The sequence below is a fragment of the Copadichromis virginalis genome, linkage group LG3, assembly GCF_057382275.1.
Source record: "Copadichromis virginalis isolate Kocher_CV1m ecotype Utaka linkage group LG3, C_Virginalis_male_GT1.1, whole genome shotgun sequence".
In the NCBI taxonomy this organism is placed as follows: domain Eukaryota; kingdom Metazoa; phylum Chordata; class Actinopteri; order Cichliformes; family Cichlidae; genus Copadichromis; species Copadichromis virginalis.
In genome coordinates, this window is record NC_140620.1 from 10,144,920 (window position 1) to 10,201,786 (window position 56,867).

Consider the following 56,867-nt stretch of genomic DNA (forward strand, 5'->3'; position numbering starts at 1 on the left):
TTAGCCTTGATCTTCCTTCATCAAACGTGAAATTTCTTTCACCTTTGAACTTAAAGCTTAAATCAAACCTTTGTTAAAAAGCTTCTTACCAACTTGTAATTCCAACTTTCTGCATTAAACACGTATCTTATCATATAAACACTGGATCACTGAGAGAACTTTAGGCAGAACCAAATGAAGCAGCTGACCTCGTCAAACTCACAGCGACAGTAACTGACAGTGAATTATTTTAATCTTCTTCATTGTATTTGTTAGAAACGTTTATTTCCCTTTAATTGGACTTTGGTTAAGTTCAATCCGATGTATTAACCGACCTTTGAGGTGAAGTGCAGCTGCGAAGAACGCTACGGCAGGCAATGAGGTGCGTTTAATGTCGCTCTGTTAATTTGAGCGTCCATAAATTGAATGTCTTATTTTTTCTTACTTTATTATTGCTCATTTATTGGAGAATTTGGCCATTTAATTAAGATAGATTTTATGTTGTTGGTGTTAAAGATCTGGATGGATGTTTTATTTTATTCTGTGTTTCTATTTTTCAGTTTTACTTTTCAAGACTTGGTGAATTGCCTTTTTCTACTTTTTGTTTAGTTTTGTTAAAATTAGCAGCAGTGAGAAGTGTTGTTGTCGGTCTTGAATATATTTGATGTAGCCCATACTGTTAAGGTAAGTGTCATGTTTTTAGTTGTTAGTCTGATGAAGAATCTTTTATTTTTCTCCAAAAGTTGATTGTGTTTATCTGGACATAGTGTTTTTCAGGTCCAGCTGAATGCAGGTTTCCCCAGTCTTATACGTGTCAGGAGCATCAGCACAGCTGAAATGCATTTTTCCTAAGCACCGCGTCTCTGTGGCTTTTAAACCCCAAAACACGCTAAAACAAAAATGGGTCCACCCCAAGGATGGGGTCCCCCGGTGTAGTTTCCACTGTGACAGACTGTGGGCTTCCTCAGAGTGAGGCTGAGAGCGGCAGGCCCAGCTGGAGTCTGACCCGTGTCACACAGTGGAGGTCAAACCTTCTGTGCCACAAACACCAGATTAACCAGTTTCACTCATCATCCTTCTACTGTCAGATTTTACTGGTGCAGGTTTGATGAATCACCATCTGAGAACGTCTCTGATGTGGGCGCCACTCACAGGGATCACTTCCTGTAGAAGGGTCACATGACCTGTTATAGGCCCCTTTGTGATGATGACAGCGACGCCCCTTTCGTGTGAGGTTAAACCCAGAGAGCTTCGTGTGACCTCTGACCCTGATCACCAGCGTAAGCGTCAGTGAACGTGAGATACCATGTGACAGGAGGAGGAACAATAAAGTTTTATTTGTACGAACACGTAGAACAGATGAAGTCAGAACGAAGCAGGTGGAGCTCAGTCAGGGTGGAGGTGCAGACAGGTGAGCTGAAGGGGAGGAGCCAGTCTGGTCAGGAACTCTCTGTCTCCTCGAGTGAACCTCCTCACCTCTGAAACACACACACGACTGAAGGTTGCAGTCATGGTGGAGAGGGTGGGGTTACCTTCTGGTCTCTGGTTGGTGCGTTTCCTGCAGGTGAGGCTGAGCGGCCGAATCATGACATCGCTGCTGCACAGACACAACAGGAAGTGGAGGAGGAAGTCGTCAGCGTCCCCGTCACACACCTGAGACAGACACAGAGGTTATGTCTCTGCAGACTCACGGCTCGGACCTGTGGAAACGTCCTGCAGGACGCCTGTTTCTCTCTGTGGTGGCCCCCCCACAGCGTCCCCACCGTGCTTCACTGTGTGGACGCTGTTCTTTGGGTTGTAGCTGCATCTTCTTCTCGTTTCACCTCCTCTGACCACAGGACGTTTCAGTCTGCAGGTCTTTGTCCTCAGCAGTGTGGCTGAAGGTGTCTGCAGACGTGGAGCTCTGTGAGCTCACAGTGCGTCCCTGTGCAGCCTGTAGAGTCTTTGAAGTCTTTGCTCTGACAGGCTTGTTCTGTGCTGGGCGGCTCTTTGACTTTCTTCAGGTTTCCCTTCCTGACACTCTGATAACCTCAGATATCCACAACGTGAATCCTCACAAACATCTTTTTTTCTCTCTTTTCACTCAAACCTTCTGACGTTTTCACACCGACTGTAAATATGAAGAAAACCCTCAGTTTGACGCCACGCCCCCAAACCAGTTCGGCAGTAAAGTGTGAGCAGACGGAGCTGTTACCAGGATGTAAACAGGATGTGCCCTTTCACAGTTAAAGCCTCAGGAATAAAAACATGACCCGATCTTAAATTTTTAAAGATAAAATAAAGTTTAAAGACGACGATGAGCATGTGACTCACCTGTGACTCACCTGTGACAGGTAAATATATACACCTGACAGGTGCTACTGACCTGGCTCTGCCCACGAGGGAAGACTCTGATGTGACCTCTGACCCTGAGTGCTCTCTGAAGCCCCTCCCACTGAGCATCAGCCAATCCCAGCAGAGCAGGAACCAGAGCAGCTGAGAACCAGACGTCAGCCTCACCTGTCCCGTCATCGATCACCAGCCTGATTGAAGAGCAGAGCCACATGGTTTGATCATGTGACTGTCACCTGACCCATCCAGGTGATTAACACGTATCAGCAGGTGAGCTCAACAGGAAGCTGCTCTTACTTTGCTTTGGACTGAAACACTGACGAGGTCGAGTGACACTGAGAGCTGCTGCAGCCCTGAGAGAGAGAGAGCAACAGGTAAACACACACACCTGAAATCGTGAGCAGTTTCCTCCAAAACGACACTTTACTTACTGCACCAACACTAACACGCCACCAACACGCTAACAACACATGAAGCACTCTGAGTACTTTCACTGCACCCGAGAGACTGCAACTAAACACATCCTGTACACACTGTGTGTATTTTATGCAGTACCTGTGTGTACACGCTGCCACACAGCGAGCAGCTCCACTGCAGTTGCAGGAACAGGAAACACACCACGTGACCTTTGACCTGTCCCACAGTGCACCTCTGCTTGCTGCTCAGAGCCCACTCACCCAGGTGCATGATGGGAGCAGGAGGAGGAGGCTGGGCCGAGCTGATAGAAATCAAACAAACAAATAAACAACAGCACGACAAACACGTGAACCAGACTTTACCTGTAAACTTACCTGGTGTCTCCCAGGGAGACCACAGTTATGGAGCTGACAGGTAAGTACGTGCAGTACACACTTCCTGTCCTGAAACACACACACAGGTAAACCGCACAGGTACGTAACCATGGGCGTGACTTTGTATTGAACATTGGGGGGTCAAGATCTCTGTCTAAATAAATAAATCTGGCTACATCCCAGATGATTAAACATTATACATGCTTGCTTTTGGCAGTATCATCAAAAGTCATACCTGAAACGAGTAAAGAAAACCAGCAGCCTATTGATGCAAGATGATCCATAACTTTATTGGGGGTGACATTGTTGGAAATGAGTCCAAATAAAGAGTCCAAACATTTATAAGCCTGTCTATGTGTGTCTCACCTGGACAGCCTCCTCTGGAAACCAGACAACAGCAGAGTGTTACCCGGCAACAGGCCAGGTGGGTAGGGGGTGTGGCTTAAGTCCAGGTACACCTGCAGACTCCTCCCAGCTTGGTCACAAAGAGTGAGACACACACCTGCACACACACATTCAGCTAACAGTCAGACCTGAGACTCATACCTGAAGCACTGATGCCTGCAGTTCCTCTAGTGTCCAGCAGAGGCAGCAGTGAGTCGCCCCCATAGACCCCCATGTTAAAACTTCACAGCAGAAAAAGCCTGATACACAAACCACCTGTATGTTTGTACCTGAGTGTGTGTGTCCAGAGTGGGCAGTCCTGTTGTTCACACTGATCCTTTCAGACACCACACCCTGAAAACACACCAGCTCTGAACTGACACACACACACACACACACACACAGCAGTAAGAGTTTAAAGCAGGCTGCAGCTGCAGTTCCTCAGATGGCCAAAGGGGGCGACTCAGTGAGGGACGAGCAGTTTACCTGCAGTCTAAGACACCTGAAACGGACAAGACTGTGGGTGGGATGGCCTGAAAACACACAGAATAGAGATGGGAAATGTGACGTCATTCAGGGGTAAAACCGCAAAGGATTGTAGGTATCAGTGGCAAGCGGTACTAGCGCACGCAGGCTTTCACACGAAAACAGTCACACAGTAATAAAAAGAAACACAAAAATGGCAAGAAGCTGCTGTATTATTAACTGGAACAGCCGGTCACATGACAGCCACGGGAAGCCGACGGGTAAAGAGATCGGTTGTTATCGGATTACGTCGTGGAAGAGAAATTGTTCGAGCCATGTTTCCAAAGTAACAAAGAGCCGACGGATGGCCTGGATTGCAGCCATTCAAAGACCAAATATAACGTCCCAGAACACTCCAGCTCACATGTTAGTCTGCTCCAAGCATTTACACAAAGGTCAGTCTTCTGTTGTAGTTATTACGTAATTTATCATAATTGTTGATGTAGGTTACAAATAAGTCTTATATTGATTTGAATTGAATTCATTGCTATGCTGCTTTGTTCACTGTGGCTTTGCGGGCTAATGTTTGTTGTGTTTTGTAGGAAAACCAGCCAACAAAATGCTGGAATGTGATCCAGACTGATATACGTATATGTATACATATATATATATAAAAAAAACACCCAGCACGCCCCTGCGGGCGGTTTATCCTTCAAGCTCGGGTCCTCTACCAGAGGCCTGGGAGCTTGAGGGTCCTGCGCAGTATCTTAGCTGTTCCCAGGACTGCGCTCTTCTGGACAGAGATCTCCGATGTTATTCCCGGGATCTGCTGGAGCCACTCGCCTAGCTTGGGAGTCACCGCACCTAGTGCTCCGATTACCACGGGGACCACCGTTACCTTCACCCTCCACATCCTCTCGAGCTCTTCTCTGAGCCCTTGGTATTTCTCCAGCTTCTCGTGTTCCTTCTTCCTGATATTGCTGTCATTCGGAACCGCTACATCGATCACTACGGCCGTCTTCTTCTGTTTGTCTACCACCACTATGTCCGGTTGGTTAGCCACCACCATTTTGTCCGTCTGTATCTGGAAGTCCCACAGGATCTTAGCTCGGTCATTCTCCACCACCCTTGGGGGCATCTCCCATTTTGACCTCGGGACTTCTAGGTTATACTCGGCACAGATGTTCCTGTACACTATGCCGGCCACTTGGTTATGGCGTTCCATGTATGCCTTGCCTGCTAGCATCTTGCACCCTGCTGTTATGTGCTGGATTGTCTCTGGGGCATCTTTACACAGCCTGCACCTGGGGTCTTGCCTGGTGTGATAGACCCCAGCCTCTATGGATCTTGTGCTCAGAGCTTGTTCTTGTGCTGCCATGATTAGTGCTTCTGTGCTGTCTTTCAGTCCAGCTTTGTCCAGCCACTGGTAGGATTTCTGGATATCAGCCACCTCCTCTATCTGCCGGTGGTACATACCGTGCAGGGGCCTGTCCTTCCATGATGGTTCCTCGTCTCCCTCCTCTTTCTTGGGTTTCTGCTGCCTGAGGTATTCACTGAGCACTCGGTCAGTTGGGGCCATCTTCCCAATGTATTCTTGGATGTTCGTTGTCTCATCCTGGACTGTGGTGCTGACACTCACCAGTCCCCGGCCCCCTTCCTTCCGCTTAGCGTACAGCCTCAGGGTGCTGGATTTGGGGTGAAACCCTCCATGCATGGTAAGGAGCTTTCTTGTCTTTATGTCAGTGGCTTCTATCTCCTCCTTTGGCCAGCCTATTACCCCAGCAGGGTACCTGATCACGGGCAGGGCGTACGTGTTGATGGCCCGGATCTTGTTCTTACCATTCAGCTGACTCCTCAGGACTTGCCTGACCCTCTGCAGGTACTTGGTGGTTGCAGCTTTTCTAGCGGCCTCTTCATGGTTCCCATTCGCCTGTGGGATCCCCAAGTACTTGTAACTGTCCTCTATGTCTGCAATGTTGCCTTCTGGTAGTTCAATCCCCTCAGTTCTGACTACCTTCCCTCTCTTTGTTACCATCCGACTACACTTCTCCAGTCCGAACGACATTCCAATGTCATTGCTGTATAGCCTGGTAGTGTGGATCAGTGAATCGATGTCTCGTTCACTCTTGGCATACAGCTTGATGTCATCCATGTACAGGATATATATATATATATATATATATATATATATATATATATATATATATATATATATATAGAATAGAATAGAATAGAATACTTTTATTTGTCAATTTCTTCAAATGTACTTGCCATACAAAGGAATTGAAATTACGTTTCACACTGTCCCATGCGTAGACATTGACAACAATAAGGTGCAGATGCACAACAAAAACAGCCCTAACAATAAAGTAATAAATAGTAATATAATAATATAAATAGTGCTAAAAGAAATACTAAAAATATATATATAGTTGCAGGTGTGTGCAATTGCAATGCAAGTCAGGAATGTTTTCAGTTCTTGGTTCAGAGAGTGTTTCTTTGTTGGAGAGTGTGCGTGGGTGAGGGGGAGTAGAGTCCAATCTGTCTTCCTATACTTCTGCCAATCTGGTGATTCTGCTGGCTGGGAGTCGGGAGGGAAGAGAGTTCAGCAGTCTCACAGCCTGGTGGATGAAGCTGTTGGTGAGCCTGGTAGTGCGGGAGTGGAGACTTCTGTATCTCCTTCCAGAGGGCAGGAGGCTGAACAGACAGTGCGCGGGGTGGGTTGCATCGTTGACAATTGTGATGGCTTTGCGGGTGAGGCGAGTGGTGTAAATGTCTTGCAGGGAGGGGAGTGGTACACCAACTATCCTCTCAGCTGTTCTCACAATGCGTTGTAGAGCTTTTCTGTTATAGTCAGTGCAGCTACCGCCCCACACAGTGATGCAGCTGGAGAGGATACTTTCAATAGTGCCTCTGTAGAATGTAGTCAGGATGGGTGGTGGAGCACTTGCCCGCTTGAGTTTGCGCAGGAAGTAGAGGCGCTGTTGTGCTTTCTTGGCCAGTGATGCTGTGCTGGTATATATATATATATATATATATATATATATATATATATATCTTTCACTGAGAAGCACAGTCTCAGCCCTGCCTCCTGATCCTCTTCCTCCACCCCTGTATTCCTCCAGGACACACCCTCCTTCTGCTCCACCCTGATCACCATGTAGACACAGGGCCAGGGGTTGCCGGAGTCTGCAGCTGTGTCCCAATTCAGGGTCTGCATGCTTGAAGTACGCGCACTACGCGTACTACGTACGGTCCGTACTATAAGTACGAGAAGTGCGGAAGTGAGAGGCTTGTGAAATGGGACGGTATACGCTTCGTCGCGCTGTTCAGGTTGCCTAGCAACCATGATACTAACCGCGAGACACGTTACATATAGCTTTGTTTGACAGAAATGAAGGAGAAAAATGTTTTGTTGGTCATTCATTTTTGTCATGACATCACTTTGATTAGTTGAGTATCTGAGGCTGAGACCACAGGACTGTAAAACATGATTGTTGGGCTTCATGTCTCTGCTGAACAGTCATTTAAGATTAGTTAGTAAATAACAATCAGTTAATGTTGTTCATGAGACTAAAGTCATCTCACTGTGGTAATGTAAATATAATATGGCCAATATTATAGTATTGTCAGATTATTATGATATATATATACAAACACCCAGCATGGGCAGTTTATCCTTCAAGCTCGGGTCGTCTACCAGAGGCCTGGGAGCTTGAGGGTCCTGCGCAGTATCTTAGCTGTTCCCAGGACTGCGCTCTTCTGGACAGAGATCTCCGATGTTATTCCCGGGATCTGCTGGAGCCACTCGCCTAGCTTGGGAGTCACCGCACCTACTGCTCCGATTACCACGGGTTCTGTGGAGAACAGCTGGTTTATTCTCCTGCCTTCTATCTCTCTGGTGTACCTCCTCAAGTGGCTGGCCAAGGCTGTGAGTCTTTGTTTGGCAGTTTCCAAGGCCTCAGGTATGGACAGCTTGCTGTATTTCTTATGCACCTTCTTTGTCGCACCTTTCTGCAACCGTTAGTTGGCTAACCTCCCTCCGTGCTACTTTGATCTTGCCCTCTAGCCTCCTTCTCCATGGAGGGTACTGCCCCTTGTGGCTGTTCAACTTGTAGCCAAGCATCTCACTGATCACTGCTGCTGTATTGTAGATGAGCTTGTTAGTATCTGTAATCGTGGTTGTAGATATTGTCCGTAGTGCTGCATTAACATCATCTAGCAGACCTTCTGAGGGTACTTCACGTAATCTTGGTAACCGGCTATGGGGGATCCAGGTTTCACACTTGGGGCTATGTACCCAATCTCGGGTGGGGGTGATGATATCTCCCCCCTGACCTGGCGTCCTGACTCCTCCTTGCCGTAGCATTTGTGTTGTACCTCGTCAATCTCTAGCTGTGAGAGCAGTCCCCTCTTTCGAATGTTGGAACACTGAGCTACTAGTTGTTTCGCCGTCATTGTGGATGTTGGGTATCGAAGAATCCATAGGTCCGTCATCCTATTCATGTAGCCCCTTCCGCCGGGATTACTTGCGTAGTAGCATTCCAACAACGCCCTGTTTTCGTCTCTTGCCCACCGATGCCTTCTTGTTCCAGTAGCCCACTTTTCGTCAGGGTGCCCTGGTTCCTCAACACCTGACGCGGACCTTGTTGATCCGGGCGACGTCCGAGCCGGCATGCCTTCATATTTATCTGTCTTGCTCATGTCTGCGGTAGGCTCGCTTAGCATAGGGGGTCTAGCCTTAGGCCTTAGGACCCTTACTGGATACAGACGCCCCAGGCAGGAATCGAACTTGCGATCCTGGGTTCTACCACTATGCTATCAAGCTGCTCTAATATATATATATATATATATATATATATATATATATATACACTCAACAAAAATATAAACGCAACACCTTTGTTACTGCTCCCATTCCCCATGGGATGGACGTAGAGACCTAAAATTCATTCCAGATACACAATATAACCATCCCTCCCAAACAGTGGTCACAAATCAGTCCAAATGTGTGGTAGTGGGCACATCTGCTATATTGAGATAATCCATCCCACCTCACAGGTGTGCCACATCAGGATGCTGATCTGACGTCATGAGTAGTGCACAGGTGTACCTCAGACTGCCCACAACAAAAGGCCACCCTGGAATGTGCAGTTTTTTGCGCTATTGCGGGTCTGGGGACCCAGAACCGGTCAGTATCTGGTGTGACCACCATTTGCCTCATGCAGTGCAACACATCGTCGCATGGAGTCTATCAGATTGTCAATTGTGGCCTGTGGAATGTTGGTCCACTCCACTTCAATGGCTGTGCGAGGTTGTTGGATATTCGTGGGAACTGGTACACGCTGTCGTATACGCCGGTCAAGCACATCCCGAACATGCTCAATGGGTGACATGTCCGGTGAGTATGCTGGCCATGCAAGAACTGGGACATTCTCAGCTGCCATCTGCCCTGAACAATGTGAACCATGATTCATCCGTGAAGCGCACACCTCTCCAACGTGCCAGACGCCATCGAATGTGAGCATTTGCCCACACAAGTCTGTTACGGCGACGAGCTGGAGTCAGGTCAAGACCCCGATGAGGACGACGGGCATGCAGTTGAGCGTCCCTGAGACGGTTTCTGACAGTTTGTGCAGAAATTGTTTGGTTGTGCAAACCAATTGTTCCAGCAGCTGTCTGGGTGGCTGGTCTCAGACGATCTTGGAGGTGAACCTGCTGGATGTGGAGGTCCTGGGCTGGTGTGGTTACATGAGGTCTGCGGTTGTGAGGCCGGTTGGATGTGCTGCCATATTCTCTGAAACGCCTGTGGAGACGGCTTATGGTTGAGAAATGAACATTCAATGCACGGGCGACAGATCTGGTTGACATTCCTGCTGTCAGCATGCCAATTGCACGCTCCCTCATTGCTTGTGGCATCTGTGGCATTTTGCTGTGAGACAAAACTGCACATTCCAGGGTGGCCTTTTGTTGTGGGCAGTCTGAGGTACACCTGTGCACTACTCATGATGTCAGATCAGCATCCTGATGTGGCACACCTGTGAGGTGGGATGGATTATCTCAATATAGCAGATGTGCCCACTACCACACATTTGGACTGATTTGTGACCACTGTTTGGGAGGGATGGTTATATTGTGTATCCGGAATGAATTTTAGGTCTCTACGTCCATCCCATGGGTAATGGGAGCAGTAACAAAGGTGTTGCGTTTATATTTTTGTTGAGTGTATATATATATATATATATATATATATATATATATATATATATATATATATATATATATATATATATATGACACACACATACATATATCACTGACTTTCAGCTTGTTGTGTTTGTGGATATATGACTGACTTTAATTATTAAACATTCGCACATAAATAAGTGACGTCATATTCAGTACTTTTGACAGTTCACTCTTCGGCCGCTCCATCTTATTAGGGAAATTCTACATACATAAATGTAAATTCCAAAACTCAACCCCATCATTTAATTTGTTTTTGATTGAAATTGAATATTACTTAAACTCTCTTAAATTAACTTCCAATAAAAAAGGTTTATCATTGATTGAAATTCATTCAGAAATGTTTAACGAATGAGCTGTCACAACTTTCAAGTACAAAGTTGTTATGAAGTCTATCACATTCCCCCCTTTTTTTCCTTTTTTCTTTTTTTCTCCTTTATTTATTTATCCTTCTTATTTCATTGTACTGTATATTGTTACTCTTATTTGCCTTGTATGTCTACTGTACAAACTGAACTGGAATGACTGACTGTTCGCTTTATAAGTTCAATAAAGTTTGGAAAAAAAAAACCCTCTTCGGCCGCTCCCTTCTGCCGTATTTTGCGGCAAAATTATCCCCACCCACTGCCGCGCTATGAATTGTGGGATATATGGGACCACGAAGCGTGCACCGGACCACGCTTGATATTTGGGGAAATCGACGGCGCATTTGGAGTATGCATTTGAAATACACTTTGAATTGGGACAGCTGTCGTCGCGTGGCGGTGACGTAACCGCACTTAAAATGCGTACTTCAAGCGTCCAGACCCTGAATTGGGACACAGCCTGCTTCTTCTTCTTCTCTTCTCCTCCTCTTACTCCCAGCAGTCGCTTCTTCTTCCACTGTCTGCTTCCTGGCAGTGACATCCCCTCCTGGCTCCTCCCCCTTGTGTCTCAGGTGTGTCTCCATGGCAACAGATGGACTCAGGATGTGCAGGTGGTCCAGAGAGAACTGCAGGTAAACCCTGTGAATTGAACCCAGCTTTATTTAACTCATAATGTTTACAACCAGGAAGGAAGCTCACATCCTGAACCAATCAGACGCCCTCCTACATCACAGAGAATGGAACAATGAGCAGTCAGCATGCTGCAGGTTGTGTGTGTGTGTACCTGCAGTGTTTGTGTGTGATGAACCTGTCCTGGTCCAGGTGTTGGTAGGAGGGGAAATCTGATTGGAGGAATCTCTCTGTCACCATGGTGAACGGCACCACACCCACCAGACAACCTGCAGCACACACACACACATTAAAGAATAAAGTATGTATATGTATATGTATAAACAATGTATGTGCAGCCTGCTCCTATCAGACTTTATCAGACGATGATGGTAATGATGATGATAAAATGTTAATTTAAAATGTTTAAATAACATAACAAATATAACAAAATGTTTATTTCCAAGGTGATGGCTGTACAATTAAACTGGTTCCATTTAAACATCAAGGTTTGGTTTTGTGTTATTATTAATCATTAATTCCATCATGGTTTATCATTTTAATTCATGATTCTGTGTTTCTAGCTCTCTAGTTCTTATTTGTTTTGTGATTTCTAGTACTTTGGTTTTCTTCCTGCAGCCCTCATGTTTACTCAAGGTTTAGTTCTGTCTTCATGCTGATTTTCTTGTTCAGTCGTGTCTCATGTTGCAGTTTGTCAATCCTGTCCCTGTGCTCTGTTTTCCCTCTCTTCAGTATCAAGTATGTGCCTCATGTGTTTCCTGTTTTATTTTGATAGTCCCTGTCCTGTGTGCAGTGTGCTTGGTTTTGCTTCCCTTCTGTCATTAGGCCTGATTTGTCCCAGATGTGTTACCACCTATTCCCCATCTTCTCGTAGTCCTGCTTGTGTATTTAAGCCCTGTGTTTCTCTGTTAGTTGTTGTGTTGTACCCTCACTGTACTGTGTTTTGTTTTCTATGTGCTTCTGGTTCACTCTTTCCTGGTTTGATTTTCTAGTTTCCCGGGTTTCTAGTTTGGGCTTAAGTTTTGAGTTTCTAGTTTTGTTTTCTTCTATTTCTATTTGAATGTTCTCCAGCAATAAAGCTGCCACTTTAGTTAATCATTCTGTCTTTGGGTCCTGCGTTTGGGTCCTACATCCTGCCTGCCACCTCAACACCTTTAATTTTACAGCTTCTTAGTTATTATAAAGTGCTGCAACTCATAATGTTTTCTAAGATAGTAAAACCAGATTTAAACCGACTACTTCTACAAAGATGGAGCTAAAGTGATGATATACATTTATAGTTTGGACTTGGACACATACAGTCTGTTTTTCCTTATAACTACATGTGAGTTCAATTAACATTTTGTAGGAAAAGGGAATTTGTTTTTTAAAAGGATTATAGATTCGGACCTGAATTACCCAACGGAACATCTCATTCACTGATGTTTGCTGGAGAAGCTGCTCTGCCTCTTTGTGATGGAGCAGCAGCGTGACGTACTGAAGACTGTTAACGGGGAAGTGCTGAAGCTGAAGGCGTCTCTCTGCTGCTCAGACTGACGTTCAGTCGTCATCCAGACAACATGAAGACTGCACCGGTCTCTCTGCTCCTCGGTGAGTCAAACACTAAAATCATCGATTTATTTATCACAGCTCCAACAAACAATATGGCAGGAAAACAACCTTTCAGCAGTTACAAGCTTGCAGCTACTGACTTTAAAGTTCATGTAAAAATTCTGAAAAGTTTCGTCAAGGCAGGAGGAACAGTTCATTCTCCTTCTTATGTCTTTCTGGTTTCATTTGATTGGTGGCTGTGAAGTTGGGCAGGAACCAAGAAGTGATGTTAATGTTGAATAATGGAGCTCACAGTTTTAACTGAAATGTATGAAGAGTGATAGAAAATGGTTTCAAACATGCATGATGAAAGTTTTTCGGTTTAAATCGATCTCATCATCACTGCAAACCTCTCAGAGGTTCAGACTCTCAGCAGTTTAACCTGGAATCCTGCAGGAAAGTCACCATATAGTCTGGACTAAGTCAGCGATTAAACTTTCTGCCCAGCTAAGTGTCAGTAACATGAAGACCAAAAAGAACAAAAGAGACTTGACCTCTTTTCATCAAACATCTCTTCAGTCAGGAAACCACAGCCTCTGACTGCATGAAGCACAGGGTCCTCTGACTGCGTCCTTCTTTTATCTAGTCTTCACTTCCTCTATTCACAGCCAATTTTCCATTAAGAGGACTGAGTGTATTCAAACAACCACAGACGGTTTTGACTGTTAAAGTTCCCATTCCCATTGACATGATGACCTTTAAACAGCAGCAGTGTGGGAGTGAAACAGGCCGCAAATCTGAAAATAAAAACTGTGCTTTTGAAGGGTGGCTTCTTAGTCCCACACTTTCTTCTCTGCACATGAATGAAAGCTCATCCATGCACAGTTCCTTCTCCATTGTTTACAATGCTGTGCACTGTGATGTTTACCGTTGATTGCCATCTGATCAAAAAATGTATAGAAAACAGGAAAAGACAGGCTAACCTGCGTTGCTGTCTCGGTGGTATTTTATAACTTCCTGTTCCTGTTACAGTGCACGGTGGTGTTTGTGAAGTTTAATCTGCGTGGCTCACAGATCTGGCAAAAATACAGACCTTCCATAATTAAGTAGAAGTACAAATACTACTGTTCAAAAATACTCCAGTAAAAGATGAAGTACTGATTCAACTTATTAACTAAAGTAAAAGTAAAAAAAAAAAGTACAGACTAGGAAATGTACTCAAAGTAAGAACGTACAAAGTAGTAGCAGTAAAACCCTGGCTGATTGTGACCCACACCCATTACCACACCTTGGCTCATGTGATTAGGTAGAGGATCATCAGGGGGTCCATTGTCCCTCTCAGTGGGAAACTCCCATCCATCCATCCATTCGCTTCCGCTTATCCTTTTCAGGGTCGCGGGGGGCGCTGGAGCCTATCCCAGCTGTCATAGGGCAAGAGGCAGGGTACACCCTGGACAGTTCGCCAGTCTGTCGCAGGGCTAACACACAAGGACAGACAACCATTCACACTCACATTCACACCTAGTGGCAATTTGGATTTTCCAATTAACCTATCCCCTCAAGCTGCATGTCTTTGGACGGTGGGAGGAAGCCGGAGTACCACGCAAACACGGGGAGAACATGCAAACTCCACACAGAAAGACCCCGGCCTGATGTTGGAATTGAACTCAGGACCTTCTTGCTGTGCGGCAACAGTGCTAACCACTGTGCCACCGTGCTCAGATGAGAGGTGAAACGTCTTGAAGCAACTCAAAGAAGTCCAGACGCTTTTCTTTCCAAGCTCCTTAGGTTGTGGCAGATACTTCAGGAGATTAAAAAGTTTCCTGAGAGAAAAAAAACAACAACAAAAAAAACTGTGCAGCCTCAGTCTTTCTTTAAATGACCTCTGACCTCCTGTTGCAGGTGTGTGTGTGCTGCTGCTGTCTGTACTGACTGTTTGTGCAGGTGAGTAGATGAAGTGCACCATGGTCCAGGACTAGGGATGGGTATCGTTTAGGTTTTATCCGATACCGGTGCTAAATCGGTACTTTTGAAATGGTGCCGGTGCTCAAACCGGTGCTTAAAGAATGGACACAAAATTGGTCCAAAAACCTCTCATATTCAGCTGGTTTTATGTAAAAAGATAACAATGTTAGCCTTTTCTGCAGCTATGGGGCATATATGGTATCACTCTAGGCTGGAAGCAGTGCTTAAACAATGGAAAAAACACAAACTTTGTCCAAAAACCTCTCATGTTTAACTGTTTTCCACTTTTTCTTTGGTCATTTTAGCCTTTTTGGCCAGGGTGAAGGGAGTATCTGCCATCAAACAAGAAGACAGCCGCATGTAGCTATGATGATGCTTGCTGGTTCACCTTACATGCATTAATGTAATAACGTGGTTAGCCTACTCAGCGTAAATTACACGCGAACAACATTAAACTACTCACGCAGAGAAGAACGGCTGCTGCTGCCATCAAATACGGCGCATTTCTCGGCTTTTAAAAAAAAAACGCTATGCGTCGCCAGGTGTTTCATGGGATTTGAGGTGTTACCTCCTTTGCACAGTATCAGCTTAAAGCACTTGTTGCTGCTGAGTTTGCATATTTTGCTGTGAAGTACAGCCAGAGTTTTGACCGCTTCGCCTTGGGCATTTTTAATCTGTAGCTCTGCTCTAACAGAACGTACGTACCTGGCCCCGCCTACTATCCTCGGAAACGTAAAATGATTGGCTAGAAGTGTATCACAGCTCAGGAAAAAAAGAGCACCGAAATAAAGCACCGAAATGTGCGCTGCTTTTCGGTCTGGTTACTACCGTTTATGTCAGAACCGGTGCCATCATGGCACCGGACACCGGTACCCATCCCTATCCAGGACAAACACTGAGTGTAAACACTGATAGAAACTGTCCGTCTGTCCTCCAGTCTCTCTGAGCGTCAGTCCAAACCTTCAGCAGTTCTTCACAGCAGCCTCAGTGTCTCTGACATGTGACGGTCAGCTGGGCTCTGATGGATGGACGGTGAAGAGGGACACAGGAAGTGGGACTGAGTCATGTGGAGCAGGTGGGCGGGGCTTCGGGAGGTTCAATGGTTCATCCTGTTTGCTTGATAAGCAAAGCGAGCCAATCAGTGGAGTTTACTGGTGTGAAGGTGAAGCTGGAGAGAAGAGTGAAGAAGTCAACATCACTGTATCAGGTAATGAAGTCATTCATTTCATCATCAGACTAACAGCACACTGTTATACCACCTCTACATCACTCTGTGGGTCTTTTCTTCAGATAAACATGTGATCCTGGAGATCCCTGCACTTCCTGTGAGGACAGGAAGTGATGTCATGCTACGCTGTAAAAAGAAAATTGGTGGCACAGCTGCAGCTTATTTCTACTTTAATGGACGTCCTGTTGGACCTACATCAGAGAAAAACATCACCATTAACGTGCAGCAGTCTGATGAAGGTCTCTACTGGTGTTCTACTGATGAGTTTGGATCATCTCCTCAGAGCTTTCTGAGGGTCAGAGGTCAGAACACTGACATCACTTCCTGTTTAAAGCAAACCTGCTGAGCTTATAATAAATTCAATGACCCAGTTTTATCATCTCTCCTGCAGATGTCTATGACACCACCACCATTTCACCAAGTGTCACCAAACCACCACCAACAACAACTACCAATCTCAATTCCCCTCCTTCTACATCGTCCTCCTCCATCATCTCACCTGTAGCTGCTCTGGGTTCTCTGGGTCTTCTAGATCTTATTCTGGTTGCAGCTTTGCTGTTTTGGAACAAAAAACAAGGTATAAAGTGTGTCAAACCCCCCAGAGCTCATTAGATTAAACATTTTACATGGAAAAATAAATTTTCCTTAATAATTATGTAATTATATACTATAATTACTCAGGCCACAAACAGCAGAACTCTCTGCCTGGGAGGGATGTGAGATGGGCAAATGAACTGAATCATTTCTTCAACAGATTTGATTCAACCATGAGACAGTCTACAACATCGGCTGCAGACTCACCCACCCCCACTGCTGCTGTTCCACCTCAGACACTTCACACCTCCTCTATTCACCCTGCTCACTCCCCCCACCCCCAACAACAGCATCCAATACACACTCAACACAAGGCTCCAGCCTGTCTCTCTCAACCACCCAGGTTAGGAGGGAACTGAGGAGGATTAATGGCAAGAAGGCAGCGGGCCCAGATGGCATCAGCTCGAGGGTCGTCAGGTCCTGCGCGGACCAACTGTGTGGGGTGATGGAGCACCTCTTCAACCTGAGCCTGAGGTTGGGAAGAGTCCCACAGCTCTGGAAAACCTCCTGTGTTGTACCAGTGCCAAAGACTTCACGCCCCAAGGACCTCAACAGCTACAGGCCGGTGGCTCTGACATCCCACCTGATGAAGACCCTGGAGCGGTTGGTCCTGGCTCAGCTTCGGCGCCTAACAAGCTCATCACTGGACCCACTTCAGTTTGCCTACCAGCCTGGCATTGGAGCGGATGATGCCGTCATTCACCTCCTACATCGTTCCCTCGCTCACCTGGAGACCGCTGGAAGCACTGTGAGAATCATGTTCTTTGATTTCTCCAGTGCCTTCAACACTATTCTTCCCTCGGTTCTGAAGGACAAGCTGGAGAACTCTGGAGTGGACCATCACCTCACTACCTGGATCCTGGACTACCTCACCGACCGACCACAGTATGTGAGAACTCAGGGCTGTGTGTCGGACAGGGTCGTCTGCAGTACGGGGGCCCCACACGGAACGGTTCTGGCTCCGTTCCTCTTCACCATCTACACTGCAGACTTCTCCCACAATTCCACCCAGTGCTTCCTGCAGAAGTTCTCTGATGACTCTGCAATAGTCGGCCTCATCACTGATGGGGACGACAAGGAGTACAGAGGTCTGACCCAAGACTTTGTGGACTGGTGCCAGCTGAACTACCTCCAGATCAACGCCAGTAAAACCAAGGAGCTGGTGGTAGACTTCCGCAGGCACAAGCATTCTCCACTGCAACCACTGAACATCCAAGGTATGGACATTGAGGCTGTGGACAGCTACAGGTACCTTGGTGTTCATCTGAACAATAGACTGGACTGGACTCATAACTCAGACGCCCTCTACAGGAAAGGGCAGAGCAGGCTGTACCTGCTGCGGAGACTCAGGTCGTTTGGAGTGGAGGGCCCACTCCTGAAGACCTTCTATGACTCTGTGGTGGCTTCTGCTATCTTTTATGGTGTGGTCTGCTGGGGCGGCAGCATCTCTGCTGGGGACAGGAAGAGACTGAACAGGGTGATCCGAAGGGCTAGCTCTGTTCTAGGATGCCCTCTGGACCCAGTGGAGGTGGTGAGTGACAGGAGAACGGCGGCTAAGCTGTCATCCCTGTTGGACAACGTCTCCCACCCCATGCAGCAGACTGTGACAGCACTGAGCAGCTCCTTCAGTGGGAGACTGCGGCACCCACGGTGTGGGACGGAGAGATTTCGCAGGTCTTTCCTCCCCACTGCTGTCAGACTCCACAACAAAGACTTTAACTGAACAAACACACACATCCACACATGTGCAATAACACTAAGTGCAATAATCTTTTCTGGCATCGTTGTATTTTTACTCAGTTGTATATAGCATTCGTATTCTATTTTTATCTTATTGTATATTTTTATTCTATTTTATTCTACTGTATATAGTATATTATTTTATTCTATTCTGTACAGCTGTGTACTGTATTTATTCTTATTGTATTCTAATTTTTGCGTCATAACTTTTGCACTGTCCACTTCCTGCTGTGACAAAACAAATTTCCCACGTGTGGGACTAATAAAGGTTATCTTATCTTATCTTATCTTATCATTCAATTATAAACTGTCCCCATTCACATTGTTTAGCAGAGAACTTATCTTACATGAAAAATATAGATATATATTACACACAGAGAAAGACGTCCAGGTTAGGGATAGTCTCAAACTCACAGATACAGGTTCAGGTCCGCCGTCATAAATAGTGCTCCAAATCAGCTGGGATCGGCTGCAGGTGTGACGGTGAGCACAGGTGCGTGGGCCAGAGGCGGGGCCCGTAATGAGCACCGCCCCAGCAGAGGAGAGAGAGCGCAAAGGAAAAAAAACAAACAAAACATGTTGCCAAACACAGAGTGACCCAGCGAGGCACGAGGACCACGACACAAAGCACGTGCAAACTCCAAAACACATTTCTAGCTTTAACTGAACTTCCAAACAGAGCAGGGCCCTGTTTCAGGAAGCCGGTTTAGAAAACTCAGAGTGAAAAACGATACTCAGGGTTGAGTAACCCCGAACTGTCCAACTCGGAATATTCGGTTTCAGAAAGGCTGATAACAATTAGTTCAGTCAACGCGGAGTTGCTTTAACCCCAAGTGAAGCGCGCGGACGAGGATACATAAAGCCCTGATAAGCGGAGCACAGATTAAGCGAGTCACCATGGAGACGGAGGGAAAGAAGGCGCGGTCAATGTATCTTACAGCGCTTGAGGCCGAAATTCTGATGGCAGCATATGCCGATAACATGCAAATTTTGCGGGAAAAAAGTAACACAGCCTCAGCTGCAAAAGAAAGGGAGCATGCATGGCAAAACATAGCCGACAGAGTCAATGCCTGAGTGTTAATTTAAACATTGATCGAGGGATTTCCACCCATTTAACACGTTATTTTATCATATGTTATTTTATTTGTTATTTTATACATTTTATTTCCTGATGTGATGTGAGCGCAGGTGCAACCCAACAGGCCCCAAACGTTCCTGGCAGCAAGTAAAAATGAAATATAAAAATATAGTCCAAACAGGTAAGGTGTAATTGTATTATGAGCCATAGTGCTTGGTCTGTTTGTCCCATGTAAATCAATTGCAGTTAGAGGCTACATTAATTTCCTTCCTGTAAGCACTTATTGAAATTATCTGAGCACATTACAAGTACATATTTGCTTACTCTGTATGCTCAAATGTGACCCGTTATAGCCAACAGAAAAAAAGCGGAGGCCCGAAAAACAGGTGGGGGTCCTCCACCACCACCACTCACAGAGGCTGAGCAGTTGGCCCTCAGCCAAAACAGTGGGCGCCCTGTGGCCGAAGGCATCTCTGCGGGGACATCCTCTGAGTCAATAACCCCGCAAGACACAAGTGCCTACATAGGGGGTAAATTCAAAATAATACATGATGTGCATACATCCTTTCTTCACAGTCACCTTTGCAGTGCTGCTCATTCATTTGATAAACTCTTTACCATAATGGATTATTTTGTAGTGAAGTTATTTTCCTACTGATTTTGCCTTCCCTCAGCCTTGGTTGTCTTTGAGAGCATAATGACAATGAAGTGTAAGGTGATTGGTATGTTTGTTAATTGCCATTTGGTCCCTTGTAAGTTATAAGTGACCTGTATAAACCTCATATTCTATCAGTTGATGGTGGTGGTGTACTGCATCTGGTGCAGCCTCCTGTTGAGCCAGACCAACATGCAATTGTGAGTAATACTCCACAGATTATATGAGTTTACAGTAGAACAGCAATGTTGTCTATTTCTTTACTACAGGAAAATAATGAAGAAACATTGACAGCTGTTACAGAGGAGGAAGCCACAGAGACACTTTATGAGGTTTACATCTTTTAATACTTTGTGTACAGGAAATACAGGCGACCAATAAAGCCAGTTGAACAAAAAATCTGTTTATTCTTCTTTCAACATGTTGAGGTGATGGGTCAAAAGAAATGATTGTGACATATGGTGTCTCTGACTGCTCTTCCATCTTGTATGTCCGTGGGAGGGTCAGGATGTTCATGGTTTGGATCACTGCTGATGTCTGGTTCAGAAGGACAGTGTTCTCCTCTAATTGTGGCAATGTTGTGAAGAATCACACATGCCACAATAATGTCACATGCCCTTTCTGGGGTGACCCTGAGTCTTTGCAGGCACTGGAACCGGGCCTTAAGCATTCCGATAGTCATTTCAATTCTGGCTCTTGTCCTGCAATTAGCCAGATTATATCGCTGCTGTGGGCCCGGTTCAGGGTCAGGGTAAGGGGTAAGCAAATAGGGTAAACATGGATACCCCCTATCACCAAGCAAGTAGCCAGTGAACTCTCCTAAGACAGAAGGGTACACTTCAGTTCAAATGTCCCTGAAGCAATTGGTCTTTATATATTTTAAAGTATTCTCAACTCACCATGTCCAAATTTTGTGCTCAGTGTACATTCACGGAATATTTGTGAGTCATGGACAGAGCCTGGCCACTTGGCTTCCACATTTGTGATAATGTTGGCAGCATCACATATGATCTTCACAGTGCAGAGAACACAAATTAGCATCCATTACTATAATGAAATAATTTGTTAGTTTGACATGCTACAGGGAACTATGTACCTGCACATTAATGCTGTGGAAAGACTTCCTGTTCACATAGTCTCCTTCATTTACTGAAGGAGCAATGATTGGAATGTGAGTGCCATCTGTACAGCCAATCACGCCTGGGAACCCTGAAAATAAATGTAAAATTTAAGTAGTAGTCCAAGTATCACCACATCATAAATTAAGTTTTGTTCATCCTGCTACCTGCAGTTTTGTGGCATCCCTCTTTGATAAATCTTGTGGGTCTGTGACCGGGGAACACCACAAACGAGTACAGGAGACGTTTCAGTGCAACTGTAACATTCCTGACTGCCCGACAGACGGTAGCCTTGGAAACGTGCTCAGCGTCACCAATATTATACAGAAAGCTCCCGTTTGCAAGAAACCGAAGTGCAATACAAATAATATGCAATGAACTGAGAGCATGTCCGCGATGTGTCACATGCGTAATATATGGCCTGAGGATGTTATCCAAATAAATTATAGATTGTGCTGAGAAACGGTAACGTTCACACAGAAAATCATCAGGAAATGATAAAATGTCCAAACGCGCTCTGATCACTCTCTCCCGGCGGAGAGCTCTGCGGAGAATTTGGGCTTCAACATCTACTGGCTCTTCAAGGAAGGGACACGCCATGTCCAACACTTCCTACAGTCAGGTTTCCGACACAGAGGCGGAGACAGTCAGGGTTAGTTGTAGTAAACCTGCTAGGGGGCAGGTTAGCTTCACGGAGTGTGTCGTCATAGTGACTCACTCAGGCTGCAGCTGAACTCGCTTTGTGAAACCGAAAACCCAGAGTTTTCGTTAACTCAGGGTATACTTACTCAGTTTTTCCACTAAACCGGCTTCCTGAAACAGGGCCCTGTTCACTTAAATTACACAATTGAAAGCATGAAAGCATGTGTGTATTGTTTGTGTATTTATACACAAGCACTCTTGTGGGGCGATCGTGGCTCAAGAGTTGGGAGTTCGCCTTGTAATCGGAAGGTTGCTGGTTCGAGCCCCGGCTTGGACAGTCTTGGTCGTTGTGTCCTTGGGCAAGACACTTCACCCGTTGCCTACTGGTGGTGGTCAGAGGGCCCGGTGGCGCCAGTGTCCGGCAGCCTCGCCTCTGTCAGTGCGCCCCAGGGTGGCTGTGGCTACAATGTAGCTTGCCATCACCAGTGTGTGAATGTGTGTGTGAATGGGTGGATGACTGGATATGTAAAGCGCTTTGAGGTCCTTAGGGCCTAGTAAAGCGCTATACAAATACAGACCATTTACCACTCATATATAGTCAAATAATTGAAAAAATATGTTCATTTACCTGTTACTACCACACACCAAAGAGTCAAAGAGTCTGCTCTGAGAGTTTCCTTCGCGACCGACACATCACTAGCTGGGATAACCACATTTACTCAGGGCCTTCTTGATGTGATGTTCCTCCTGGCTGCTGTGTCTGTGGGGATGGTGTTCGCTCTGTGTTGTAGCGTCCTGATGACTCCCAGTTTGTGCTCCATGCTGGCAGACGTCTTCGGTTTAGAATCTTTTATTATTTGTCTCGTGTTTAAATCCTCGTCTTTCTCATTCCTGCAGAAAGGACGCTGTCATCAAGTCTGAGTCAAGTCACCTATCAGGATATGAACGTCAGACAATCAGCCAATAAAATTACAGATACACACTCACGTTGTTTTCTCCAGTCCGAGGACACTGCAGGTACACATTCAGCTGTTATCCAACAAGTTATTGCTTCACAAAATATGATTATGACCCTTTGTCCACTGTGGGTCCTTGTGATAATTTCTTTGCTCCTCTATTCTTCTTGTCTTTCCATCTCCTGGATTCTCTTTTAACCATCTACTCATTCTCGTTCTCTTGTGCATCAGGGCTGAGTTATTGATGGAGTTTCCCAGATCAAATTTAAAGGAGGATGGGAAGAAGAGGATTTTCTCTCTGCCAGTCCCGTCAGCTCCCTGCTAAGATTTAGAGCTTGTCCTGTTTTTCAGTATAAAGGCCCTGGTCATCTGTTTTTCTTGCCATTGCTTAAAAAGTGTACATTCTGCATCCAAATGTCCAGCTGCCTTCAACTTTGATGTTTGTCTTGGCCAAAAATAAGCCTTCAGTTTATTCCTTTGTTTAAATAAAAATCTCTTGCTGATAAACTGAACCCTGGCTGTGGCGTCAGAGTAGCGCTATATAAGTGCTACATAAGAACCAGTCCTTCTACCATTTACTAAAAGCAGGCTTTTGCCAGGGCTGCAAAGGGATTTGTAAAGAATTAATTTTTAGTGTACTATGTTTCTGTCATGCGCCGCGGCGCGCGTGCACAAAAGGATCCAAACGCAGACTCAAGCGCTAACAGAAACTGACACTTTATTATAACAACAAAAGGCGACCCGGGAAAACCAAAGCAGCAAAACAAGGAACTAAAAACCCCGGGGAAACAATGATGCCTTCTACCATTTACTAAAAGCAGGCTTTTGCCAGGGCTGCAAAGGGATTTGTAAAGAATGATTTTTTAGTGTACTATGCTTCAGGCAGTTGTTGCATGGAAGTGGCTGTTACTGAAAGTCCAGCACAGACCTGTAGTGACAGCCAGTGATTGGCATTTTGAAATGATAATAATAGCATAATGATTTAAAATTCCAGGTTCCTAATGAAGGTCTTGCAGATAAACAGTAACACATTCTATAATTTATTATTAATAAATAATAAACAGGTGGAGCCGGTAGCTCAGCATGTTTGATTTGGCAGTTTTGCACTAGATGAGCTTCCTGAGGCAACTCAAACGGGATCTGTGTTTCCAGGTGGAACTGAACAACAACCTCTCCATTGGAGCCAATAATAAAAACATGAATAACAATAAGCTTTATTTGGGGCTCTGATCTGAGGATGTAACATCATTTGTAATGTGGGTCTCAACAAGCTCAAGGAACGCTTTAAAAGTAGCCATTAATATGGTAAAATCACAGGTAGCCAGTGTAGCGTTGTTTTTGAAATATGCTGAAAGTGTGGCAGCAGAGTTTTGAACGAGCTGGACTCTTGACTGAGTAAAGTCTGCACTACGTGAGGAGACTCGAGGAGATGAAAGCATGGAAAACTGTGAGATCAACAGATTCATCTTGTTCTGGTGAAATGTCTGGAAGTTTCTTTGGTTTGTGTACAAGAAAGTGAAACAATTTTCTTGAATTCTTACACATTTTTACAGGATATTAGTAGGCGGCTCCTTTACTAAACAGCTCCAACTGTTTGATTTGTTTGAATTTTACAGGACAGCTTTTTCCTGTGTTACTCATTCATTATGGAGCTACTGTAGTCAACATGTAATGCTTCTCTAAAACCCTGTGACACAATCTTCTTTAACATTAGTGCGCATTAACCCCACATCTTCCCTGTTTTATTGCTGATGTTGGCCTGACAGTATTGGGGTAACAATGTCTCCTCTGTTTAGGAGAGGGCAGCAGGGTCACATCCTCACTGACATCACCTGTATTTGCACTACAGTCATTCCCTTCACTGACCTTTGCTCTCCTTCTCTTTTCCATCAGGTTGTGTAAAACTGAAACAGGCATTAAATGTTTACTACAAATGATGCTTTACACAGAAATGCATTGTTAGCTGTTTTTACACACCAGCCTGTGTGAACCGTACATTTATTAGCTAATATCAGTGGATACAAGAAAATGGTATAAAGACAAACACTAGCAGCCTTAGCGTTTCTGTTCTGAATCTCTAATCTCTCACAGATATTCATCAAACCCTGTCCTCTATCAGCTTTCAACATAAGAAAAGTATTAGGCCTCATTGAAAAACAGTCTGTTTGCAGATGAAGTACTTTAAAAACTATACTTAAAAACATTTCATACACAAATCTGTCATTTATCTAGATTTTCTTGACTGAGTTTACAATTTACTAGAACTGCCAAAAACACATGAATAGAAACAAATGATGAAGGATCCACTTCAAGGAAAGTGGAAAAGCCTCTGTTAGCTGCTGTTTGCAGCTGACACAGTCTAACAGAGGCTAATACCAACGCTAACCAACAGTTTAGCATATCGTCGACAGCTCACCTCAGCATGGCTGTCCTCGGTCAGCAGTGAGCTTTATTAACTTGCACAAAGTTTTACACCCTGTTTGAGAGTAAATAAAAGTGGACATTTCTCAGCTCCAGCATTGACAGCTGAGGTAAACGGTGGACCGACAGCTTATCCACAAAATGGGAAAAACTCCGGTCCAGAATCCGGTCCAGTCCTCGTGGCAGTAAAAACTGTAATCATGCATACATGCTTTTGTCACACCTGACCATTTCGTACAATATAATTGAAGTTTTGGATTTAAAAATATAGCAGACGTGAACGGCAACATTCCTGATGAGGCTGGTCAACGCTGTTCAACTAGAAGCCTACGTGGATGATATCCCAGCCTACACATCCCCCTGAACTGAATTGCCTCAGTGAAATACTTGCTCACTCACACCAAACTTCATTAAATGTGAATGTGTTACTTTGCTGGTTCCCAGTTGCAGCTTAAGTGCATCCAAAATTAGATTTCCCAGCTTTTCAAACACACCATGAGCTGTGCCATTTTCTGGGCACAGCAGGTTAATACCATATAAAGATTTCCTGATGTTGTATCTCCAATAACAGGTCACGGCATTTCGCTCTCGAGGCAGCCAGTGCCCTCCCTGTGTAACGGAGTTAAAAATACATATGAAAAACATGCACTTACCTGTTCTTAATTATCATTTTAAGTGTGAATTTTATCATTTTTTTATTGTATTTTATTTTGAAAACCCAGAAACCGGATCTCACTCTAACGTTTAGAAGCTGCTAAGGCTTCCGCTCCTCACAGCGCGCGTTTGCACTGTGAGGGTAAGTCCTGTAATTAAAGACTCTGGCATTTTTATGGTTTCTGGTGTGAATGTTATGGTAAATGGTAAATGGCCTGTATTTATATAGCGCCTTACTAGTCCCTAAGGACCCCAAAGCGCTTTACATATCCAGTCATCCACCCATTCACACACACATTCACACACTGGTGATGGCAAGCTACATTGTAGCCACAGCCACCCTGGGGTGCACTGACAGAGGCGAGGCTGCCGGACACTGGCGCCACCGGGCCCTCTGACCACCACCAGTAGGCAACGGGTGAAGTGTCTTGCCCAAGGACACAACGACCGAGACTGTCCAAGCCGGGGCTCGAACCGGCAACCTTCCGATTACAAGACGAACTCCCAACTCTTGAATGTTGTTACATAAGTTGTACATGTCGATGTATATAGGTTCATATTGATGTTAGAAAGTTTCTGTGTAACTGAAACAAAGGCTGGTTGCTGTTAAATAGTGTTTCTGCCGTATTTTTGCTCTTTGGCAGTAAGTCTTTGTCAGCCCCCTAGTGGTTGCTGCGCATAGCGGGAAATGTGTTTGGATTTACTGTTTTTCTGTGCTTTTTGTGATGTTGCTTTACATTGTAGGAGCTACAATTGCTGGTACCATCAGAAGACACCTGTTGAGTGTGTTTTATGTCTTCTGCAGGTATGTGAGCTTGTTAACAGCCATTTTGTCTGTAAAGCACAAGCAAGTGAAGATGAATGCGCTATTGTTAATTTGTCCACTAGAGGGAAATGTTTAGTCGGTGGTATTTATGTTTATCCTGTTATTTTGTTTTATACGATTGTGGAATGTATTTTATTAGTCATAAGATTTCTTTTGTATACAAGCTCAGTATGACAGACCTAAAATGGGAGAAATTATTATTTTCCACCTTTTCTTTATTAAAAAGTTAATTGTAAGTCTGTTAAGACAGCACGCGTTTGCACTGTGAGGGAGCTACGATTGCTGGTACCATCAGAAGACACCTGTTGAGTGTGTTTTATGTCTTCTGCAGAAATAAACTGTGAAAAGCCAACCCTTCTGAGCGTCTGTGATTCTTGAAGAGCTGGAAGTGTTACACTGGTGCCGTGACCATTCGGATCTTCAGATCAGCTTGATGCTCATCGCCGTGGCTGCTGTTCTGCTCCCCTGCTGTTCACAAGTTGAATGTGGGTTGTTGTAACCAAGTGAGTTTAGACAAAAGAAAAACCCAAACAAGCGAAAAAAGAAAAAAAAACCCCAAAAACAAACAAAAAGGTGAGGGGTGTGACTGAAATAAGGGTGAAAGTGTCTGTGTTTTGATATACAACGTGTGGTTATACACTTAACTTATTTGGACATTATTATTATTATAAAAAAAAATTTTCTTTCCCTCGTTTTGCTGCTATTATACTGTTATTTTTCTTATTTTTATCTCTGGGTTTATTTTGTTTTTTTTCTCTCCCTAACGGAGTGCACATGCAGTTATTATCTTAAGTGTGTGACTTGACGATGGATAAATTTGTCACTCCAGTACTACCTAAGGGTAGAGGTGCCGGACTAGTTCATGCAGTTGACGCCAGTAATGTCACACAGTTTGGTCCTGTGAGCAGTGACACTGGGCTAGGCCAAAGCCCGAGTTTTATTCCCATCGGTAGGCGTGTGGGTGATATGCCCCAGGTTTCCACTCCAATTAGAGACAGTGATGCTGTACACAGTTTTACTGACATGGTTGAGCAAATAGGAGCCCAGATTGGTGAATCCATTGTTACTAAACTGTTGTCACCTGGCGTTGTGAACCTGATTGGTGACTCTAAGACTCAAACTGAGCAATGTAACAGTACCGCTCGAGATGTACCACATGTAACTGTCCATGTTAAGCCCAATAGGGAGCTTCAAATTTTTAGGGGTGATGGCACAGACAGATGTTCGGTTCAGGACTGGATTGACATGGCAACAACCTACCTGTGGAAGCAAGAGGTCCCCATTCATGGCCAGGCTGACGAAATTATTAGCCACTTAATGGGGAAGGCCAGAGATGTGGTCAGAGTGGCTCTTCGTAGTGACCCAGGTCTTGATGTCAAACAGAAACCTGATCTGGTCTTTGGTGTCCTTCGCCATTATTTCAGTGATTCTTCATCGTGCCTCCCTCTTGCTGACTTTTATGCAACACTCCCTACCAGGGGTGAAAACCCGGTAGATTATTGGATAAGACTGAACAAGGCTGCTGAACTAGCCATAGAGGGGCTACGCAGACAGGGGCAGACAGCGACCCCTTTAACCCATGAAGTAGCATGTATGTTTGTGAAGCATTGTCCTGACCCCGAGTTGTCTTATGTCTTCAAGTGCAAGCCTGTCCATGAGTGGACTGCTCGAGACGTACAACAACGGATTGATGATTATCAAAGGGAGGTGAGTGCTAATGGTAGAGCCAGTGGCGCTGCACAGTTGAAGGGCTGTAATTCTACGATCACCGCCGTGCACCCGAACGCCTCACCTGCAGCTGCTGTACCGGAGGGACGCTCCCGAAGTTTCTCGCCCCCATCCTCAGGTTTTCAGGGGTTAGTGGACTCGTTCCCCTCCACCACTGCAACACGAGATCCCCTCGTCGGAAGTCTGAGTTTCTCCCCTTCGACTGCGGTGAGTCAAAATCTTCAACAGTCAGAGGAAAGGCTCATGGGTCAGATGGTGGATATGTTTCAGGCCATGATGGAGAGAATGCAGTACCACAACACTCAGACACCAAGGAGAGGGGCCTTTAATCAGTTCTCGCGAAATAGACGGAGGAGGGAGGATGCCTGCAAAGTCTGCAGTGATCCAAGACATACCACAGCATCACACTGCCTATCCGACAAACTGTGCTTTTCATACTTTGCTCCTGGCCATGTTCGGTCGTCCTGCCCGGCTAGTACGTCTACCCAGGTCCAGCCGGAGGGAAACTAACTGACCTGTATTCGGTGGGAGGCAGTGCAGGTCTTACAGGAAACTCCCAAACTGCTGATACCTGTGATGCGGAGTCAGTGTATGAAGAGGCAAGACAAAAATGCAAAGATTCTGAAGTTATCTTCCAAAACGTTCACAAAGTCGGCAATAGTGACAGTCTTTTCTACACTCCCGTCACTTTCGGTGGGCTTTTGAAAATGGGTGGTATGCTGGGCAGTGGATCCATGGCCTGCAGCATGAATGAAGCAGCTGAGGTGACTCTGCGTGAGTCTGGACTGATATCTGATCAAGATGTTATCAAAGTGGATGTGACTCTTGTTGGGTGTGGAGGACTACGTGTGAAGCCTAAGTATGCCCTCAATGTGGAGATGGAGGTGTATGGCTGCAGAATGATAGTTCCCATCCTGGTGGTTCAAGGGCAGCTTGATGACCTGATACTGGGGACGAACGTCATTAAGCACATATTACACCAGTCTAAACATTGTGAGTCCTACTGGAACACGGTCTCCAGTAATTGCTCTAAGACCAACCTTGAGACTGAAAACTTTCTGTCTATGCTTTCTGGTTTGACCCCGTGGAAAGATTCGGACGTCCCGGACAAAGTGGGCACGGTTAGGTGTAACTCAGCTGTGTCCCTTGAACCGGGTCGCGAATATCTGGTATGGGGAAAACTACCAAAGAACATCAATGTCTCCCCTGGCAGTACAGTGATGACAGAGCCCTCGTCATCCCGCTCAGCACCCAGAGGGATTTTGGTTGCTAGATTGGTTACTCCCTTGTGGGGTGATAGATGGGTCCCATTGAAACTGATCAATATGTCTGAGCAGCCTGTACATCTGCGACGTAACGCCAAACTAGCAGATGTGTACTCCTGTGTGGCGCTCGAGGACTTTGATGCTTCAGCGCTCCAGGAGACAACTCTGGCTAGCAGCCATCAGTCGGCCATGTCGCCACAAGTCACGCCCACCTCCATGACGGAGAAACTCAAACTTGTTGGGCTTGGTGATGTTGACATAGAGTCCTGTGAGACATCGGGACAGTGTAAAGAGAGGATGGCTGACCTGGTTTTGCAGTACAAGGATGTCTTTTCCCGCCATCATCTCGACTGTGGGGAAGCCAAAAACTTTGTGCATCGCATCCGCCTCTCAGATAACAGACCTTTCAGACTTCCCTACAGGCGTGTGCCCCCAAGCCAGTACCAGAAGCTGAGACAAGTGTTGACTGAGATGGAGGAGAGGGATATCATCAGGAAATCGACCAGTGAGTATGCATTACCATTGGTGCTCGTGTGGAAGAAGAATGGCGATCTACGCATTTGCAACGATTTCCGGTGGCTCAACAAGAGAACGCTGAAGGATGCCCATCCTCTTCCACATCAAGCAGATTGTCTGGCTGCTTTGGGGGGGAACAGCCTGTTCAGTACCATGGACTTGACATCTGGCTTCTACAACATGACGCTGCAGGAAGATGACAGGAAATATTCTGCCTTCACCACGCCCATGGGTCTATATGAGTATAATCGGCTGCCGCAGGGTCTGTGCAACAGCCCTGCGAGCTTCATGCACATGATGACCAGCATCTTTGGTGACCAGAATTATTTGAGCCTGTTGTGTTACCTGGACGATCTCCTGGTGTTTGCTCCAGACGAGGACACTGCCTTGCAGCGCCTGGAAATGGTGTTTGAGAGGCTGCGCGGGCATAACTTGAAGCTGGCCCCCAGAAAGTGCTTCTTCCTGAGGAAATCCGTGAAGTTCCTCGGTCACATCATCGATCAAAATGGGGTATCAACAGACCCATCCAAAGTCGAAGTTATCGCAAACATGAGGAGCGTGGACCTCATGGACACTGATGGAGTGACTCCTTCCCAACGAAAGGTCAGATCATTTTTGGGGATGATTAATTACTACCAACACTTTGTCCCCATGTACTCTGCTGTTGCCAGACCTCTGTTTGAGCTCCTGAGAGGTGCTGTGAAGAAGGGCAAGGGAACAACTAAGGTGAGGCGGCCATGCAGGAAGTTGAGTGCTTCGGATTGGACATCCAGAGAAGAGGAGGCTTTTGAGAAGCTCAAGAGCTTGGTGTTAAATACAGTCGTTTTGGCTCACCCAGACTTCTCTCGCCCCTTCTTGCTTTCGACAGACGCATCACTGGATGGCATCGGAGCAGTGTTGGCTCAAATCCAGGACGGTGGAACTAAGCCCAGACCGATTGCTTTTGCTAGCAAATCCCTGTCTCAGTCTCAAAGAAACTATCCAGCACACAGGTTGGAGTTTCTGGCGTTAAAGTGGTCGGTCTGCGACAAGTTCAGTCATTGGCTCAAAGGTCACAAGTTCACCGTCTGGACTGATAACAACCCCTTGACCCACATTTTAACCAAGCCAAAGCTGGACTGTTGTGAACAACGCTGGGTGGCTAAACTTGCAAGCTATGACTTTGACATTAAATATGTCCCAGGCCGTCAGAACGTTGTGGCAGATGCCCTGAGCCGATTGCCTTTTGTGAAGGATAATGTAAGTGACAGACTGCTGGCTGAGAGATATGCAGACTTCCTTAATGAGGCAAAAGCTGTTTCACATGCATCAATCCAGGGGGCGTTTCGGTGGTCCACCGACTGCAAGGTGAATGGTGGATCCGGTGGTGGAGCTTCCATCATGTCCCAAGGCACGCAGAGTCTGCATCCCTTGGTTCTGGCTGAAGATGCTGTCACAGCTGTTTTGCAGTCACATGTCGAGTGGGATGTCGGCCCAAGAGGGAGAGTAATAGAGGCTTTACATCACCTGCCACAGATGGTGCCCCCCGGTCTGGAGGCCTTACCTGCCCATTCAGAGAGAGAACTTAGGGACGCACAGCTGCAGGATGCAGTGCTTTCCCGCGTCGTCTTCTACGTTGAGAGACACAGGAGACCCTCGAGGAGAGAGCGGGTAGGGGACCCAGTCCTTGTTAAAAGATACCTGAGCCACTGGGAGAAGCTGGTCCTCAACAACGGAGTGTTGTACAGAGTTTCCAGAGACCAGATATCAGGTAACAGACGACTGCAGTTCGTGGTTCCTGACTCGTTGAAGGCTGAGGTCCTCCGAGGGATCCATGATGATGCCGGTCACCAGGGCCAGTTCAGGAGTTTAGACCTGGCTAGAAAGAGATTTTTCTGGTTGAACCTTGGGCGTGATGTGAGAGACCATGTACGGGGATGCCAGTGCTGTGTAGTCAGTAAAACTATCGAACCAGAGGGGCGTGCTCCTTTGGTCAGCGTGTCCTCGTCCAGACCATTGGAGTTGGTCTGCATCGACTTTTGGTCGGCTGAGGCCTCACACAACAAGTCCGTCGACGTCTTGGTCATCACAGACCACTTCACTGGCTGGGCGCAGGCCTTCCCATGCAAGGACCAGTCGGCCAAACAGGTTGTAAGGCTTCGCTGGGACAGGTACTTCTGTGTGTTCGGGTTTCCGGAAAGGATACACAGCGACCAGGGTGCTAATTTTGAGAGCCAATTGATAAGTGAGCTCCTCAGAGTCTCTGGTGTGAAGAAGACACACACGACACCTTACCACCCGATGGGGAACGGCAGTGTGGAGCGCTTCAACCGGACTCTGGGTGGAATGATTCGTGCCCTACCACCAGACTCGAAAGTGGACTGGCCACGTCGGCTACAGACTCTGACGTTCATGTACAACTGCACCGCACATGAGACAACTGGATTCGCACCCTTTTACCTAATGTTTGGTCGCACACCCCGGTTGCCTGTTGACATTCTGTTCCGCTCTGTCCTGAGCGATCCTGCTGTTACCTGTTATGACAGGTATGTGGTTTCCCTCAGGGAAGATGTGAAGGAAGCAATGGTCATTGCACGCGCCCGAGCTACGCAGGAGAAGCGTCGTCACTCGCAACTCTATAACAGGAGAGTGAAGGGTTCCAGGATTGAGGTTGGTGACAGAGTCCTGGTTGCTAACAGGAAAGAGAGGGGAAAGAAGAAGGTTGCTGATCGGTGGGAGTCAACGGTCTACACCGTGATCGATGTGAACCATGATACTCACACTTTCAAGATCCGTGATTCTGTTTCCGGACAAGAGAGAGTGGTCCACCGGAATCTGCTGTTGGTGGCGAATTTCCTGCTCCTGGAGGATGATGCTGGAACCTCGGATCACGTCTCCTCTACGTGGGATGTAAAGAAGGCGCCTGAAGATGATGATGGGGCTGCATCTGGGGAGGGGGATTTGAATGCCCCTGCTGTGAGCTGTGTTGGTGCTCATGGTAACCGCTCACCCAATGCCATGGGTGGGACATCTGACCTGGAGGTTATCTCTGAACCTTTGGACCCTGGAGAGAGGACAGTTGCATGGGTGTCGCAGTTGACGGAGTCCAGCCGATCTCAGGGAGATGTTACTGATGTTTCAAGCGTGGATTCAGTCTTGCCAGCCGCATCGGCCTTGTCTGTTGAAGTGAACTTTGACCAAACCGGTTCTAGCATGGCGTCCCAGGAGGTCAATATTGCTACGAGCTGTGGGGAGGGTGTACAAGTATGCTCTACTACACCTGACGTAGTGGTGGATGTAGTTACTCCTGCCATTGCTGCTCAGTCCCCAATGGTTGACTATAGCCAAACCGGGAATGGTTCTCAGATCAGAACCAGACTTGGGCGACTTGTCAAACCTGTGAATAGACTGATCCAGACAATGTCAAATCAAGTTGTGGTTCGTGACAGGTTTGATGTGAAGTCAGTTTGTAAGTCCTTGATCCCGTCCTTCTCTAACTAAATGTTCTGTTTATATGCCTGCCTGAATGATGGGATTTGTACTTGCTGTTATGTGACTGAGAACCTTCACAGACACTCAACATTTTTGTTTTTTGTTTTTTTTTCTTTCTGTTGAGCCATGGTACACACCTTGTAAGGGGTTATTAGTAGGGTGTATTTCGGGCACCCTGCTGCCAGTTGCTGGGTTGGGAGTTTGGCGCTGCTCCCATCCCACTTCATCCTTAGGGATACGTTTAGTTGGTGTCTGTGATTTTTGACCTCTGCTTGGTTGGTGCATACTAGTGTAGGTACCTGAGGCTCAAATTTGATAAAATTCAGTGGGGGTGAGTGTAACGGAGTTAAAAATACATATGAAAAACATGCACTTACCTGTTCTTAATTATCATTTTAAGTGTGAATTTTATCATTTTTTTTATTGTATTTTATTTTGAAAACCCAGAAACCGGATCTCACCCTAACGTTTAGAAGCTGCTAAGGCTTCCGCTCCTCACAGCGCACGTTTGCACTGTGAGGGTAAGTCCGGTAATGAAAGGCTCTGGCATTTTTATGGTTTCTGGTGTGAATGTTGTTACATAAGTTGTACATGTCGATGTATATAGGTTCATATTGATGTTAGAAAGTTTCTGTGTAACTGAAACAAAGGCTGGTTGCTGTTAAATAGTGTTTCTGCCGTATTTATGCTCTTTGGCAGTAAGTCGTTGTCAGCCCCCTAGTGGTTGCTGCGCATAGCGGGAAATGTGTTTGGATTTACTGTTTTTCTGTGCTTTTTGTGATGTTGCTTTACATTGTAGGAGCTACAATTGCTGGTACCATCAGAAGACACCTGTTGAGTGTGTTTTATGTCTTCTGCAGGTACGTGAGCTTGTTAACAGTCATTTTGTCTGTAAAGCACAAGCAAGTGAAGATGAATGCGCTATTGTTAATTTGTCCACTAGAGGGAAATGTTTAGTCAGTGATACTTATGTTATCCTGTTATTTTGTTTTATACGATTGTGGAATGTATTTTATTAGTCATAAGATTTCTTTTGTATACAAGCTCAGTATGACAGACTGTAAAATGGGAGAAATTATTATTTTCCACCTTTTCTTTATTAAAAAGTTAATTGTAAGTCTGTTAAGACAGCGCGCGTTTGCACTGTGAGGGAGCTACGATTGCTGGTACCATCAGAAGACACCTGTTGAGTGTGTTTTATGTCTTCTGCAGAAATAAACTGTGAAAAGCCAACCCTTCTGAGCGTCTGTGATTCTTGAAGAGCTGGAAGTGTTACACCTGCAGTCCCAAAAGGTTGATTCGGTTCATCTTGACGCACACCTGTGTGCACTTGTATTCAAAAGGTTTTTCCGTGTAACGATCTGATAGTGGGTGTGGGGAGCCATAGATTCAGCCACCCCCCCCAGGACCACCGGATGGGCAGATGCTCCACCCACCTTGAAAGAGCTGAGGAGATGCCTATATGGGATGTCACCCAGTAGCCACAGTGCAGAAGTCAGAGAGGGCCGGCAGCCAGCTGCACCAGAGCAGACCGAGGTTTGAGGGCCCTCCACCCCCCAAAGTAGCCTGACGGAGTCACGGATGCCAGGCCCTGCCAAGCAGCCGCCGGGAGTGAGCCAGTATGTGAGACCTGACTTGACACATAGACATAGACAAACATGCACACACAGACACAAACATACACCACCCTCATACACACATATACAAATAATCAGCACTCACCCAGTGTGGAGACAAGATGAACCCACACTCCCCAAACACACTCTGAACCCCAAGTCCATTTCTTTTAGGGGAGAAATGTTTGATTTTGGGGTGGGGGTAAATTTCATGATACATGATCACATGGTCAAATATTTTTAGATGTTTGGCTCCTCCCACGGGATGGTGTGCATCTTTCTCTGCTTTCTCTGAGATGTGAGTATGGATATGTGTGTGTTGACTGTTGAGGCAGGTGGATGCTGCTGATTGCTGGTTTGAAAGAGTTCCTAAGTGTTGATTGGATGATTGGATGTACAGCAGCTTCTTAAACCCCAGCTCACAGCCACCTCCGCCCTCTACTTTCCTCCTCTGTACCAAATAAGGAGCCAGCTTTGATCCAAATCAGCTAACTGCGCATCACCAGCTCTTCCTCGTCCTCGCTGTCCAGAAGCAGCAGCGTGATGATCTTGACAGGGAAGTGGTGAAGCTGAAGGTGTCACTCTGCTGCCAGTCGTCGTCCCGACAACATGAAGACTTCATCTGTGTCTCTGCTCCTCGGTGAGTCAAACGCTGAAATCCTTCACTCACTCATAGCGTTCATTTATCTTATAACACAGTAACAGAGTGTGTGCTAGATGCTCTCACTGACTGACTCTAAAATGAAATCTCTTCAGGTCTGTCCAAAGTCTGAAGTTACGTTTATGCGAGAAGAAGAGTTCACTCTTCTTCTTTAGTGTTTTTGTTGTTTTAAAGTTCAGATCCATCGTGTGTTCTGGACTCAGAGAGTTGGACCTTCATATCCAGTTTGTTGTCTGTAACATGTTGACTTGTAGAGAAGTCAGGCAACCTCTTTTTTTTAATCGAAGATCAATTTTCATTCAGGAAACCACAGCTGCTAGCTGCAGGTACCACATGCTCCTCTGGTCTGCCTCTGTTATGTAGTCTTCACTTCCACTATAGAGAGCAAACTTTCCTTTATGTGGACTCTAATGAAAGGACTGGAGACTGTTTTTTGTCATTTACCTTACTTTTGTGTATTTTGTTATTTTTCTCATGATGAGCTTCAAACAGAAGCAAACTGGGACTCAAACCTGTGAATAAAGATCAATGAAGCAGCTTCTCCAGGTTTTTATTCAGCAGCTGATGCTGAATAAACAACGAACCCTTATCCCATGGCTTTGGTTTATAAGTTCTGACTGTTTAATCCTGAGAATGCTTTTCTTGCCTGCTGTACCCCTTACTCTTTTATTCCCCATTGCCCATCCATCCAAACTGCTGAGTCTTCATGAAGCCTGAGTGGGGAGCAGTTTCTCTTCTGCTTCCAATAATCAACAATTCCCCAAAATCTGCTTAGTTTGGGAAATGTTTAGGTGCAGGGTGTTAGATTGTCAAAACAGATATGACGCCCACCTCATTCAGACCAAGTGTACCAACATAGTTTCGTCAGCATGTGTTAAAACTGAGCTGGCGCTTTGTGTGATGTTTATAAGTCTAAATGTACTTTTAAAACCTAAACAGAACCTTCAAAGCGAATTAAAGGTCTCCCCCCTTTAATGTGATGTTTTTGGAACAAGACCAGATTGAAACAGGTTCCTGCCCTCTGACCTTCAGTGACCTCTGACCTGTTGCAGGTGTGTGTGTGCTGCTGCTGTCTGCACTGACTGTTTGTGCAGGTGAGTAGATGAAGTGCACCATGGTCCAGGACAAACACTGAGTGTAAACACTGATAGAAACTGTCCGTCTGTCCTCCAGTCTCTCTGAGCGTCAGTCCAAACCTTCAGCAGTTCTTCACAGCAGCCTCAGTGTCTCTGACATGTGACGGTCAGCTGGGCTCTGATGGATGGACGGTGAAGAGGGACACAGGAAGTGGGACTGAGTCATGTGGAGCAGGGGGGCGGGGCTTTGGGAAGATAAATGGTCCATCCTGTGTTTTTGATGAGTTCAGCCCAATCAGTGGAGTTTACTGGTGTGAAGGTGAAGCTGGAGAGAAGAGTGAAGAAGTCAACATCACTGTATCAGGTAATGAAGTCTTTCATTTCATCAGACTAACAGCAGACTGTTATACCACCTCTACATCACTCTGTGGGTCTTTTCCTCAGATAAACATGTGATCCTGGAGATCCCTGCACTTCCTGTGAGGACAGGAAGTGACGTCACACTACGCTGTAAAAACAAAATTGGTGGCACAGTCGCAGCTTATTTCTACTTTAATGGAAGTCCTGTTGGACCTAAATCAGAGCACATAATCACCATTAACGTGCAGCAGTCTGATGAAGGTCTCTACTGGTGTTCTACTGATGAGTTTGGATCATCTCCTCAGAGCTTTCTGAGGGTCAGAGGTCAGAACACTGTTTCCTCTTAAAGCTTAAACCTGTTGAGCTGATAACAAACTGAATGACCCAGCTTCATATCTTTCCTGCAGATCCTACAACACCAACACCACCAACAACAAAAACATCAGCAAACATCCATATCTCCTGTTCTCCTCCTCCTCTTCCTAATCCCTCCTTCATCATCCCAGTCATAGTTACTGTAGGTTCTCTGGTCGTTCTGGTTTTGGTTCTAGTTCAGCTTCTTTGGAAGAAACACACAGGTATGATATCTGTCTGACCCACCTGGGCTCTTTTGGTTCAAGCAGCAAATTAAAATATTTTGAAATTTCACTTGAGAAAATCTGAGGGACTTTCCTGTCTGCACTTATTTTGTAGAGCACTGGGTCCCAACATCTTTAGACTGATGCGTTCCCATGGCCCAATTGAAAAGTTTTAAAAGTTCTGGAAGTGGGTCCATAAAAATGAAAAGTATTACTGATATAAACTTGGCTTATCTCTCATCCAAAGTCACGTCCAGACAGCTTCCATCAGGGTTTCAATTTTAGGATCGCTCCCTAGAAATTAGATTCAGACTAAAACCCCACAGACACAAACACCAGTTTGGGTTGTTTTTCCTGATTGGCTGTCACTTGTTAAGGTGGTATGATACAGGAACAGTGTTCTGTGGTCTCATCACTCTGATGCTGCCATCATGGCTCTGCTTAATCCATAATCAACGAGGCTTTGCTCCTGAATCCTATACCTGTAACATCAGACTGTCTATGAAGGTCTTCTAAACATCCTACAGCAGTGAAGTGATCACCAACGTTCATTCACATCACATCATTTCTGCAGGGAGACACCAGCCAGCCTCTACAAATGATGTCACATATGCCGAGGTCACCATTAGAGAGTCAGCCAATAAGATGTCAGTCATCCAACCAGAAGTGATTTACTCCAGCCTGAGCATAAACACTACAGGTACACATTCTAGCAGGTGACATAAATGAGCGATAAAAGCAAGAGAAATTGAGAGTTGAAGAAGATGAGACTTTTTTTCTCCTCTTCATGCTGCCATGTGTATTTGACCTCTGTCTCTAAATTAATCTGAAAGTTTCTTGTTCTGGACAAATTTAAATGTAAACCCATTTTCTAAAAATTTTAAATTTAAAAAATGTGTAAATAAACAAAGAATACAAAGATTTGTAAATCTTATATTTTATTAACAATACAATACCAAATACAGGTTAAAAGAAGAGAAAACCAAGTGGTAGCAAAGACCAACAGCTGGAGGAGGAACACTTCCAGAAATGACTGTCAATGAACACAGTTCACCACACCACCTATTCCAGGAGCGCAGCTTCATAGTAGGAGAGTCAGGTGCTGAACTGGCCTGCCTGCAGTCCTGATCTTTCATCAATGAAAACATCTGGAGCATCATGAAACCAGAAGCAGGACAAAGAAGAACCAGGACTGCTGGGCGGCTAAAACCCTCCATCAGACACGGATGGAGCAACATCCCACTCCCAAAAAGTCCAAAAGCTGCTGTCCTCAGTTCACAGACATTTCCAGAATGATGTTAAAAGGCGAGGCTGTACAGGAGCATTACAAAATGACACTTCTGATATGTGTTTGCTTTTCTGTCTTTGAGAGAATATGAGACTTGAAAATCATTGGATTCTGTTTTTATTTGTTTTAAACAGCATCACTACTTTGAGGTCGTAACATGTGGTCATGGAAAAAATATTTTTACCTCAAATATATCAAAAGTTTTGAAAGTGGGACAGGAACGCAGGATCCACAGCAGGTCTGCAGCTCTGTCGCTAGTTTCCTGTTTTACAGTTAACGTTGTCACTGGTTTCCACTAAACCTTTACTGTGGTCTCTGTGGTCGATTCACTGTTTGAAAAATGGGACAGTGACAGTGTCAGACAGCCGTGGCACTGATCCTGCAGCTTCAACAGATCGCTGCACTGGAAGAATGTGATTGGTACATAGTGTGAGTCAGTTCAGGTTAGTATGAACGTCTGCCCTTTTCCAAAATAAATGTGGGAAATTTTCTTTATCCATGTGTGTTTGGTGAAAAATAAAGTTGACAAGTCGCTCAGAGAGAGATCAAAGATGAGGTTAGGCCACCTTTTGGATTCCACACGAGGAGCTGATGAAGATGCAGAGTCACCAAAGTGACGGGAGAAAGTTCTCCTGTGTGAGACGCAGCAGTCACATCAAAAGCAGATAAATGGTGAAGTCACCTGAGTCAGTAGCTGTTTTTTCCCAGAGTCGAGTGTTAATTCACCCACATCAAAACAGGTGCTGCTGGTGTGGTTAACTGATGAGAGAAGCTGAAGTCTCTGCGTGACAGGGCTTCCTTGTTGACACCAGTGGGAAATGATCAAAGGTAAAACAACCGGTGTGATAAACCACGAAGTGTTTTATGTGTTTAAGTTCAGTTTAACTGCTGTTCGAACGTTGTGGACTGTTTCCCGCCATGAAGAAAGAAAAGATAAACAGTGTCTGACAGAACATGAGAGTGTGCTGAACTGGATCAAATTATTACTGAGAATGAAATACCATGACCTCATGAACTACAGTAAACTAAGAATGATGATAATGAGTAGAAGGAAGAAGACGACCCACAACCTCCCTCCTCAAATGCCTGTCTCCTCAAGGTCAGCTTTGTTTCACTCAGCAGTTCCACCTCAACAACGCCGTGTGGTTCAGTCGAATTTTCCCGTATCAGTTATAGTTTCCCTGCTTTCTTTCTTTCTGGTTGTTTCTGCCCTCCCGTGACCATCCTAGAGCCTGTTTCTCTGCCTATTCCTGCTCACAGAGAGGCTTGTACCCTGCCTTCCCCTGCACCCTTTCCAGTTCCCTGAATGGTGGTCGCTGTGGTCCAGTCAGTCCCAGTTGCCTAGAGCAGCTAGGGCTCCGCTTGTCCCTGCAACCATATCAGTTCCTCAGGTAGCAACAGCTAGTGTCCAGCTGTCACCTGCTCCCATGCCTGCTCCCAGCGTGAGGACATCCAAGGTCCAGTCCACCTTTGCACCCTGGCTGGTGTCCAACTACTTCCCATGCCTGTCCCTACTCCTAGGGTGACAGTGGCCAAGACACAACCTATCCTTGCACTCGCACCCATTCCTTGGATTGGGACAGCTGTTCAGCCAATCCCTTCAGCAGTACCTGTTCTAAGCGCTCAACGAATCTTAGTACACCATGGAAGCACAAGCAACAGGGGTGGGGGTAAGCCGGTGTAGACAGCACATCTGGTCCTGTAGCATGCGCTGGGCCCAGATCTGCCCCCTGACCTCGGCCTTGGAGATAAGCATGCAGAGGTGTTTGGGGTGCAAAGGATGGGAACGAAGATTCTAAACACAGTCTGTTATCATGGAGAAAGGTCTTGTTGTCCAGCTCCAGCCTTGAGGCCACAGCTGGCGCCAATGTGGTAGGCGCATGAGATGGTAGTGATTTTCCTTTAGTGCAAAAACTGCATGCCAATTTTACAGTTGCTCTAGATGTCCGTCACTGGTCTCTCAATCTCCAAGATGTTATTACTATTATTATTATCTTGTTATTACTATTACTAAGCTCTTTTTAGCGGCTGTTTGACCACAAACAGCTGGTGCAGCTTTGCTAGATTAACCCAATGATTTAAAATCATGGTTGACATTAAATATTTTGCATGTAAATGATCAAAGAACGTAGATTTTACGATTTGAGCCCCGTTATTATCTTTAGGGTGACCTTAGCCATTTGGAAAACTCCAGAACTTCCTGTTTAAAATATTTGCAAGTGATTTCTTTCATGGCAGTTTTTCATTTGTGAAACAAATCAATTCCGTTGTAAAAGCCAACTTCTTCCAGCTCAGGGCAAAAAATAAGAACATTTTGTAATCTGCTGACTTTAGAAAGTTATTCATGCATTTATTTAATCCAGGCTTGATTACTGTGATAGTCTTTATTTTGGTATCAGCCAGGCTCTGCTCTCTCATCTTCAGCTTGTTCAGAATGCTGAATCCCAGTGGGATAAGGTAGAGATTTCCAGTCCTCTGTTGATTTCCCCTCCACGATATTCATTTGATCTTAATGCGCCTTGCTGCTGCATTTATGGTGACCCATGAAGGATTCGCGAGACCCATCCTTCAAATCTGGGGAGACAGAGGACGCATTTGTGGGCCACATTTGGAGGAGCCTTCAAATATGAACAACCTTCATCGCCTCACTGTGACGTATTCGGCCTACAAATACGGCCTCTGAATTTGGCAACAGCCAAAGACTATGTGACCGTAACATTAAATTAACAGTGTCTTTAAATGACCTTTGACCTTTAGTGACCTCTGACCTTCAGTGACCTCTGACCTCCTGTTGCAGGTGTGTGTGTGCTGCTGCTGTCTGCACTGCAGGTGAGTAGATGAAGTGAACCATGGTCCAGGACAAACACTGAGTGTAAACACTGAAGTGCTTCACTCATCTGTCACAGATAGACACACTAACAGAGTGTGAGCTCTCACTGACTGACTCTCAAATCAAATCTGTTCAGGTCTGTCCACAGTTTCATGTGTTGTTTAGGCGACAGGAAGAGTTCACTCATCTTCTTTTGTGTTTTGGTTTTATTTGATATTTGTTTGTCATGTTGTGAAGAGGAAATCAAGTAGAGATGTTTTCAGTTTCTGTAACATGATGGTTTGTATAGATATCAGCCAACAATCATCAGATATCAGCTTTCACTCAGGAAACCACAGCTGCTAGCTGCATGTACTAAATGTTTGTCTGACCGGCCTTTGTTGTATAGTCTTCACTTCCTCTTCTGTTTACTAATTTTCCATCATGTCAACTGAGTCAAATTTAATTTCTCTCAGAGTTTGTATGCTTTGTTACTTTCTGATGATGAGCTTCAAATATGAGCAAAGTGAGACTCAAACAGGACGTAAACCTGCAAATAGAATCCATGAAACAGCTTTTTCACACTGTTCATCCCACAGCTGAGGTGGAATAAACATCTAACCTTCAAGAATGTGCTTTTTTATTTTGCAAGACCTGCCTGCAGTACCTTTACTGTCCACTTACCCAAAGCTGCTGAGAGCCTGAGTGGGGAGCATCAACTCAAACAAACAACAAATCAGTGGAGTTTACTGGTGTGTCATTCCGTTACAATCGAGGTGAGTGGCTGCAAATTTCCACCAGGTTCTTGAACCTCTTTCATATCCGCCCCAAGCAGGCCCATAATCTCTTCATCTGCTCCACTCACCTGGAGCTGATTTTTGGCAATCAGGCTGGAGATATTTAAGCCTCACACTGACGTTCCTTCTCCACCAGTTAGTCAGCTACTCCATGTTGGAGCTGGCTTTTATGTCCCTTGTTCTCGTGTGCCTTAGTTTTCCACGTCTCTTACTCTACCTTAAGCTCATCCCTTGGACCTCGAACAACTTACCTTCACTCTGGAAATCTCTCCGTGCCTAACCCTTCTAAGAAGAAGATCAAATGGAAAATGAATGATGGAAACTGAGGTCAGAGCTGCAGACTTGCTGGTGAGGAGAGGTAATGATCTTCAGGCAAGGCAAGCGCTGTTCAGTCCTCTCCTCATCTTCCTCATGCTCCTTTGTATATTCCATGTAGCATTAAAGGCACGAATGAGTTTAAACAGGTAAAGTCAGGTAAATGGATCCTGGTTATTGATTCAAAGTGACTAAAGTCAGTAAAGAATAAATGTTTAGGCTTTATTGTGTCAGTCAGACAAACATTAACAGTAACCTGTCTCTTCTATCAGACACAGAGATGAGTGATGACATCAGAAGTAAACCTGAGTGCAAACAAAGGGAAATGTTTCTTCTGTGAGCTGTGTGACGTTAGCACTGACCAGCAGAGGGCGCCGGAGTCACATGATTGAAAATAAAGGCATAAATTGTCCAAAATTAACTTTCTTTATTTCTGTTCCCTTTATGTGTCTCCTTTCATCTTGCCTCCTTGTCTCCTCCCTCCTTCCACCATGTCTTCCCCACTCTCACATTCTTACTTCTCCAGTCTCATTGTTCCTTCCTCCTCTATGTATGTCTCCTTCATTGCTTCTTTACTCTTTTTACCCTTCTCTTCTTTCACTTTATCTCCTGCCTCCTCCTATGTTGCCTCTATCTTCTTGTCTCAAAGTTTCCTTCATCCTTCACTCCTCCTTCGTTGCCTACTCTCTCCTTGTCTCATTTATTTCACTCTTCTTTATTTTCTTCTTTTCAGTTTCCTCCTTGTCTCTCATTGGTTCCCGCCTCCCTGTCTCCTCCTCCCTTGACTGTGAGGATTTGTGAAGATGAAACATGTTCAACACAAACTGATTCTCCACACACATCTATGGGCTCAAATTGTGGTCATAAATATTTTGTACTTGTAAATCTGACCGACTAGTTGTGAACTGAGTTTTGTAACCTTGTAAACCAAAATATCTAAAACATTTATGTTTGTGCATCTATAGATGCAAATTGGTGTGTGTGCAAAAAAGATTTGGGTTTTTTTGTTTGTTTGTTTTTAAAGAAAGAAAAGAAAAATAATAATAACAATAATTATTATTGTTACCAGCCTAATAATAATTAGGCTGAAGAACCAACAATTTTAGCCCATAAGAACCATAAGAATGAACTACCTCCAGGACCTGAAGCTCAGTAAAGCACCCCTCCAACAGCCAAACCCATCTGTTCTCTCATTGGATTGTTAAATTTGTGATTGACATGACGTTAACCAATCAGCTGAAAGGAAGAAAAATTCAGTCAAAATTTGTACTTTGAGGTTGTGTGATCCCCTTACAGTCTGAGCACACCCTTCACTCCCCAATATTTAAATATGGGGACCACTACCCGAGTCAGAGAGTCAAGGGCCCCAGATATGCAACGTTGCAAAGGCCTGTCAACCAAGTGAGCCCTACAACATCGAGAGCCTTCAGAAACTCAGAGTGAATCCCATCCACACTACAGGCTCTGCCACCAACCAGGTGTTTAATTGCCTCATTGATTCCAGACTCACTTCACTTACAGAAGATCATCTGTGGGATTAGGACAGCTTAAAAAAGTCTTCATACCCCTTGAAAATGTACACATTTTTTCACCTTAAAACCACAAACTTAAATGTTTTTATTTATGTTTTTAGTAATAGGCAGAGGCTAGCCTGTTTGGCACCCTGGGCGAACACTCCATTAAAAAAAGATGATCTGATGTCTTCTCTGCTTAATAAGGTAATTAAAGAAGCACTGACACATTTTTCTGTATGTTTTTACATAATTCCACCATTTCTGGTTATAGATGCAGAAACTTCATGAAATGAAAAATCTTCCTGATCACAACCTCAGTCTTTTTCTAAATGACTTCTGCATACTATTGTGAATAAAAAATGAAATCTGAGATTTGCGAAACAGTTCTTTCTGTTGTTATTTACATTTTACGAAGGCCCCCAGATCTTGTGTAACTGGGTTTGTAAAGGCAGTTGTTCAAGCTCAGCAGCCTTGCAGTGACAGTCGGTCACGGGACTTTCATAGCGATCTGAAACTGCAGCTTCCCAGTGAGAAGCTTACAGGTAAAGTCACAGGGGTCATAATTTAATAAAAAGATTTACTCAATCTAGCCTTCCCTAGTTATTGTCTGTATCCTGTAAATGTTCTTTTATGTAGTTTTAATTATTTTATTTTATTGTTAAATAATCTCCTAGTCGAGTTGTGTTTGTATTTTCTTTTACATATTTTCACTGCACTGCAGCAAATTAGTGCGCTCCACCTGTTGGTGTATTTATTGGCTTTTAATGTTTCCCTCCTATAAATGATCGTATTACTGTAAAACACTTTGGGGTACTGCTGGTTTTAAATGTGCTATATAAATAAAGTTGTATTCTCTTTGTTATTTCCTGTTCTCAGAAGGAGCATTGAGCTGTTCATAGACTGCATAAACTGCAGTATTAGCAAACTGCACATATAATTTATGTCCACTCAGGACTGTATGCTTGTCTTTCCACGTTCATATGTATATTTATATTTAGTCCCATGTCTCTGTATTCATCTGTGTATCTTAATAGTTTTGTTATCATATCTCTGTTTCTACACTGATTTTATATGTTGTTTCTTGTATATTTGCTGCTATGATAACTCAGTTTCCCTCTGAGATCAATAAAGTTTCTCTGATTCTGATGAAGACGAGTGTATTAGAAACAGCTCGTCCTTGTGGAGAAGCAGCAGCGTGACGAGCTGATGATGTTAACAGGGAAGTGGTGAAGCTGAAGGTATCACTCTGCTGTCGGTCTCCAACATGACAACATGCCGACTTCATCTGTCGCTCTGCTCCTCGGTGAGTCAAACCCTCCCTTCTTCAATTCTTTATCACAGCTCCAACACACACTAAAGGTCAAAGGTAAAGAGCCTATTTTCAGCAGCTGGAAGCTCTCGCTGATAGTTTCTCTCACATGAAATCTGTTCAGATCTGTTGGTTTTGTTTTCCTTGGTGAGAAGAAGTGATCACTACTTCTTTTGTTTATCTAAGGCTGGTTGTATCTGATATTTGTTTGTGTGTTTGGACACAAATCAAGTAGTGTATTTCCTGTAAGCACCTCATATTTAACTCGAGTGTATGAAGATACAGCAAATGACAGAAAACTGTGTCAATTGCATAAACTCTTTAAAATTTAGAAGTTTAACTCTGCGTTTCTCTGTAATCTGGACTGACTCACAGAGCTGAAGCTTCATGTCGTGTCTGTAAGAGAGGAAAGTGACCTGTTTTCATCAAACATTAACCTTTACTCAGGAAACCACGGCTCCTAGCTGCATGTACCACATGTTCTCCTTATCTGCCTGTTGTAATCATCACTTCCTCTGTTCAGACCAGATTGACTGAGTCTAACTAAATGACTGAAGATAGTTGGTTTTTCAGAATTAACGTCGGATTTTCCTCATTTTCTGTACGCTTTGTTAATTTTCTGATGGCGATTTAGACGAGCGGGACTCAAACGACTGTAATGTTTACTAAACAGATTTTTCAGGTCGCTCACTCAGCAGCTGATATTGCCAAAGTCGCCTAACTTTAATCCAGTGATCTCGGTGGTTTGATGGTTCATTAACTCTGATTGCTTTTTAAATGTCTCTGTTTTACTTAGCCAGTAAGAGCTGATTGGGCCTAACCTACCTTTGCCAGCACTGGCTATGGGAACCTGCTAATGTTGGGTTTAATGTTGTGATTAGTAGAATCTGTAGTTTTTTACTTACTGAACAATTACTTAGAAACCTGCAGACGTATCCATATAAAAGAATTAGGGCCTGCAAAACAAGCAGGTCAACCCCACCAGTTTTAACTGGTCCTGATATAAAACTGCTAGGACAGGTTACTCTCTCCTGGGAAGTTGGCTGCAGCCATGTGGATTTCTGAATGGAAGAGATCCATGTACATGCCGATTTTTTAATCATCCAATGCATTAAAAAACAACAGTCATAAATAAAGTGTTTTGGCTTGTGATTCCTAAATAAACACACTAACACTAGCTACACATTTTTAAAGGGTGCAAATCCAAGTCTCCTATTCAGTGACTCTGGTCTCCAGAGCTGAAAATAGGTTTGAGGTTCTTTTGAGAATTCTGAAGTTGGTTTAGTCTAAAATGCCTGAGTTGAGAGCAGGTTCGTGTAATTTGAGAATTTCTACCTAAAAAGAAATTAAAAGGAAAAATAGTCCATTTGAATTCAGCTCGAGCATTTTACACCAAATCTGCTTGATCAGGTTTGAATGATGTTTCCAGAACCACACAGGAACAGATTACAATTCCCTGCCCTCTGACCTTCAGTGACCTCTGACCTGTTGCAGGTGTGTGTGTGCTGCTGCTGTCTGCACTGACTGTTTGTGCAGGTGAGTAGATGAAGTGCACCATGGTCCAGGACAAACACTGAGTGTAAACACTGATAGAAACTGTCCGTCTGTCCTCCAGTCTCTCTGAGCGTCAGTCCAAACCTTCAGCAGTTCTTCACAGCAGCCTCAGTGTCTCTGACATGTGACGGTCAGCTGGGCTCTGATGGATGGACGGTGAAGAGGGACACAGGAAGTGGGACTGAGTCATGTGGAGCAGGGGGGCGGGGCTTCGGGAGGTTCAATGGTTCATCCTGTGTTTTTGATGAGTTCAAGCCAATCAGTGGAGTTTACTGGTGTGAAGGTGAAGCTGGAGAGAAGAGTGAAGAAGTCAACATCACTGTATCAGGTAATGAAGTCATTCATTTCATCAGACTAACAGCAGACTGTTATACCACCTCTACATCACTCTGTGGGTCTTTTCTTCAGATAAACATGTGATCCTGGAGATCCCTGCACTTCCTGTGAGGACAGGAAGTGATGTCACTCTACGCTGTAAATACAAAACTGGTCGCACAGTCACAGCCTATTTCTACTTTAATGGACGTCCTGTTAGACCTACATCAGAGAAACTCATCACCATTAACGTGCAGCAGTCTGATGAAGGTCTCTACTGGTGTTCTACTGATGAGTTTGGATCATCTCCTCAGAGCTTTCTGAGGGTCAGAGGTCAGATCACTGACATCACTTCCTGTCTGCTGAGCTGATGATAAATTTACTGAATCAGCGTCATTATCTCTCCTGCAGGTCCTCTTCCTCCCACAACAACAACAACAACATACACTGATGTCTCCCATCCACCTTCTCCTTCTCTTCCTCCTCTCCAGCCCTTCATCATCCCAGTCGTAGCTGTTGTGGTTTCTCTGGTTCTTGCGTCTCTGGTTCTGGTTCTGGTCCGGCTCCTTTGGAAGAAACACACAGGTATAGAGTCTGTCTGACCCAACTGAGCACTTGTAAGTGAAGCAGTATACATGTATGTATGTGTTGTATGGGATCAGTGATTCTTGGTCTTATCACTCTCATGCTGCCTTCGTGGCTCTGCCTAGTCCACAATGAGGCTCCTTCAAATGATGTCACCTACTCTGAGGTCACCAGTAGAGAGTCATCCAATAAGATGCCAGTCATCCAACCAGAAATGGTTTACTCCACCCTGAGGACAAACACTACAGGTACGGAAATGAGGGATAAAAGCAGGAAAACTAGAGATACACTTAGGTTAATACATCTTTTGTGATATTGTATAAATAAAGCCAGAATGCAATGATTTGTGTATCTTATAAAACCATATTTTAATAAATAGAACACAGTAAAGGGATTGAATGCACAAATGGATAAAAAGCAGGTGGTCCCAAAGACAAACAGGTGGAGGAACACTTCCTGAAACTGTTTCTGTGAGCAATGTTCACCTGCCTTCCACAAATGCAGGTTGAAGCTCTATAATGCAAAGAAGAACCACATGTGAGCATGCTCCAGAATCAGCCTCTTCTTTGTGGTTTTCTTATCTCAGCTTATTTCTTATCTCATGATAAAATATGGGTTTGTGAGATTTGCACATCATTTAGTCTGTGTTTGCACAGTGTCCCTGTGGTTTTTAAGAATTGGAGTAAACTGTGGTCGTGGAAACATTGACTTATATTTTCCTCAAATGCATCAAAACAAAGAGGAACTGTGACTCAACGGCTTCAAGCGTTATGAAACATAAACTTTCTTTAGTTTCCTGTCTGACAGTAAAACATGTTACTGGTTTCACATCTGAACCTTACTGTGGTCTCACTGCTCGAGTCGCAGTTTGTAAAAATGGGTCAGTGTCAGAGAAAACCATGGCAGCAATCCTGCAGCTCAATCAGAACGCTGAAATGGAAGGAAGTGATTGGTGCATGATGTGGAAGATTAGTGTGTATGACACCATGCAGCACGAACTGGCTGATTGAACTCCAGTGTGAAAATGATTTGGGGAGATTTTGTCACAGCATGCAGCAGCACACTATGAATTTGAGGAGTGGACCCAAAATCCTGACACGAATGAACATAGAAGATAAACAAAAGGGGAGCCGTCTAACAAGGCTGATAAAAACATCTGAAATTAAAAGGCAGAGGTGACGCTAAACAATAACATAAGCGTGGAACATGAAAGCACAAGCCACCGATGTTTCACTGGCATGTAAGTTTGGGGTTATACACATAAAAACAGGGGTTAGGCAATAAAGACTCTGTGAAAGAGACGATGAAGAGAGAGAAGAATTGGTTCAAGAATTACACCTCGTAGTAGAAAGGAGCTGAGGAAGACTCACTTTGATTGACGAGGATGTTTCAGTTCACTGTGTTGGGGCAGCAGTCAGATGTAAAAGCACGTACATGGTGAAGTCACCTGAGTTTGTAGTTCCCAGAGTCGAGTGTTTATTTTCACCCACATCAGAACAGGTGCTGCTCGTGTGGTTAGCTGATGAGAGAAGCTGAAATCTTTGTGTGACAGAGCTTCCTTGTTGTGACCATGAAGTGTTTTATCTGTTTACCTTTAGTTTAACAGCTGTTTGAATGATGTGGAGTCCAAAGAGTGCATGTCAGCAGATACTGAACCTGAAGCTTTGCTGAATCATATTGTTTCACATTGTTCTTCAGTGTTATCAATAAAAAAAAATAATAGTTTGAATTGAGTTCAGCAGACAAGGTTTGATGGGAACTCCAAGTTCACAGTGAGATGAAAATGAATCCCAGATGTTCGGTCACACAGTGGCTTGTTTCTGTCTTTGATTCCTTCAGCGCAGTGACCAACGTGCATGACTGTCCCATTTTTACAGAAGGTGGAGGAACCACAGACGCCACAGAAGAAATTAAAAAGTGAAAGAAACGACGAGTTTCTCTGTGTAAACAGGAAGCTGAGGACAGACCTGCAGATGTGTCGGTCTCACCGTGGGAACATTTACAGACAGTCATCAGCTTCCTCCTTTCTTCATTCACTCCCATTTAATCCAATCAATGGAGTCATGATGGCAGCAAGTGAGGAAGGCGTCCTGTTTCCAGTTCCTCCAGAGAAACCAGGAGGAGGAACTGAAGAGATCAAACTGCTGCTGGTTTGAGTCTCTGCAGCTTGAACTCTGACAAAGGTCGTCTACGATGGAGCTGCTTCCTTCATTTCAATCTGATCAATACTCTGAACTCCTGCTGTAATTTCAGCAGGTGTGATTTAACACAGATTTAATGAACAGACAGATCTGCATCGATCAGGAACTTTCCTGTTTATATCAGGAAGAGAGGGGGCACACTTAATTATCTCTTTGGGTACAGCAAGTGATTTTCAGGAGGGGCCCAGCAGTAATAAATGCATCAACTAGTTTTTCAGCATTTTGGAGGTTTTCTTTTTGGAGACAGCAGAATCTGAATGCTTCGTTATGTTTGATTTATTTAATATTCTTATTGGTATCTGAATGTTGTGCTGGAGTGGACAGGGGTTAAGGGAAAAAAGGCCCACTCCAACAAAACAAAGCACACTTAAATCATACACAACGCCTGAAAGACAAAACAGACAAAACGCAAACATACATTTTTACAGAGTGTGTTTGTGAGTGTCTGTGTATGAGTGTTTGTCATGAAACGTACTTGAAAGGTGAAATTCTGTAATGACTGTAAAAATGTAATAATTATGATGCGATTAAAAAGGAGAAACAAAGGCTGCACAGCACATCCAGGTCCTGCCAGCTGTGGCTCTGCAGCTCATGTCCCCAAAGGACAGAGACGACTGTACTGCTTAAGTGGAACGAGGCAGCTTGAGTGATTAATATGAAACTGATATGACAAAATACTGCAGAGGATGACACATATGACAGATTACAGTCGTAACCAAGAGCTTCAGTTTTATCAATGTTTAGTTTGAGAAAGTTTGAGGACAACAATGATTTAACTTCCATGAGGCAGTCGCAGCAGGAGATGGGTGGAATTATGTTTGTAAGAAATACACAGCTGAGTGTCGTCTGCATAAAAATGAAGGCTAATATTATATTTCCAATATATGTGGCAGATTTGAAGTGTGTAAATCATGAATAAAAAGGCCCCGATAGATAAAAATATTTGCTTTGAGTTTCTCTTTGAGTTCATTGGAGCAGCGGCTCGGCCTCACTGTGACGAAGCTGCTGGTGCTAACAGGGAAGTGGTGAAGCTGAAGCTGCTGTCAGTCGTCGTCGCCACAACATGAAGACTTCATGTGTGTCTCTGCTCCTCGGTGAGTCAAACACTCATATTCATCCATTCATTTACTGTACTTCCACACTCTGTAAAGGAGAACACATCGTCAGCTCTCACTGACTGAGCTGAAACTTCCACTGAAATCAAATCTGTGTAGATCTGCTGGTTTGCTTCGTTTAGGAAGACTTCGCTCTGCTTCTTTCTTTATTTGGTTCCACCTTAAAGCTGGTCAGCTGGACAGGAAACAAAACAAGATGATATTTATGTACGAGCATCACGTTTTAACTCGAACACACAAAGAGTCAGTGAAGAAAACAGTTTCAAACTTGCTGCTTTATAGTAATGAAAGTTTGTTTTTACTATGATTCAAATTTGTCTCATAAACATCCAAAACCTGCTGAATGCTCAGAACTGAATCTAATGAAAGTCGAGCATGTCGACTGAGTCAGTGAAGCTTCAATTAGTGTGTGTAACATGACGACTGAACATGAAGGCAGACGACCTTATTCATGAAACAGGAAACCACAGCTGCTGCGTTCTGATTGGGTCTGTGTGTAGACGATATTTCCTTTATTACGAACAAATTTTCCAATGTGTGGACAGAGTCAATAATCTTCCTGTGTCTCTCAGGACTCTGGAGCTTCACTGATCTGTTTTCAGATCTAAATGTTGCCAAAGTCACTGTTTGGGTCAGTTTAGGCACCAAACTCTAAATAAGCACGTAAAATGTAAGCCTGCATTAATAATGCATAAACATCAAATCCTCATTTACATGAGGTGACACATGTCAGCCATGCTGATGGTTTGTTTTCATGAGCGGTGCTTGATGACCTGTGATGGTACCCTCCTTTCATAAAGATGGTCGAGTGTGTGTTAAAATAAAAGAAACAATGAAGCTCCTTTCATCCTCAACTTGAAAAGCTCGATGATGCAGAGACTTCAGGAAATTAGAAAGTTTCCTGAAAGAAAAAACTATGTGACTATAACATCAGAGCGTCTCTAAATGACCTGTGACCTGTTGCAGGTGTGTGTGTGCTGCTGCTGTCTGCACTGACTGTTTGTGCAGGTGAGTAGATGAAGTGCACCATGGTCCAGGACAAACACTGAGTGTAAACACTGATAGAAACTGTCCGTCTGTCCTCCAGTCTCTCTGAGCGTCAGTCCAAACCTTCAGCAGTTCTTCACAGCAGCCTCAGTGTCTCTGACATGTGAAGGTCAGCTGGGCTCTGATGGATGGACGGTGAAGAGGGACACAGGAAGTGGGACTGAGTCATGTGGAGCAGGGGGGCGGGGCTTCGGGAGGTTCAATGGTTCATCCTGTTTGTTTGCTGAGTTCGAGCCAGTCAGTGGAGTTTACTGGTGTGAAGGTGAAGCTGGAGAGAAGAGTGAAGAAGTCAACATCACTGTATCAGGTAATGAAGTCATTCATTTCATCAGACTAACAGCACACTGTTATACCACCTCTACATCACTCTGTGGGTCTTTTCCTCAGATAAACATGTGATCCTGCAGATCCCTGCACTTCCTGTGAGGACAGGAAGTGATGTCACACTACGCTGTAAGAAGAAAACTGGTGGCACAGCTGCAGCTTATTTCTACTTTAATGGACGTCCTGTTGGACCTAAATCAGAGCACATAATCACCATTAACGTGCAGCAGTCTGATGAAGGTCTCTACTGGTGTTCTACTGATGAGTTTGGATCATCTCCTCAGAGCGTTCTGAGGGTCAGAGGTCAGAACACTGACATCACTTCCTGTTTAAAGCCAATCTGCTAAGCTGATGATAAACTGACTGAACCAGCTTCCTCATCTCTCCTGCAGGTTCTGTGACACCAATCTCTGTTGCAACAACAGAAAGAGCAACAACAACAACAACCACCACCACCATCACCACTCATATCTCCCATCCTCCTCCTCCTCCTCCTCCTCCTCGCGTTCAGCAGGAGGCGTGGATGATGAGCGGCGATAAACTTGCGAGAAGCAAGTTATGCTCAACTCCACCGGTGGAATCTGACAGCGTGGAAAAGTGTGAAAACATCCATGATCACCAACGGATTTCGAAGGGCTGGACTGCTGCATGATGGAGAGGAGGACACCGCCACGGCCCTTCTGAGGGTGTTCGACTCTGACACTGACAACGAGGATTTCTTTGGTTTTGAAAGTGACAACGAAGGAAAGGAGCTGAGAGTGGATGAGGAAGCCACCCTGAGCCTGTTCGTATCCGACACTGGAGAAGAGGACTTTGGTGGTTTGAGTGCGCAGGAAGAAGAGAAAGATGGTGAATGACTGACTTTTCTTCTTGTTAAAGCCGTGTCGCTGCACCTGAGCCTAAAAGGTAGTTGTTATATTTCCACTGTAGTGTCAATACACTATTAGAGCTTATGCCGAGTCAGACTGCACACACAATAGTTTGTTTACAAGTTGACTTCTTCTTTATTGGGATAACACAGAAGTAACACACACACATAACTGGGCGTGGTGCCCCCTACTGGCGATGGCTTGCATAGCACACAATAATTCTTGGTTCATACATAACAGTAGTCCGAAGCTATTTTTCTGGTGTGCTGTAGGTTATTGTTATGTACTACATTTGTTACCCATTTATGAAGCACAGTACATGTTTCGTACTTGTAATTACCGCTACTTGTACGTATACCTAAAAAGTTATGCAAATATGTACCCATAACTTGTTTTTCAAAATATTAATAAAAGGGGTGTGTCTCCAAACAGCCATCTCTTTCCTGACAATTCACTTTGTGCATATTCTCTTACATATGATAAGTCAACATTGAAACACCTGCGGCTTTTAGTCACGTGCGGTAATGTATGTACAAAACAGGATTTTCCCCTGATTTTAGCTTGTGCGGCTAATATTCAGGTGCTCTTTGTAGTCCAGGAAATACGGTAATTTTCTTGAATTCTTAAACATTTTTACATGATATTAGTCGGCGGCTCCTTTACTAAACAGCTCCAACTGTTTGATTTGTTTGAATTTTACAGGACAGCTTTTCCCGTGTTACTCATTCATTATGGAGCTACTGTAGTTAACATGTAATGCTTCTCTAAAACCCTGTGACACAATCTTCTTTAACATTAGTGCACATTAACCCCACATCTTCCCTGTTTTATTGCTGATGTTGGCCTGACAGTATTGGGGTAACAATGTCTCCTCTGTTTAGGAGAGGGCAGCAGGGTCACATCCTCACTGACATCACCTGTATTTGCACTACAGTCATTCCCTTCACTGACCTTTGCTCTCCTTCTCTTTTCCATCAGGTTGTGTAAAACTGAAACAGGCATTAAATGTTTACTACAAATGATGCTTTACACAGAAATGCATTGTTAGCTGTTTTTACCCACCAGCCTGTGTGAACCTTTAGTCTGAGCATGGGGTCAAAGGTCAGGACAGAAATGCAGCACTGTAACACATATACATATGTAGAACATCAGACATTTGACTGATTTGTGTTGTGACAGCTAGTTTTTTCTTTATACAAATAAATCATCATCACACACAGAAGAAATGTACAGACCGTACATTTATTAGCTAATATCAGTGGATACAAGAAAAATGGTATAAAGACAAACACTAGCAGCCTTAGCGTTTCTGTTCTGAATCTCTAATCTCTCACAGACATTCATCAAACCCTGTCCTCTATCAGCTTTCAACATAAGAAAAGTATTAGGCCTCATTGAAAAACAGTCTGTTTGCAGATGAAGTACTTTAAAAACTATACTTAAAAACATTTCATACACAAATCTGTCATTTATCCAGATTTTCTTGACTGAGTTTACAATTTACTAGAACTGCCAAAAACACATGAATAGAAACAAATGATGAAGGATCCACTTCAAGGAAAGTGGAAAAGCCTCTGTTAGCTGCTGTTTGCAGCTAGCAGAGGCTAACAGAGGCTAATACCAACGCTAACCAACAGTTTAGCATATCGTCGACAGCTCACCTCAGCATGGCTGTCCTCGGTCAGCAGTGAGCTTTATTAACTTGCACAAAGTTTTACACCCTGTTTGAGAGTAAATAAAAGTGGACATTTCTCAGCTCCAGCATTGACAGCTGAGGTAAACGGTGGACCGACAGCTTATCCACAAAATGGGAAAAACTCCGGTCCAGAATCCGGTCCAGTCCTCGTGGCAGTAAAAACTGTAATCATGCATACATGCTTTTGTCACACCTGACCATTTCGTACAATATAATTGAAGTTTTGGATTTAAAAATTTAGCAGACGTGAACGAGCAACATTCCTGATGAGGCTGGTCAACGCTGTTCAACTAGAAGCCTACGTGGATGATATCCCAGCCTACACATCCCCCTGAACTGAACTGCCTCAGTGAAATACTTGCTCACTCACACCAAACTTCATTAAATGTGAATGTGTTACTTTGCTGGTTCCCAGTTGCAGCTTAAGTGCATCCAATATTAGATTTCCCAGCTTTTCAAACACACCATGAGCTGTGCCATTTTCTGGGCACATGGTTCAGTTAGCTTTGTATAAACACGTGTTAGAAATGTTCTTCAATCAGCTCTTTTTACTCTCATTTCACAGCCAGTACTTTTTACTTTTACTTGAGTAAAGAGGTTGAAACAGTACTTGGAGTATTTTTAACAGTAGTACTTCTACTTCAGTACAGACTGTGTGTACTTTTACCACCTGTGTCTGAGACCTCCTTCAGGGTCCACCTGAAGCTCTCAGTCTGCTGTGGAAAAAGGAAATCCAGGTGAGTTTCTCCTGATCACCTGAGGCCGTCATTACTGTGTGAACCCACACACCACTCCTCACTCCTCCCACCCGCTGCACACAGTCACTGAGTACAGACCGGCTGATTCCTGTAAAGGGAGAGGCAGGAAGAGGCGGAGCAACAGCTGAAAAACAAGAAGCTCAACGTCATTTTGCAGAAGTGAAAGTGTGAGAGAGCAGCAGCAGAGCTGCAGTCGAGTCCTGTTTGTCTCTAAAAGAAGATTCACTGGAGTCCATCAGGTTTCTCTCAGCAACAGTGGTGAGTGCAGCTGATCACACTTCCTGCTTCTACACAAATCTTCACTCTGTTCACTTCATCAGGGTCTAGAGTGCCACCTCATTTCTCCATGGTGCCACTTAGGCTACGTCCACACTCGCCCGGATAGATTTGAAAACAGCGCTCCGCGTCCACACTGGTGTTTTCAGTCGTTTTCACAGAGTTGTGCGTCCACATTAAGACGGCTGAAAACGCTTACGTTCCAGTCCTGCGCATGCGTGAAACG

The 56,867-nt window shown here is 44.6% G+C and overlaps 4 protein-coding genes and 3 long non-coding RNA genes across 7 annotated transcripts; 4 read left to right on the plus strand and 3 right to left on the minus strand.

Annotated features, from left to right (window-relative positions):
* Nucleotides 1–1,288: 1,288 nt before the first annotated feature.
* Nucleotides 1,289–3,720, minus strand: LOC146712684 (CST complex subunit CTC1-like). The gene is made up of 8 exons (XM_085436925.1): nucleotides 3,663–3,720; nucleotides 3,468–3,621; nucleotides 3,102–3,170; nucleotides 2,866–3,028; nucleotides 2,608–2,663; nucleotides 2,345–2,501; nucleotides 1,512–1,632; nucleotides 1,289–1,457 (listed from the first exon to the last, which is right to left on the minus strand). The coding sequence occupies exons 1-8, from the start codon at nucleotides 3,718–3,720 to the stop codon at nucleotides 1,366–1,368; spliced, it is 870 nt and encodes a 289-aa protein (XP_085293051.1). The 3' UTR covers nucleotides 1,289–1,365.
* A 12,270-nt stretch (nucleotides 3,721–15,990) lies between these two features.
* Nucleotides 15,991–18,804, minus strand: LOC146712685 (uncharacterized). The gene is made up of 3 exons (XR_014919067.1): nucleotides 18,663–18,804; nucleotides 16,414–16,469; nucleotides 15,991–16,105 (listed from the first exon to the last, which is right to left on the minus strand). It is a non-coding gene; the product is annotated as an uncharacterized LOC146712685 (long non-coding RNA).
* Nucleotides 16,235–23,303, plus strand: LOC146712686 (uncharacterized). Its single transcript, XR_014919072.1, has 3 exons — nucleotides 16,235–16,491; nucleotides 22,639–22,758; nucleotides 22,929–23,303. It is a non-coding gene; the product is annotated as an uncharacterized LOC146712686 (long non-coding RNA).
* LOC146712687 (uncharacterized) lies at nucleotides 20,365–21,247 on the minus strand. Its single transcript, XR_014919078.1, has 2 exons — nucleotides 20,881–21,247; nucleotides 20,365–20,800 (listed from the first exon to the last, which is right to left on the minus strand). It is a non-coding gene; the product is annotated as an uncharacterized LOC146712687 (long non-coding RNA).
* Nucleotides 23,304–35,120: 11,817 nt separating the features above from the next.
* Nucleotides 35,121–37,823, plus strand: LOC146712688 (uncharacterized; the record flags this gene model as incomplete). Its single annotated transcript, XM_085436938.1, has 4 exons — nucleotides 35,121–35,197; nucleotides 35,660–35,834; nucleotides 37,376–37,615; nucleotides 37,699–37,823. Coding segments are annotated over exons 2-4 (396 nt in total), but the record flags the coding sequence as incomplete, so codon positions are not given.
* Nucleotides 37,824–45,106: 7,283 nt separating this feature from the next.
* On the plus strand, nucleotides 45,107–50,763 carry LOC146712689 (uncharacterized). Its single transcript, XM_085452203.1, has 7 exons — nucleotides 45,107–45,895; nucleotides 47,396–47,437; nucleotides 47,517–47,783; nucleotides 47,864–48,103; nucleotides 48,182–48,355; nucleotides 48,481–48,603; nucleotides 50,233–50,763. Exons 1-7 carry the CDS (start codon nucleotides 45,865–45,867, stop codon nucleotides 50,274–50,276), a joined length of 921 nt encoding a protein of 306 aa, XP_085308329.1. The 5' UTR covers nucleotides 45,107–45,864; the 3' UTR covers nucleotides 50,277–50,763.
* Nucleotides 50,422–53,389, plus strand: LOC146712690 (uncharacterized). The gene is made up of 3 exons (XM_085436950.1): nucleotides 50,422–50,431; nucleotides 52,759–53,025; nucleotides 53,106–53,389. The coding sequence occupies exons 1-3, from the start codon at nucleotides 50,422–50,424 to the stop codon at nucleotides 53,387–53,389; spliced, it is 561 nt and encodes a 186-aa protein (XP_085293076.1).
* The last annotated feature ends 3,478 nt before the right edge of the window (nucleotides 53,390–56,867 follow it).

What these genes read in the sequence shown, in the direction of transcription:
- LOC146712684 (XM_085436925.1), bottom strand. Translation starts at nt 3,720, where the DNA reads ATGGGGGTCTATGGGGGCGACTCACTGCTGCCTCTGCTGGACACTAGA. An exon ending in TTCCAGAGGAGGCTGTCCAG is followed by an intron (nt 3,171 to 3,467) that starts GTGAGACACACA and finishes TGTGTGTTTCAG; the next exon opens with GACAGGAAGTGTGTACTGCA. An exon ending in TCCCTCGTGGGCAGAGCCAG is followed by an intron (nt 1,633 to 2,344) that starts GTCAGTAGCACC and finishes TGTCTGTCTCAG; the next exon opens with GTGTGTGACGGGGACGCTGA.
- LOC146712689 (XM_085452203.1), top strand. Translation starts at nt 45,865, where the DNA reads ATGCCGACTTCATCTGTCGCTCTGCTCCTCG. An exon ending in ATCTGTCGCTCTGCTCCTCG is followed by an intron (nt 45,896 to 47,395) that starts GTGAGTCAAACC and finishes GACCTGTTGCAG; the next exon opens with GTGTGTGTGTGCTGCTGCTG. An exon ending in CCTGAGGACAAACACTACAG is followed by an intron (nt 48,604 to 50,232) that starts GTACGGAAATGA and finishes CCATTTTTACAG; the next exon opens with AAGGTGGAGGAACCACAGAC.
- LOC146712690 (XM_085436950.1), top strand. An exon ending in AGTCAACATCACTGTATCAG is followed by an intron (nt 53,026 to 53,105) that starts GTAATGAAGTCA and finishes TCTTTTCCTCAG; the next exon opens with ATAAACATGTGATCCTGCAG.